This window comes from Rosa rugosa, chromosome 2, assembly GCF_958449725.1.
Source record: "Rosa rugosa chromosome 2, drRosRugo1.1, whole genome shotgun sequence".
In the NCBI taxonomy this organism is placed as follows: domain Eukaryota; kingdom Viridiplantae; phylum Streptophyta; class Magnoliopsida; order Rosales; family Rosaceae; genus Rosa; species Rosa rugosa.
Window position 1 is genome coordinate 17,005,694 of NC_084821.1, and position 70,059 is coordinate 17,075,752.

Genomic DNA, 70,059 nt, shown 5'->3' on the forward strand with positions numbered 1-70,059 from the left:
TAACAGTTAAATGACGATTTTGGGCTCCAGAAATTTAAAAATTACATACTGCCATCTCTCTCTCTCCTCTCCCACTCTCTATGTCGGCTATCTCTTCTCTCTCTCTCTCTCTCTCTCTCTCTCTGCCGGTGACTTCCTCTCTCTCTCTTCTCTCCCTTCCTTCTCTCTCTACCTGGTATGACGCCGGTATTCACCGACCACATCGCCACGGTCTCTGACGCCGTCACTCCCTCGTCGGGAAGAATCGACTCAAACCGCGAAGCAGCAAGACGACTCTGATTCGTCCAATTTCGCTGGAATGGACGCCCCGTTCAACTCAATCAACTCCGAGCCCTGTTCGATTCAATCAACTCAGAGCCTCTTCGATTCAATCAACTTCGAGGCTCGAGAACGTGAATTGCTGGCGGTGCTACTCCGAGCCCAGTTCGATTCCGGCGAGGCTCGAAAACTTGAACTGCTGGCCGTGCTCGGCGCTAGGGGTTCTGGCAATCCGATGCAAAGCCTCGCCTGAAGACGGCGAAGCACTTAGGGTTCCAGTCCCAGGTCTGCAACCGGCGAAGGGGGGGGAGAAGATGTGTGGGGGTGCCCAGAGCATTTTCTGGGTGCCCATATCAGTTTTTTTTTTTTTTTTTTAAGTAACGGAACAGGAGGAAAGAAAATAAAGTTTTAAACGTCTATTGGAGGGCAATACGCGTCTATTGGAGTGCAATAGACGTTTTTACATTTATATAATCTCTTCGTTTTTTTCTTGAATCAAAGTTTTATTTGTCTAATTTTAGGAAAATTAGTTCCCATTCCGGTTACCGAAAGTTCTATTGGGGGGCAATAGACGTCTATTGGGGGGCAATACATGGCTGATAGCGTCTATTGGGGGGGCAATAGAGGTCTATTGCCCCTCTATTAGGGGGCAATAGATGTCTACTAGGGGCAAAAAAACTTTCCGGTGAGATTTTCAGCAAATTCCAGTGGCCGGTAGCCGATGACCGAAATCCTGCTACCGTTGACCGGAATCCGGCGGCCGGTCACCGGACTCCAGCGAAGTCTCCCATGGTTTCTCTTTCTTCCATTTTCTCTCTCTCTCTCTCTAAGTAACAAATGGATAAGGGTAAAATGGTATTAAAAAAATTTAAAAAACAAAAAAAAAAATCTTAATGGGGTATTAGGGAAGACCTCCTTAGAGTGTTTTAGGTAAGAGAGAATTAAAAAAACTTAATGGGGTAAGTAGGAAAAAAATCTCTAAAAATGGTGTAAATGGACAAAACCCCTTTAAATAACGAATTCCTTCGTTTTTTTTCCACAGAGAAATTTAAAATTTCCAATCTGATAATGCCAAACGAGGAAATTGGCTTTTAGGAATTATGAAATGCTCACTTTCAATTAAATTCCATCATTTTTTCCCTCATCCAAACACACTCTAAGTATGCCTATATCATTTCCCATCTTTCCATATCATATCATCTCTTACCAGGGTGATCATACAAAATCTAGAGAAAAAGGATAATGTCTACCACCGTAAGTAGAAAGAATCCATTGCAGAATGTTCCATGGAAGACCCGGCTACTCATGGAGTTCGGATCCTTCCTCTTTCGCGCCGCAATGCGACCCAACATGACCCTCAACCGCCGCCTCTTGACCCTCTTCGACCCTAAAGCCGCCGCTTCTTCCAAACCCAAAAACGGTGTCGTCTCCTTCGACGCCGCCGTCGACCCATCCCGCAACGTCTGGTTCCGCCTCTACACCACCACCTCCGCCAAGCTCCCCGTCATCTTCTTCATCCACGGCGGCGCCTACGTGTTCGGCGCCGCCGACTCCTTCGGCTCCGACGCCTCCTGCCGCCGCCTCTCCCGCCAACTCTCCGCCGCCGTCGTCTCCGTCAACTACCGCCTGGCGCCGGAGCACAAGTTCCCCTCCCAGCTCCGCGACGCCCTCGACTGCTTGAAATACCTCGACGATCACCACAGGGACGACGCGTTCAGCTGTGCTGACGTCAGCCGGTGCTTCGTGGCGGGAGAGAGCGCTGGAGGGAACCTGGCCCACCACGTGGCGCTGGGAGCCGGAGAGCTGGAGTTGAAGAAGGTGAGGGTGGTGGGGCTCGTTTCGATTCAGCCGTTCTTCGGCGGAGAGGAGAGAACCGAATCCGAGATCCGATTGGGTCGGGGCGCGCTGGGGTTGGACTCTACGGACTGGTGTTGGCGGGCGGTTTTACCGGACGGGTCGGACAGAGACCACCCGGCGGTGAATGTTTCGGGGCCCAATGCGGTGGACATTTCGGGTCGTGGGTACCCGGATACGCTTTGTTTTATTGGGGGGTTGGATTCGTTGAAGGATTGGGGGAGGAGGTACTGTGAGTGGTTGAAGAAGAGTGGGAAGAAGGTGGAGGTTGTGGAGTATCCGAATGCGATCCATGGGTTTATGTCGGTTCAGTGCGAACCCGAATATGGGATGTTTATAGAAGAGGTGAAGAATTTCATGCAGAAGCAGGACATGGCGAAATGATTTCATGAAGAATTTCAAGTTTGGCTTAGTTGTGTTTGCTCCGCCGGATTTAATCGAGTCTATTGGCAGTGGGCTCCATCGAATCCTTTGGTTCCGATCGGTTTGGGATCTGGGAATTGGATTGACGATGACGAGAAGTGGTGGAGGTCCTGGTGGCGGGTTTGCTTACTTGACAAATGGCAGCAAGCCATACAAAGAGTTATGGCGGCATGATGCCTTAGGGGCAAATTCTGTTGTTCTGAGTTTGTGTTATGGATCGGGCCTTCCGAGAATGATGTGACCTATTAACGACTTCCTATCGTTATGACAAGTTATTTTGGCGATTATATATGCATTGGTAAGGACTAGCAGATACCAGAGCCGATGATGTAAAATTACATTGCCAGTAGTTTTTCATGTTTTCATGTTCTTTTGGAATAAGTGTGATGGGCAGTTCTTTAATAGACTATACTTGCTAGGGATTTTCTCCACGTTAGGCCAAATAGGCAAGGCATTTTGTTGCTTCGGGGCCTTAGACTCTGGTATATGAAATTTTCTGACAGTGACTAAAGATAGTCGTACTAATTATAAATATTCATTCCACTAAAAAAAAAAAAGAATGCATTATGTACAACTACAAAGTTTAGGTATTAAACTGTAATTTGTCCAAATTTAAATATATATGAAAATAATTTTTTTTTTTTTTTTTTTTTTTTTGTGATTTTAGTTGTCATGCCCTTATGGTGAGGAATTGAAAAATCATATAAGCATGATATTGTGAGTTCAAATAATTATTGTGAATTTTGGTTTGTTATTCACATGGTACATAAAATTATTGAATCATTAAGCGAATTGCAAGAACAGAAAAATTTTCTTTGATACTATTCTTCTTCTTTTTAAAAAAAAAGCGCTCAGTCTCCTTCTTGATACTATATAATAATTTTTATTTGTCTTTTATTTTGGTTCAATAGATAATAATGAGATATAGGGGGGAATTAAACTATAGAGAGATTCAAGAAGAATTCAATTGCACGTTTCTAATGATGCTATAGAATAGTTTTTATTTGTCTTTTACTTTGGTTCGATAGATAATCTATGTTATGAATGATAGAGAATTGTGTACTCTAATATGAGAATGAAATCAAAATCATAGTGTGATTTGGATAACCAAAACAAAATTAACTTACGCGATGAAAACAAACACTTTTAGTAAGAATGTAATTAGGTATATAAAGTAGTCGATAAAAATAGATATAGTTTTTTATTATTAAGATGTGATTTAGGGTTGTAATCTTATAATAGAGAGTTCAAAGAGTCCAATGTATCTTCTTTTAATTTTCTTCCTAAGATATTGTCCTCTCCTAATCTCAAATGAATTTATTCAAAATCATCACAAACTCAAATTAACTCATTACCCTTTCTTAATCACTCGTAAGGTGAATACAAGTTCACCACTAAGGCTGCATTTGGTATCACGTTTTCAAGGATAAAACGGCTTATTTTAAAAATTTTAGATCCATGACTCGTTTGACCAAAAAAAAAAAAAGACTCGTTTGATTAAAGTCAAAACAAGGCTTATTCAGAAGCACCGCAGTGGGCCAATAAAAGCTAATGCTATGCTGCTTAATTAAAACCGCGTTAACAAGAGGCGGAAACTATTTTTAAATACCAATAATGACCTCATCTGTTTTTCGAATTTACATCATATATCTTTTCTTTCTGAGTTTCTGTACGCTCTCCCTTCTCTTTTCAAGTTCATCAGCTCCCTCTGTGTTTAATCTATTCACTATTTCTTGTCATTTACTTTTCATTCTCCTTAATTTCTAAGGTTGTTTTTGTTGCTTTTCTTCCCATGCTCTCTGATTTCTATTCTCTCTCACCTCAATCGTTAATCTTTGGACCAAGGATTTATATGGAGGTAAATATATATTTCTTTGGCTCTCAAATCCTAAATTCATCTGAAACACCGGAGAGTGACCCGTAAAGACCTGATATCTTTTTTGAAAGAAAATTCAGTGGAAGGTATGTGGGAAATTTATCCGGATTCTGATTGATATTCGCAAGCTGTGTGTTCAACGTACGTAGTACGTACTATGCGGAAACCCAGTGAAGTGGGTTCCCAAGAAAAGCTGAAATTCACCGCTCAGCCTCTCATGGCGTGGTTCGTACAGTCAACGTCCCCGGTCCGAATTGGTTCATGTGTTCTCAACAAGGAAGATTGTCTTATCCTCCAAATTGTGTGGCGCAGAGAATTCACTTTGAATTTCTTTATGAATCTAGTTAATTAGGTGTCTGAGTTCATTGGTTGTTCTTGATCCTTATGAGCAATGTATTCTCTATGTTGCTGTTTTCCACTTTTCCTTGTATGTCTTCTCTTTAGAGCCATTGGATTATCTTCTTTGTTCTATTAGCTTAAAAGTAAACAAATCAACACTGAGTATTAGCATGAGAGAGTACACTGCAAGTCTGCAACATAGAAAAACTTCGAAGAAAATTATAAACCGGGAGTGAAGGTGTCAGTATCAATATAAGTGAAAACTTGTCACTTTAGATAACGACAACATTTTTACACTAATTTTACCAAACACTCTAATACAATTTATTTTTATCAAAAGATTTCAAACGCACAGTTTATCAAACATTTAATTGAGTTTTTTTATTGTTGATTATTTTTACAGTTGAGTTTTTCTACCGCTGATTATTATTTCAGCAATACCAAACTAAGCCTTAATCTATTTTTGATTATGCAACCTAGACACAATCTCACAAAGTTTAACATATCAAAATCCTTAAGCATGAAAAGGGTCTTGGATAAATTTAGGGTCACAAGCATGGAAAAATTTCTAAAGCTACAAGAGAGTGACCTTGCAGATTTAAGAAATTTTTTGAACTGTTTTGTAAGAAGAGCAAATTCTTCTAGATTAAAATCAGAAAGGTCTTCATCTTTTTTCAAAGTGCTTAGAGCAATTGTTTTTTCTTTCTGACCATTTTTCCTTTTTGACTCAAAGGTTTTAAAATTTCCCACAAGCTCATCTAATGAGTATGTATCAAGATCTTGAGCTTCCTCAATGGCAATTTGTTTAGCCTCAAAACTCGGAGGAAGAGGCTAGAAGAAACTTTTTCACAATTCTATGCTCTAAAATAGGATCACCCAACCCATGACATTGATTAGTAACATTGATGAGGCGACAAGGCAGTGAAAAGGCTATAGCAAGCTTTAGTATCACATTTGTGATCAGATTGCTCAGCAACAGTCCATTCACCTCTCAGTTTAGGAATAAGATTTGAAGTTTCAGTTTCCTTGTTAGTTGGTTCTATCCAACCCTTCTCTATAATGTTCCATAACTTATCCTCTTGAGATTGCAGGAAAGCCATCATCATTACTTTCCATTGAGAGTAATCTTTCCCATCAAAATATGGAGGAGAGTTAATGGAACTAGAGACTCTATCACGGTCCATTCTAGGAGGCCAGAGGAACACACTAACACAGATTAGTGACCCGCTCTGATACCAATTGAAGATCCTAGAAGGAGCCTAGAGGGGGGTGAATAGGCTCACAACCAATTTTTCGTTCAAAAAACTTTCTCAGGGATTGCAACTGGGTGATCAATCCTGAGTGCTGATATTGAACAAAATGTATTGAACAATCAACCAAACCAACTAAAGCATTAAAGAACACAGATTTTTGTTAACACAGTAAACACCCTATCGAGGGAAAACATCTGCGTGGCCTTTAACTCTTGAAAGACCAAAACCAATTCACTAATGAACAACAACTTACAAGATTACAAAACAAGGATTGCACTGAACTCGGCAACTTCTCTAGACTAACTCACTAGACTGTTTGTAATCACTCCTTGCTAATTGTTTACACAAGTGAACAACTCATAAATCTCAACTATAAAACAAGCTATGAACGCAGCAAGTTTCTCTTGGAGATATCACCTTTGAAGCTTGCAATACCCAAATGACCTCATGGGATGCAAGAGATGAAAGTGAATGCATGAATGGTTTTGTGTTTTTCAAAATGTTTTCAACATGGAACAAGACACTTTGAAAAGAAGAAAACCAAAGAGATAAACTCTTGATAAACAAAGGGACAGAAAAACAAAGTATTTTCAATACACGAGAATGAACAGAGAACCCATATATATATAGGAGGAAGAGGAAGGACAGTTCACTCAAAGACCCCTTAAGCTCAATTGGAGTAGGTAAACCCATACCCTTAATTTCATATTGCACATGTAAACCCATACTCCTAATTTCAATTGGGAAAACAAATTCTAGAAGCCAAAACACTCAAGCTCCATAATCAAAGATGACACCCGAATTAAACCCATGAAAAACCATTGACTCTGTGAAAGAGATGTCATGCAAGAGCTTACCTGAGCCATGAGGAAGAGGGGACTTCACTACTAGAATTTTGTTCATAGACATCGGCCCAGAACCGATGTTAAACTAATTTTCGACCGATGTCTTAGTGGGTGTAGAGAAAGATATAGACATCAGTATAAGCGCGTTTTTAACCGATGTCCCAGACAACAACCAACATCGATTCTAAAAAACAAATCGATGTATAATCGTTATAATCATCATATTTTTGTATGTTAGGTATGTCTAATTCTTCATATTTTCACATTTTATGCTTAATAAAGTATATCTCGAACAATACCTAAGTGAACATTTAAATCGATTACAATTTCAGAAATGATGTCTAATACACTCGTAGACATCAGTCTCTAAAAAAATTTGTTTGTTCGTGTCCATTTTTACGTGCATCTTGCCGTCTTATTCTCCAGAGAACGATGTATGTACCTTTAGGCAACATCAGTTAATCTATTAAGAATGATGTTTTATGTTACTAGGAACATCGCTTTTCGTTAGTTGAAACGATGTCTAGTAGTTTTGTAGACATCATTTCTATTTTTCAAAACCGATGTCCTGTATTTCATGGTAAATCGGTTTACTTTATAACAGCTGATTTGTACGTTGACACTAGATAACGGTCTGGTGTTTAGATATCGATGTGCATTGATTTTGTGTACATCGATTTTGGGGTGACATTTCGATATGTTGATATTCATGAGACATCAGTCCAGTTTTAGGTACTGATTTCTAATCTCTGAATTGACATCATTTTCTGTCATTATTGTTTTGTTCCCCATTTATATACATCAGTTCATATATATAAGAATGATGTGCAAATAATCATCTAGCTGCTGGTGGTGGGAAAATATTTTGAAATACATTCTCATCATTCAAAAATTGGGGCTTTCCATTAATTTTCTCATCTTCATTCATGATTCTACATAATTCACAAAATAAAACCCCAAAACCTACAAAGGCTAGCCTATAAACATATTAGCAACCAACTACAAAAGTTCAACACCAAACTTTGCTTCAAAGCAAAAACTAGTCTTACTCAAAATCATGTTGGTAGCCAAACTCTGTATATAATCAGCCACTTCAATACGTACAAAGTCGTCTCTTTGACAATTATATGTAGATGCCGGATCAACAAAGCAATGGTGTCAAATTCATCTCTTTGAGTAAGAAGTTCATGCAAGTACCTGTGTCAAAAGCAAAGACATGAAATTGCAAGCAAACTCGTTTTCCAAATGCAGCAAAACCCCATAATCCCATATCACCTTTCCACACAGTTACATTGCAAGTCATGTGTAAGCAAAGGGAAAAAGAAAAAAAAGGGAAGACAGCTGCAGCCATTACCTAGCTTCCATAGTTATGTATCAAATCAATCTTAGAGAAGACATTTATGTGTGGGAGCTCCATATGTATCATGGTTGATAAAAAAGAAGAAATGCAGTAACATACTTTGCAACGTCACTGCATATATGGGCATCAACTAAATGCGTTGCAGCCAACTGCAGAAAATCAGGAAGCCAACCAAATGAAGAGCAGAAGGCACATCAATCATTCATGGTCATGGTGAATGGTCAAAGCAACAATATCACAAAAGAAGAATATAATCATAACTTGAGGTTTAACTTCTTTATGAGTTTCATGATAATATTCCTGGTGTTGGAAAATCAAAGAGAAGATAGTGATCTGCAGTAACATTGATAGGCAGCAGAATGGTATTGTTAATTTTACCACTACTTAGGGGACAAACTACAAGAAGAATGCTAACATGCCATGTCATTTGAGCAACTTTACAATCAGCCAAATATATATGCTTGCGTAATTTCTGATTGTGGATTTCAAAATGCATCACTTATTATTTGAATTTAAGTATCATTGGTTGAACATTTCAGTATAATTCTGAGCAACCATAAGACTAGCTCCAATTTGAACTGATTCTTGATATAACAATGAAAATCACATACTAGCGAATTATACAAACGCTCAGAGAAGCTATCACAGAGAAAAGAAAAAAAGAGAAAAAGAAAAAAAAAAAAAAAAAAAAACACTATCACAACAACTCCAAGAAGCAGTTATGATGTATCATAGGAAAACAGTATAATAAAACTGCCCATATAAAGAACTTGATGGGAAAAGATAAGAATAAGGATAACAGAAGCCAGATGCACAAACCCTGTATTCAGAAACATTATTTTCATAATCTGTAAAGCACAAGATAAAATGAAAGTTAAGAGTATCAGGCTTAAGGATTCAAGGAGCACTCTTCTCCATAAAAAGAAAAAGAAAAAGAAAACAGGATTCAAGGAGCACAAGAAAAATGGTATACTTATATGCACATGTTTTCAGTGACATCAGTAACTAGCAAAATGAGAGACTTCCAGGGCCTTAACTGAGCTCCTGATATAGTCAGAAACAAGTAGAAATTTAACATAATCTACATAAATGTGCTTTTATTTATTTGTATAATAAACACACTTGAACTGACCAGATTGTGAATACCTACCCTAGCACCAATTACTGAACAGTTCTTTATTCAGGTCAGCCAGTGTTAGGTTGGGGTAAATTATGCTAAAGAAAACGTTTTGTATTATTCTCACATAGCCACTTTTGCAGCAGGACATTATCATGCACTCTGGGTACATAACACCTTGAAGAGCACATATCAACCCATTGTTTCCCATCTCGTTCCAGCTTTTCACTTTTATCGACTGGATCATCTTCAAAAGTCAAACCAGCTATACATATGTTCTTCTGCTAGTTGATTATCAGAAGAAGTCTCACCAAACACTGCCTAAAACTAACGGAAAAAGCAGCAATAAGCCAAATCTTTTCAATCTAAACTACTTCGACTCTTGGTAAACCAAAGAACATATACACTATGTTCTGAACAGTAGTAAAATCAGTAGTAATTTATAATTCGGGAATCCACCAAATTTCCTCAACTATTCTAATTTATTGGTAAAATATGTTTTCTTGATAACAACAAAAAGAGTGTGACCATATAAAGAAACAGACAAAATATAAAAAAAGACTCGCACAAGGAAATGGTTTTCATGAGCATTTATTTAAATATCTATATTTCTGCCGCACTTATGTAAGCATATGTATTGTGTAAAGAAACATGTATGGCAATAAAAATGACTTACTTTTTCCCTTCCACATCGACACCATGTACCAGAAACTCGTCTGCATACTTGGCAATGAAGTCTAATATTTCCTTGTCAAGATACACGTCACTGAACTTTTGCCATCTATCTGTGACAATTGCATATTTACCTTCCTGCACATAAAAGACCAGATACACATTAAGGCCAACGAATAAAAGAGGGGCTTGAATAAATTAATGAGATGGCGAATGTGTGACAGTTGCTTATTAGGCTAAAGCACAAAAGCCTATTATATATTAAACATGGTACTTGAAAATGCTTAAAAAAAAAAAAATACAATAGTTCCAGTAGCTTGCTGCAAAACTCGTCCACTGTGTTCTAGCATTCATAATATGATCTGAGTTTTAATAAACTGATATTTCAAAGGCAATAATTAAAACTGCTCAAGAATACGTAGTCTAATGAGGCTGCTTAGCCTCGTAAAGAAAGTGAACAAATGAAGGACATAAGACGTATAATTCTGGATAACTTCATACCCTCTTTCTACAGCTAAGGTCTAAAACAAGCCTTTCTTTTCCAACAACACGAACAAGATCTTTAAGCCTTTCAAGGTTTTGCCCATTATTAAATACATACTGCAAGAAAACCATGACAAGTTTTAGAAAATGTTTTCCTGATATTAATTGTTCTAAGAAATATACATGGTTTTTCAATTTTAGAAGAGGAGAAAAACAGAACTCACAGAAGTGACAATGACGTGGGTAGCCCCTTCTTCTATGTATTGCAAAGAATTATCTGAATTGATCCCACCTCCTACCTGAAAACCACCTAGATTATACCAGTCCTCGTAGCAAGTTCAGCAGAGGAAAATCTGTAAGTTTAAACATATCATCAATCATAGAGAACAAAGTGAAATAGCACACTCACAAGGTTTATACTAATCTCAGCATGTGCAATGAATAATGAGAAATCTGATCCTTTTGCAAAAGTTGGCACCTCTTTGATATCAATTTCCCTAAACCTCGTAATCCTAACTGATGCAAGTTAGAATAGTACAAACGCACAATAACTTCTTTCAACAAAATGTGTAACTTTCAGACCATGATCCTATTTACAACAAATAAAAATAATCATGCAGTAAACTCTGAGACCATGATGCTATTTACAACCACACATCCAGTAGATAAACACAAATGATATATATCCTTAGTTTAAGAGTTGAATAAATAAAGAACAAAGCATGGTTGAGTTCAGAAAAGGATTTTACATGCAATATTGAACTGGAGGAAAATAAAAAACAGAGCAACTAATATTGCTGAAGGCCATACCTTCTGTGAAAGAAACCAGATTTCCAATCCTGTTGCGAGCAATTGAAACCGGATTTCCAAGCCTTCGAGGAAGCAAGCACATAGCAATACTAGATATAACTCAATCAACATAAAAATTACAAGTATGGCCCACCAAAATGGCAATAGTAAAGCTAAAATGAACCAGGTGTGAGAACATTGGCAAGATTTCGCACTCCAAATATTGAGTGGAAACAGTATAACATACTCAACCTCGTTCAAGATACGCAAAAAATAAAAAAGTTCACCTTTGAAAACTTCAGTCCGGATTTCCAAGCCTTTTGGGAGCAATTCAACCTTTGAAAACTTCACCTTTTCCCAATCAGCCCAACCAACAGCCCAGAACCTCTACCTGTAGAACATCACTATATAAGGAAGCAATGTTTGAGGCCTCTTCTGCTAGTGAGCTTCATAAATCACAATCAAATCAATACATCACACAACGAAATCCAGTTACAATCAAATCAAATTGCTCACATATTATGTATAGCTTCAATTCCACAAAAGTTAATCACATAAACACAAAAATCGAATCACCACAGCAAAATAGATCGATCCTTTACATATATAAAGCTCAAGATCAATCAAACAACTAATAAGAGCAATCATGAACAACTACAAAGTAGTTCTAGATTAGATTTTTATTTTCCTAAAATTAACACCAAAAACTAATCCAGATAACAAAATCTCTATACAAATAACACATACATGCCAAGCAATTTTAAAATTCCAAATATTTCAGCGAAACGGAGCAGAGCAAAACCTTTGGGGCTTCAAAGACAGAAGAAATCTGAGTGAGGCCGAGAGTGATGTGAGCAATTGTGTGAGCCATGTGCTTCTTCCCACTCAAGGGCGTGACTGCAAAACAAAGTCACAGACTCGGCGCGTGCCTTAGTTTCGTTAAAAACGAAGAAGAATATGAAGGTGAAGAAGATGAAGTGATTGCGATAAAGGAAGAATCCAGTGACACGACACTGGCCACCATTGGAGTCCCATCGGTGAGGACGTGAGGTAGTCGCCTGGAGTGTTTGGGATGACGTGGAAGAAGAGATCGAGGCAGGGGTTGCCGGTGGAGAGAAACGTGGCAGAGTCGTTCTCCGTCAGGCCCATTGGGAGGTCGTGCTTGGTTCCGACGTCGTTGAAATTCGCCACCATCAGGTCCACGAAGGATTCGCCGGTGGTGGGTTTGGAGTCGGGTTTGGATTTGGGTTGGGGTGGCGCGCGGAGCGGTGGTGGTGGGTGAGGGTTTGTGGAACTCGGGAGGACCGAGAATACTGGGAGGAGCCATGGCTCGATTTGTGTGAGCTAGCTACCTGTGAAACTAGGGAGGGAGAGAGAGGGAGATGAAGGAAGCAATGAGGAGCTCCAGAATGGCGGCGAGTTCGAGTGAGCTTAGGGTCCAGAATGGAGGTCGAGTTTGGGAGGAGATCTAGTTTGGGAGGAGTTCAGAATGAAGGAGGTCGAGGGAGAGTAACATTAGGGTTTTCCATCTGTTTCTATTTGGGCGCAATTTTTTTTCTAAGTGTGAAAGTTTTGAGTTTTAGTCCCCGCTTCTTCATTTCACTTAAAAACTTAGCGTTTTTTTGCAAAAATAGGTTCCCGCAAATTTTCGAACTAAACTTTTAACACCGGTCATTTTAAGAACTGGTGTTAATGACATACATTTAAATCGGTATTTTCGTAAAACGATGTTAGATTACTTTTTTACATCGTGGGCAAGTCTGACCGATTTAAAACATGTGATGTCTATGAACAGATTTCTAGTAGTGCTTCTTCTGATCTTCAAGGTTGAAGCTTGATCTTGGACAAGACAGCAAGCTAAGATGGGGAAGCAAGACAGCAAGGCAGCAAACTGATGAGGTAGCAAGTTGCAATTGAACTAATCTGCAAACTTGTTCTTGGTCTTCGACAGCAAGGCAGCCCCCAAAGAGAAGAAGAAGCAAGTTGCAATTGAACTATCATACTAAGATGAGGAAGCTGACAGCAAACTGATCTTCAAGTCTTCAAGTGGGTCTTCGACAACAAGACAACCATAGTTGGAACAATTGTAATTAAACAATTAAGGACTTGGGCTGCATACTTGGGCTTCTAACTCTTGGGCTTAATGGGAGAGATGTTTTGTTAAAGTGAGGAATGCCAATACATGATATACTAACATGATATGAGAGAAATTGGAGCGCTTTTGAGGGGGTAAGTACTTATTTAGTTATACACTTATACAAACTAGTAAGCAAGTAGTAATGTAGTTTACTAATTAAAACGCATAATATACTAATTTTTTTTTCTTAATGGAGATCCATACAAAGAAAAGGAATAGACTAGATACAACAAGGTTGAACAATTTAGTCTATGCCCAATTCAATGCCAAGATCATCAACAAGAAGAGAAGAATGTGGATGTACTACTTGCTAGTGAAGCTACTATGGCACAAGGATGAATTGTTGATGGTGGTGATGAAGATGTTGAGTTGGATCTTACTAGTGAAATGGTTGGAGAGGAATCGGGAGTGGATAGTGGCTTAGAGCCTAGAAGAAGTTCTAGACTTCAAGAAATTATGGAACTTCATGAGGAAGATTTTGTATCGGATGAAGAGAAAGAAGATGAGATGGATTTTGAGTTTGAGTCCGATACGGAGGGAGTACTAGAGGGATATTGAGAAGAAGAATTTGATGAATAGGCTTGCAAGAATCAAATTTGCAATTGTTTTTTTTTTTTCTAAGAACTCATTATCTCATTGTTGTTGAACATTTTATCCATATTTTCATTATTTACACTATTTTTGCAAACATTATAATACCTTTTATAATTTTTATTTATATAATTGCACGTTATAAAAAAAAAAAATATTTTAAAACACCTAGGCCCCTGGGCGCTTGTCCCCTGGTTTTCGTCCGACTAGCGCCTAGCGTTTTTTAGAACCATGCTCAAGTACTAAGTGGTCATCTTTTATAGATCAGGTACAAAGACAAAAATGCTCTCACTTTTACGGCTAGTAGTAGCAGAACAAATAACAATGATAAAAGTGTTAGACAGAGTTGACAATAAGATAAAAGTGTTAGACATAGTTGACAATAAGAAATTTGAAAGACAAAAGTGTCAATCACATAAAATTAAAAAAATCAAAGAAATTATTCTTCTAAAAAGTATTTGCATCTACATTATATCTCTATATATAAAGCTAAGAGAAAGTCCACTCGTTGGGTCATCGGGTCACTTACTATTCACTGCTTTTTATGTTTAATTCCACCCTCTGGGTCACGGGCACAATTTCCAAACTGACCTGGGTCACTCTGGGTCACTTTCTGGGTCAATTTCGTGACCTGCAAACTAACCCGGTGACCCAGGTCAGTTTGGAAATTTTGCCCGTGACCCAGATGATAGAAATAAACACTAAAAAGTAGTAGTAACTGACCCGGTGACCCAACGGGTGAACTTGCTCTAAGCGCTTCTTTGGTGTCAAAAACTTCACAAAAATTTAGATTACCAAAAATACTCTTACATAACATTATTATCAAATTTAAAAAAAATCATTTGAATAAAAAAAAAGGGTGGACAAAAAAAACATCAAGTTCAACTCAGGCGGTCTCTCTCAAACCCTAAGGACTCCTTGTAGCCCAGACTTATTCCTTCCTCCGTCCGGCGGCACATCCTAGCGACGTCATCGTCGGACGGGACGTGATTGTTAGAGCACCTTTAGAGGCTTTGTTGTCTCTAGTAGGACTTTGGGTTCGAAAGCTGTGTCAAGGATGGGGAAGAAAGTCTGGCCAGCAGGACGGGAGCATCTCTAGGATCGATGGTCAAGGAATGGCTGGTGGAAAACCGGTGCGATGTGTCCGATCACACCATTTAGCAGCACTGGGTTTAGGGGTAGGGATGATGGGAACTTTGAAGTGAGACGATCGGGGATCGATTTGCTCTTGGATGTTTGCAGGCGGGATTGGAGAACGTCCTTGTTGGGATTGATTGCAGGCGGCGACGAAGATCGATTTGCTCATCGGTGATTCGCAGGCTGAGACCAGAGATCGGTCTGGTCCGGCATGTGGCCAATCGGAATCATCCGCTCAGTTCCAGCATGTGGATTGGGATCGATGTTGTTGTTGCGACGGTGTGGAGGATTCGACGGCAGCCGTGGTCTGGTGTGGTCGTGTGGACGGTGGTGCGACGTCAAGGGTGAGACATGAACATTCGTGGGCCAAGCATGGCCTTCTCCCAATCTTGGATGGTTCTTGGGCCTGGGTTCAGGAATTGGGCCCAATTTGGGCAGTTATGCTTATTGCTTTTCATTATTTTGTTTTGTTAGTAATTGCTTATTTACTGTTTTCAATAAGGAGATGTGGGCGTTGTCCCGGTATTGGCACCTTGCGTGTCTTGATTACCCTAGTTAGGCGGCGAGTTCCTTGTTTTGTCAAATGGTCGCAACCTCCTAGTGGCAGGATGAAACAGAGTGTCGCCGGAGTAGATTCTGTGCAGCAACATAGTAGGAAAGTTGTGCTATTTGTTATGATGCTTCTCCATTGTAGAGTTCACTTTCCATTATGTCACCGCTTTGTCAAAGCAAATAGAGTTGCCAGACGTGCACTCTTTGCTAACTAGTGCATGTTAGAATACATTACATATTGTAATACAGGGTTCAGGCTCTATGTCCCCCCCTTGTATTCTATGGTTTCATTAATCAAGGCCTGAGGGCAGCCGCACCGGCCCTCCTTAAAAAAAAAAAAAAACATTATTATCAAATTATTTAAATTAAAAAAGTACCGAAACACCCCACTATTCCATGTCCCAAAAAAAAAAAATTTAAAATAATAATAATAAAAAATTATTCTCTTCAATAAACTCATATTTCATTAGGGAAAATGTCCATTTACCCAAATTTGAGCAACACTAACCCCACTTACCCAAACATCTTATGAGATTGCCCACTTACCAAATAATTTACATATCTTTTGCCCTAATACCCAATTAAGCTTTTTTTTATTGTTTTCTATTTATTTTTCAGACAATTTTGCCCTCTCCCTCTTTGTCATTTAGAGAGAGAGTCATCGGAGACTTCACCGGACTCCGGCTGCGGGACTCCGGTGGCTGGGTTCCGGCAACCGGTCACCGGAATCCGGCCACCGGACCGGTGACAGGAATCCAACGTCAAATTTTATTGCCCCCCCCCCCAATAATCTTATTATTGCCCCCTAATAAACATTTTATTGCCTCCCAATAATCTTATTATTGCCCCCCAATATAATAAGATTATTGCCCCCCAATAATCTTATTATTGCTCCCCAATAAAATGTTAACAAGATGATTACAACAGTTAAACATTAGTACAGTCAGTCACCAATCTACAAAATCTACCAAATAGATGCTATTCTAGTACATAACTGAAATTAAAACGTCATTTCTACCTATTTTCTCATAATTTTCAATAAAATTCAACTGTTAGAACTAAGCAGCACATCAAAATGTACATGGATCTAGCCAATTACATTAATTCAAAGGGACCAATTCAAAACACAGAGCCATATAGGATGTGGTGGTAGTACAACTTCCAAAACAAAGCCACGAAACTCTCTGTCCTACCTAGTGTCAGAAATGTCACCGTCGTAATCCTCTGCTTTCCAAAACTGCTTGCAACCGCGTAAAACTGGACCTGCTTGATTATCATTCATATAACTCATGGCTTCAAACGAACCCAGTGGTACTGGACTACTCAGCCGTGGTGAAGAAATCTTCGATCTCGTCACTTCGAGGCACTTTGCTCACCGCCACCGGCGCCATCTCGTCAGAGCTCCAAGCACAGCTTGCTCAACGGCGTCGTTTTATCTGCTGATTTTTGACAAACCGAAAGAATTCAGATTCAGATCTATAAGCGAATGGAACAGGCGCAGTGTAGATGATTTCACAACTGTCGGCCTCCAGATCCAGAAGCGGCGCTCTGACGAGAACGACGTCGTTGAGTTCATTTCTGGAGCAGCAAGAGGAAGAAGGCGGAGAATGCTCGTCGGAGAAGCAACTCGTGGAACGAAGGAGCTTGAAACTGCGAGAATCGCCGAGCTGATGATGATGAAGCATTGTCTCTGGAGGCGAAGCGATGAGGATTTTCTTTCTCTTGGACGGAGAGTGGTCGTCGGCGGCGCAGGAGTCAACGACCGCCATTCGCTTACAGTTAGCCATTCTTTCTCTCTCTAAAAAGGCCGAGGGGGGAGAGATAGATAGAGAGAATGGAGAGAGAGATCGATGAGAGAGTCCGTAATTTGTTAATTAGGTTAAGGGGTAAAACTGTCACTTGATGCTTAAATTGGGTAAATGAGATTAAAAATTTCTTAACGGAGTAAATGGGAGTATCTTGACTTAAAATTGGATTGGGTCAATATCTCATTTCATTAACCTCACAATATAATTGCGAGAAACACGAGCACATTACTAGTTATTTTAATTCTCAAATCTCCAACTCATTATCAAGGGAAACAATGCCATTAAACTTCATAGTCATGAATTAATCCTATAAACGATTTCCTTCCATTTTAATCTCCATATAATCCATTCCATATTAAACTTTCCATCACTTTCGACTACCTCACTACCATCAAATTATACACCCATTCTTGAGTACTTATGAGAGGCAAAGTTAGTTGCGTTAACGATTGCTAGTCAGACTAAGAACTCATTCATAGCAAGTTAAAGTGTCAAACTCATTACAAACAATAAAGCTAGCATCGGTCTCCTAAAAGAAACTCATATATAGTACTTTGTTCGCTTAGGCACGCAGTTAGGTCTGGCAACGTGCGGGTACCGGGTGAGTTTTTAACGGGCCGACACGGTAAAAACCCGTTAGCTTAACAGGTTTCATGGGCTAAACCCGACGGGTTTGTGGGTTACCCGTTGGAACCCGTGAACAATATTTTTTTTCCTTTTCAAACCCATGAGCACTTTTTTTTTTTCAAAGCCAGACCAGTAACAATCAACAATTACAAACAAACATACCAAACATAATGGAATGGGCATAGAGCAAGGGATAGCACACGTCCCAAAGAAAAAAGCTGACAAAAGCCATTAGGCTGCTCCAACAAGAACAGCAAACAAAAACTTAAAAAGCTTAACCAGAGGCACCCCAACTTTGCAGACCAATCACATTTGTAGAAGTTGGAGGGAATTGCAAGGAATACAAGCTAATTTCAGAATTAGCAAAAGACGGATCCAAAGCAATACCTAGATACAAAAACTCCACAGAATCGACGAAAACCCAAAGCAAAATACCGATTCAATACCTTGAGAACTTGGGCAAAACGCAGCAAAATCCCAAAACTGTAAAAAAGTGAAGACCTTTGGAGAGAGGAAGCAAAACACAGAGAGAAGAGAGAGAGAATTGGGTTTTGGGTGATCTAAAAGAAAAGGGTGAAGGCTGCTCTGCTCGCGTTTTTTGTGGTTGCCGAAAGACGGAAAGAGTCGAAATGGGTTTTGGGGTTTTGAGTTAACGGGTTCCAACGGGTTTAGCACGCAAGATCCGTTAATTTCAGGGTTTTTTGCGTGCGGGCTTTTCTTAACACGGATAAATAAACGGGTGGGTTCGTGCGGGCTTTTAGAGTGCGGGTATCGGACGGGTTTGCGAGTTACGGATTTAAATGCCAGGCCTACACACAGTTATGGTAAAAATATCATTTTGGAGAAATGAATAAGAACTCACAAGTCACAAGAGAACACCAATAGAAACTCAACTTTGAGAAAATTACCCAATTTCAGCCAAGAGAATCACGATTCTAGTTATGCTGGAATCATAACTAATAATTTAGTCGGTCCGTCATAAAAAGATAGAAAGGGACACCGATGTAGTCGAAAAGCAACAACCAGCATGAGCCCCACACCGATTTTCAAAACGGGCAAAAAAGTAGTACATCATAAAGCTCCCACCCCGGTGGATGACTACTGGAAAACACCATCAAACCTCCGGTAAATCTCAAAGGCTTACCAAGAATAAATCCAATTACAGCGACACAAAGTAAATGGTCGACACAGGTCGAACGCCACTAAAAGGCGAACGACGAAGACGTCGTTGAATGTTCATACGACGGCGACCGCCATTTGGTTGCCGGGTTGAGCCGATGGGGCCCCTCCCCGGTTCTTAAAAAATAAGAAAGAAATATCCAAAAAAGAATATACAATGGTCCGTACCAAGGAAACCACAAGGGAAACCCAAAAAGCACAGAATCACTTTGTTCGTGGCCCACCATCTTCGGGCTTTTCAGTTTTTCACATCATCTGCCTACGTGGCGCGTCCTCAACAGCTTCTCGTTACTTTCACCGGTTCTGAACATTCTCTCTCTATCCCACCACCCCACCCCCCTTGAATCGCTCTCTCCACAGTTCATCACAAAACAAAGTTGACAAATCAAACAAAATAGCAAAATCCAATCAATCACCTTTCTGCAAATCAATCCAACCAGAAATCGAATCTGCTTCTTCTCGCACGTGAATTCTGGTAATACTTCTCTCTCTCTCTCTCTCTCCCTCTCTGGTTAATTTTCCTGGATCATTTTTCTCAGTCACTCCAAATTGCAGGTAATGAAACACTGAACTAGTCGGACGATTCAATCATCCAAATGGGAGAAACTGATGAGAAGTCTGCGGCCACCAAAACGGAGTCGTTTCCGGCGTGGTCGAAAGACGTCAAGGAATGCGAGGACGAGTTCAAGGTCAGCCGCGACTCGGGGCTGTCGTCGGAGGAAGTCGAGAAGCGCCGGGCGGTGTACGGATGGAACGAACTGGAGAAGCACGAGGGCCAGTCGATCCTGAAGCTCCTGATGGATCAGCTCAGCGACACGCTCGTCAGGGTTCTGTTGTTCGCGGCGGTTATCTCCTTCGTTCTCGCATGGTACGAAGGCGAGGAGACCGGCGAGATGGACATCACGGCGTTCGTGGAGCCGTTGGTGATCTTTCTGATCCTGATCGTGAATGCGATCGTCGGAATCTGGCAGGAGAGCAACGCCGAGAAGGCGCTGGAGGCGTTGAAGGAGATTCAGTCGGAGCAGGCGGCGGTGGTGAGGGACGGGAAGAAGGTGCCGAATTTGGCGGCGAAGGAGCTCGTTCCGGGAGATATTGTGGAGCTGAGAGTCGGCGATAAGGTTCCGGCGGATATGAGGGTTTTGAGTTTGGTGAGCTCGACGGTGAGGATCGAGCAAGGGTCGTTGACCGGAGAGAGTGAGGCGGTTAGCAAGACGGCGAAGGCGGTGGCGGAGAATTCGGACATTCAGGGGAAGAAGTGTATGGTTTTCGCGGGAACGACGGTGGTGAACGGGAATTGCATGTGTTTGGTGACTCAGATTGGGATGAAGACGGAGATAGGGCAGGTGCATTCTCAGATTCAGGAGGCTTCACAGAGTGAGGAAGATACTCCATTGAAGAAGAAGCTGAATGAGTTTGGGGAGATTTTGACTGCTATAATTGGTGTCATTTGTGCTTTGGTTTGGTTGATCAATCTCAAGTACTTTCTCAGCTGGGAAATGGTTGATGGGTGGCCGACGAATTTCGAATTTTCGTTCGAGAGGTGTACGTATTACTTCAAGATTGCTGTGGCATTGGCCGTGGCGGCGATTCCAGAAGGCTTGCCTGCAGTGATCACCACCTGTTTGGCGCTTGGGACGAGAAAGATGGCTCAGAAGAATGCACTTGTTAGGAAGCTGCCGAGTGTGGAGACTCTAGGTTGTACTACTGTGATTTGTTCTGATAAGACCGGTACGCTGACTACTAATCAGATGGCTGTGTCGAAGCTTGTGGCTATTGGTACTAGGCCTGGTACTCTTCGAGCCTTTGATGTTGAGGGAACCACATACAACCCTTCTGATGGGAAAATACCCGACTGGCCGCCGGCTGGTCATATGGATACCAATGTTCAAATGATTGCGAAGATCTCTGCTCTGTGTAATGATGCTGGTGTTGAATTGTCCGGGAGTCATTATGTTGCCAGTGGAATGCCCACAGAGGCAGCCTTGAAGGTGAAATGACATTCTTTTATGTATATTTCTGTTTTTTATTCTTTGGAATTTTGCATAGATTTACACAAAAAGACACAAATACCACCTTTATCACTTATCAATACCTGTGTTCTTTACCGGTGCTGGCAAAATCCCTATATGAAAGTGCCCCGAGTACTGCAGGATATTATTGTCAGATTGCTTCCAATTAGTTAACCACTATCATCCTGAAGTTGCTGAACAAGTGTATGTGTTCTTTTTGCTGATGCTTGACTTTCTGGTCTTTGTTTCAGGTTCTGGTTGAGAAGATGGGAGTTCCTGAATCACTCAATACTTGTTTCAATTCAGGTTCGAAGGATATACTGCGTAAGTAACCGACTCTTAAATCATCTCTTGTTTCATAATTTTCCTTCGGACTAAAGTTTTCTTTTCTCATATCATTATCACAGGTTGTTCTACACTTTGGAAGGAAGTTGATCGCCGGATTGCAACACTTGAGTTTGACCGTGACCGCAAATCCATGGGTGTAATTGTGAATACTGGCACCGGAAAGAACTCTCTTTATGTCAAGGTATGTTGCTATATAATGCAAATCTATTGATGACAGTTATTGACTTTTTCATTGACTCTGCACTTAATAGGAAATTATTGAACTTACACAAGGAAAATTTTCTCTTATATTGACAGTTGCAATGGTGCACCAATTGATCCGAGAAAATTTTATTTTATTCTTATTCCTTACTTATAGAAGGATAGAATCCACTTATTGCTGATTTCTAATTATTAGCCCCAATGCAATCATTTCTTTTTTGTGTCTTCTTTTCTTTTTCTAGAAAAGCGTTTGTAATTTTCTGGTTCCTCTGCTACATCCTATGAAGCAAAATCTTCGGTTTCAACTGTTTTTGCTCTGAACTTTACATACACTCTACTATTGTATAAATACATGCAGAAATAATATATTCTCTTCCCTAGTCCCTGCCACTTTTCTAGATAATTAACAATTTCGATGAGCATGTTGCACTCATCTTTATCCACCTAGATGTGCTGTTTCACCACAAAATTAGTTTTATCTGTATTTTGTGCTCTGCCTTCCTTTCTAGGTTTATGATATTGCCTGTTTGAGATTTAGCACATGTTATTTGTGATTGATGTTGAGTACCTCTACCAATCTCATTGTTTTTAATGGAACATGTATTACTATTGAGTAGTATTGACCAAATCCCACTCGCTATTAAACATTTGTAGGGTGCAGTTGAAAATGTATTGGAGCGAAGCTCATCCATTCAGTTGATTGACGGCTCCATTGCAGAATTGGACCAAAATTTCAAAGATCTTATCTTAGGCAGCCTTCATGAAATGTCTAGTAGTGCATTGCGCTGTTTGGGGTTTGCATACAAGGAGGACCTGCCAGAGTTCGCAGGGTATAATGGTGATGAAGACCATCCAGCTCATCAGCTTTTACTTGATCCTTCCAACTACTCTTCAATTGAGAGTAAACTTGTTTTTGTTGGCTTTGTTGGTCTAAGGGTGAGTTGTTCCTGTCTTTTGTCTTTTTTCACTAATCTGTTACATTTTGTCGTTTCCTTTCCATATCTTTCTCGCTGCTAAAATTTGTGAATGTTCTGACTTCTGACAACGTACAATTGTAAATTGTTAAAGGATCCTCCACGAAAAGAGGTCCGTCAAGCAATTGAGGACTGCAAAACTGCTGGAATCCATGTTATGGTTATTACGGGAGATAACAAGAATACAGCTGAAGCTATTTGCCGCGAAATAGGTGTATTTGGACCTTCTGAAAATATCAGTTCGAGAAGCTTAACAGGGAAAGAATTCATACATCACCATGATCAGAAAAATCATTTGAGACAACGTGGAGGCCTTTTGTTTTCTAGAGCTGAACCAAGGCATAAACAAGAGATAGTGAGGCTGCTAAAGGAAGATGGTGAAGTGGTTGCTATGACTGGTGATGGAGTGAATGATGCACCTGCCTTGAAGTTGGCTGACATTGGGATTGCCATGGGCATTGCTGGGACAGAGGTATATGGTTGATGTTTGGTCTCTCTTTTTCCTTTTTCATTTCCGATTAGTCCAGTTTGTTGAATATTTACATGATCATGGGAGTCCTTCTAGTTTGTATTTTCACACACATTGTATTATGTTCATCACAAATTGATGACTAAGCAAGAGTTATTCAACAGCTTTCCAGTAGTTAATTTAACAATAATATAAGATAATTTGATATTTCACAATTCCCGAGTATAAAAGATCCTTCTGCCACCTCTGCCTGGTTACAATCGTCTGACACCCTTCAACACCTTACTTGTGAAGTGGTCATGATTGTTATTTGAAAGCCATTTTAGTGGACTGTTCCACATCTTGTTTCCTTATGTGCTTACTACAAGTTCTTTATAATTACCTTCTCATAGAATCCTCAACTTTCATATGTTATAATGCTACTTAATCTTCCCGTCATGCCTGGCCCACTTGTTACAGGTTGCAAAAGAGGCCTCTGATATGGTATTAGCAGATGACAATTTTAGCACCATAGTTTCTGCTGTTGGAGAAGGCAGATCTATTTACAACAACATGAAAGCTTTTATCAGGTTTGATTCATCTCTATCTAAGATGCCCTCCAATAAGAAGAGACTTGTTTTTCAATAATAAATGTAGCTATTCCTGTCCAATCTTATTTGAGCTGGCATTAAGTTAGTATTCCTTGATTCACAGAAACTGCAGTTACTACTGTCTTCTCTAATCCCCTTTCTGAAATGCAGGTACATGATTTCATCAAACATTGGCGAAGTTGCCTCCATTTTTCTGACAGCTGCCCTGGGAATTCCAGAAGGCATGATTCCAGTTCAGCTTCTGTGGGTCAACCTGGTTACTGATGGACCCCCAGCAACAGCTCTAGGATTCAATCCTCCGGACAAAGATATAATGGAGAAGCCCCCTAGAAGAAGCAACGACTCATTGATCAGTGTGTGGATCTTATTTCGTTATCTGGTACAAGAACTACTAATATTTCCCCATCAAAAACATTTCAGCTAACTGTTGTCTTGTTCTACTTTATAATTCATTGTGAATTCTACTCCAACTTTCTCATCAGATACTGCTACATCCTTTTGGATCTTTTGCAGGTGATTGGAGTCTATGTCGGTGTTGCAACAGTTGGGGTGTTCATTATCTGGTACACCCATTCCTCATTTTTGGGCATTGACCTGAGTGGAGATGGCCATAGTCTTGTGACCTACCATCAACTTGCAAACTGGCACAAGTGCACTTCTTGGGAGGGGTTTTCAGCATCCAACTTTGCAGCTGGAACTCAGGTGTTCACTTTTGACACAGATCCATGTGAGTATTTCCATTCGGGCAAGATTAAAGCCTCAACTCTCTCCCTCTCAGTGTTGGTTGCCATTGAGATGTTCAACTCCCTCAATGCCCTGTCTGAGGACGGTAGCCTTCTGACAATGCCACCCTGGGTTAATCCATGGCTCCTTCTTGCCATGTCTGTCTCCTTCGGCTTGCACTTTTTGATTCTCTACGTGCCATTCCTTGCTCAAGTGTTCGGCATTGTCCCCCTCAGCCTGAATGAATGGCTCTTGGTGTTGGCAGTTGCTTTTCCAGTTGTCTTAATTGATGAGGTGCTGAAGTTTGTGGGAAGATGTACAACTAAGTTGCCAGATTCCGCTGTAGAGAAATCCAAGCGCAAAACAGACTGAGCAGGCAAGCATCTGTAATTTGATGACCTAAGTTCAGAAAGCCTAGGGATTGGTTTTGGCCTCAAACAACCAGTTAGACTAATAGAACAATAGCGCATTTTAGTCCCCACTATGCTAAACCAAAAACAGACTCCATTCCTCACAACATTGTTACCATATTCATTAGCATTTAAAATTTTGTATTCTACTCTTTCTCAAATCAATTTGATTTCAGAAATAGCACCATACATTTAACTTGGGCATTTAACATTTGCAGAAGTGATATTTGCCAATTGCTAGAATACGGCTACCCCGAATTGAAATTACAAATTGGAAGAGACAATTTATCCAATGGATAAATTTAATTGAATTAGAAATATTGAAGAAATTGAAGATGGGAGTCTTTATAGATAACAAAAGGAACAGGCTTTTCAATTTCTTCAGAAACCGCAATTCAGAGAAGGAATTGCAAATTACAAACTAGCAGAAACCCATTCAGATTCCCAGAAGCCCAAACCAGACTACTAATTACAAAATAGAAGACCATAGAAACCTAAACCCTAATACCACTACTTCTTCCATTACCAACCAACAGCACTGCTTAATCTATTCTTGACGGCAAGACTTTGATCCCCAGAAACCCTAACCCCCGAACCCGTAAAGGGTCCTACCCTGCCTCTTCAAAGCATAGACGACATCCATGGCGGTGACGGTCTTCCTCCGAGCGTGCTCAGTGTAAGTGACGGCGTCACGGATGACGTTCTCGAGAAAGATCTTGAGCACGCCACGTGTCTCCTCGTAGATCAGGCCGGAGATACGCTTGACGCCGCCACGGCGAGCCAGACGGCGAATGGCGGGCTTGGTGATGCCCTGGATGTTATCGCGGAGGACCTTCCTGTGACGCTTGGCTCCTCCTTTGCCCAAACCCTTGCCTCCCTTGCCGCGGCCGGACATCGTTGCTCAGCTCAAATCTGAAATCAAAACACGAAATCGAAGAGTTAGAGAGACGAAATCGATGTGGAATTTGAAAATTCGAAACCCTAATTGAAATGAAATTGGGGATAGAGAAAGAGAGCGAACCAGAAATTGGATTTGCTTAAGAGTAGGAGACAGATTGGTTGCTTTTGCGAATGGATGGGAGTGATTGGAATTATAGAGGGGGTATTTATAGGAGGAGGTGTGGGTTTGGGAAATGGGGGTCGATCCGTGTGATGGTTGAGACGAGGGTTGTGGACCGTGGATGGGTTTGATCTGACGGTTCAGGTGGAGGAAGGGAGTGGTGCGGATCGGTGACGTGGATGAGTGAGTGGTGGGTTTTGCTTTGTTTTTGTGTTTCTTTTGGTTTGATTTTTGGAGTGAAAAAAGTGCGGGGGGGGCAAATTGGCGCTGTTTTTTGGAAAGTAGCCGGGAGTCGGTTTACAATTGGGCAACGACCTGAACCCAATTCCCAATTAGCAGAAGCCCACAACCAAATATATACTTTTTTCATTCTTTTTTCTCAAAAGAAATGGAATTTTTTCATTAATGATTTTTCTTTAATCAATTACCATCATTTCCCAAGTAATTTTTTTGGAGCTAAAGTTAAGAATTACCAACTAGTTAGTTTGGAATAAAAGTGGTTGAATTACAAATATTTTAACTTTTAGCTTATTAAAGCTATATAAAGATTTAATTGTGACGAGATTGACGTTGAGGCTCAATTTAAGTGATAAGAACATTTTTGTGCTACGAGTGTATCAAGTCTAGTCATTTGTTGCCAATTAGTTGAAGGCGAGGGAAAATACCAATAGTTACTCGTTCATGAGATGAATGGAATAAATATGATCGCTAAAATAGCATGTCACGATCTCAATAAAAGAAGATAGATGGGATAATTATGCTTTGGTCTCAAAATACCGTCCAGCTCTATGATGCATTGTGCTAGGCCTTTCGGGTATTTTGTACTCTCTCTTCTGGAATAAATGTCTCATAATTTTGTGCGTTAGAGGAAAAAAAAAAAAAAAAAAAAGGGGGAGGATGATCAAATTGTTGTAAAATTTCTTGTTGAATCAAGGCATGTTGAGGGTGGCCTAACTATGTTCACACAATGTAGCCATTCTGCTACTATGGTAGTCTACGGAGGGCATCTCCAACAGACTACTTATTTCAAAATAAATTTAATATTTAGCTAATTTTAGGCTAAAATTCTACTCCAGCAGAATACCTAAACAAAAGTTAAATTTAACTTTTGCCAAATTCTCTAGCTATATTTAGCTAGGATGAGAGAAAATTTAACTAAAACCTAAATTTAACTTGAGATTTAGGTATTCTGCTGGAATATAACTCAATAGTTAACTAGTTATATTTTACTTTTAGCTACTTTTAGCTATGAATATAAGTATCATTGTTGGAGATGCTCAGCCTGCATATAACTAAGTGCATTCACTATTACCTCCCAAAAAGAGGTTACGGTTAACCCGAGTGCAATAATAATAATAATAAAAGGTAAGATGAAAAGAGTAATATCGCCTTAGTAAATAATAGCAATTGTTAGTACCATTCTCTTAATTACTTTTGATTTTCACTGTCTTGCACCCACTTATTCACCTTATGTGACAACTCATGGCCCGCCTCATGTGATATATAAACCTTATCAAAGTGTTTTATTAAATAATGTGGTTTTCCTTATAAAGTGTGATGTAAAGATATGATTCACATAATATTATCATTTGATTTTGGGTTATATGCAATATCATAGTGAAGATGCTTAATTTTCTTTTTTCGTCACGTTCTTTCTCTCTTCCACTACTTCTCAACATCATTCAACTGTGAAACTTTCTCACATAACTCAAATGGAGAATTCTTTACCTATTTTATCTTCTTATAACTCTGAGACAACCGAGATTTATATTAATATTTCTCTAATTTCATCATACAGAGAATAACACTATCAAAATTACTTTTTAAATACTAACTGAAATTACTCAATAAAAAAGCTAAGAAATACGAATGCGCAAATTAAAATGTAAACTAAATAACAAGCTAAGAAATACCGATGCTTAATTAAAAATGTAAATCAAACAAACACACTTGCTTTCAAAAGGATAATTTATACCTCTTACATTCAATCAATCAGTTTAACGCCGTATTTTGCTACTAGGCTCGACATCTAAAATATTTTAAAAACTTGCTTTATAGGGATGAACAAATTCTTCAAAATCTATGAACCATTATAGATTACATATAATAGTAACATATATTTCAAAAAAAGAAGTGAAAACAGTTTTCATTCTACAATCGATATTCTATGTTTTTTTAGGTATCCTAAAATTTTGTCATTTTGTAAGAAGTTTATAAGAGTGAATCCTAATTTAGGAGAAGGGAAAATTTCATAAACAGTACACCAAGTAAAGGTCACTAATAATTCTTATACATAAAGTTCCAAACCAATCATTTCGGTACACGAAATCTAAAACTCGACCCACTATGAGTACACGACGTCAATGACGCCGTTAATTTGACACCAAAATGTCTATTATGCTCTTAGTTTTTTTTTTTTAATAATTTTTTTTTCTGTTCTTTTTTTTTTCCTTCGTTTTTATCTCTTTCTTCTTCCTTCTTCCGGATCCACAGCAAGAAAGAGAGAGAGAGGGATCTGAGGAAGGAGGAATCGAATAGATGAAGAAAAATCAGAAAGAAAGAAAGGAAAACTAAAGAACAGAGGTGGGTTTCGAAGTGGGTGAGCTCGGGCTTCTTCTCACATGAAGAACAGAGGTGGGTTTCGTGGAGCTGGAAGAACGAAGAAGAAAGAGATAAAAACGAAGGAAAAAAAAAGAAGAGAAAAAAAAAACAGAGGGCATAATAGACATTTTGGTGTCAAATTAACGGTGTCATTGACGTCGTGTACTGATAGTGGGTCGAGTTTCAGATTTCGTGTACCGAAATGATTGGTTTGGAACTTTATGTATAAGAATTATTAGTGGCCTTTACTTGATGTACTGTTTGCGAAATTTTCCCTTACGAGAATTATTATAACCAAACTAACTACCTTGTCTCACTCTTGCCTAAAGATTTAAATTTCAGAGAAAGTTTCGATTTCGGTGGAAATTTCGGTTAAAATAAACAAATGGAGTCGCTATTTGTGCACTCTTTGCTAGTTGGTGCTTGTTAGAATACAAGTCTTCTGTAGAGATTTCTGATATTATTTCATAAAATATTCTAGATGCTTATTGTAATCAGGGGTTTAAGCTCAATGTCCCCCCCTTGTATTAGACAGTTTCATTAATCGAGGTTTGAGGGCAGCCGCACCAGCCCTTTATTCAAAAAACAAATCACATTAATTGCATTTATAAAATTATATTTTTTAGGGCTGGGATTTTAGCCCGGAACCAGCCCGAACGGTCCGGGCCCTTAAAATTTTTTTGTCAGTTTTATAAAACCCGGCCCGAAATCATTATATAACGGGCCGGGCTCGGGCCTTAGATGTAGAAGAAAAAAAAAGCCCGAAGGCCCGAATCATGTATAATTGCATAGATTATTTTATCTTTTTTTTTTTTGTTACAACTATTTTATTCTTTTCTCTCTTCTTTCTACTCCGTTCTGACATTCTCCTCTTCTTTCTCTTCTTTCTCTTCGTTCAAGAGAATCCTATCTCTTCTTGTTCCCTTTCTCCCCCTTTTTTTATTTCTTTCTTCTCTCTTCTTATCTTCTTCTTCTTCTTTTCCCATACGCCTCCTTTCTCTTTTCTTTTTCTTTTCCCTTCTCTTCCTAGTCCTCATTCTCCATCAGATCAATTGTAGATCATTAGAGACCCAGTACCCCTCTCACGCTCCCTCCCTTTGTAATTGAATGGTTCTTGGCTGGTTTTTTCACTTGGTCTGCCACCTTCTCTCTGCATATGTTGAGATTCCTTTTCAACTGGTTTCATCCATCTCTCTTCTTGCTCCGGTTTTTTCACTTAGTCTAAGAACCCTTGTTCACATCAAGCAATAAACTGATTATTTTGTATACTAATTGCTGATCAATACGGATAAACCCGACTTTGGAATTTGGATGGTGGTGGTTAGGCGGCTTTGGGGGGCGGAGGAATTTGGGTTTGGAGCAGATCTGTTCTCAGATCTGGCTATTTTTTTTTTTAATTTTTTTTTTAAGCCTTTTGGGCCCAAAAAACCCGAAAACCCGGCCCGAAAAAAACGGTCCGGGCCCAACTTGGTCCCAAAACTGAAAAAATGTTATTTAGGCCCGGCCCGAAAATTTCGGTCCGGGTCCGGGCTCTATAAATTTTACACGGGCCGGGCCCAATCCCAGCCCTAATATTTTTTAATGAAACTATTACATAGTCTAAACTAACCTATAATAAACCTATTTACAATGTAACCTCTCTAAAATTGTACGTTTATAATAGAATTGTGATATGTGGAGCCAAGACTCTAAGAACAAAGAACAGAGAACATTTAAAAAGAACCTTTATTAATGTAACCTATACTAAACCTATTTACAATGTAACCTATAATAAACCTATTAGAGGTTACATTAACATATCACAAAGAACAGATGTTAACTTTAGGGTTATTATCACAAATGGTACCTGAACTTTTCCTCTATTTTATCGATGGTACCTGAACTTCAATTTTGATCACAACCAGTACCCGAACTTTTCGATTTCATTTTAAATGGTACCTAAGGCCACCTTCGGTCACTATTCCGGCCAAAAAACCCAAATCTAAAAAAATAAAAAACAAAAAAACAAGTTCAAGGAAAGTCTATTACCAAAAAATCATCACTATATATGATCGCAACCCTTGAAATCATCAAAAATCATCACTATGATCGCCTCCCTTGCCGTTTTTAGTCGGAATAGTGACCGGAGGTGGCTCTAGGTACCATTTAAAATGAAATCGAAAAGTTCGGGTACTGGTTGTGATCAAAATTGAAGTTCAGGTACCATCAATAAAATTGAGGTATAGTTCAGGTACCATTTGTGATAATAACTCTTAACTTTATTATAGGAACTCAATGTAACCTCATCTTTTTGGCTATTAACAAAGAACATATTTATGCAATTAACAAAAGTTAAAAAACTAAAACGTCCCTTCTCTATAATGTAACCCAACAAGTCATTATATTGAGTTCCTATGTCTATTGAGTCAAGACTCAAAGAAAGTTATTCAAACTCATATAGAGATAAATGCTTATCGCGTCTTCCTTGTGTATGTATCCCCCAGACTTGATTGCAAATAAAATTAAAATTTCATATTTCTCTATGAAAGTATGAAGTAAAAAACAGATTCTCTATGAAGATTTGGAATGGAAATGTGTGCTAATGGTGAGGTTCCAATGTCTAAAGGGGATAAGTTGACAAAACATCTATGTCTCAAAACCAATGTTGAGAAAACTAAAATGGAAACAATACCATATGCTAGATTAGTAGGTAGTTTGATGTATGCACAAGTTTGTACCAGACCAGTCTTGTCGTTTGCAGTTGGAATGTTGTCCAAATTTTAGTCAAACCTTGGACATGAGCATTGGATAGCTGGTAAGAAGGTATTAAGGTATCTACAAAGAACCTTTTGGCAACATGCTTGCGTATAAACATGTGAAAATGCTTGAACTAGTTGGATTTACAGATTTTGATTTTGCAGGAAATTATACTACATCTATGAATTCCACTTGTGGTTATGTATACATGCTTGCAAGTGAAGTAGTAACTTGGAAGACAATGAAACAGTCTTTAATAGCTACTTCCACAATGGAGGGCAAAGTAATAGCTATCTATGAAGATGTGTGTAAGGGTTTGTGGATTAGAAATTTCATCGTAGAGACCAAAATTTTGAGTGCACTTGTTGATGGAAAAATAAAAGAGGCTAAAATGCCCAATTTTGTCCTCTTACTGGATCGAGATGGCCTAACCTCCTACAATTAAAAAGATAACGCCCTCTATATTGCTAGCTGGTCTCACAGACTGTCTGATTACTACTTTATATATATATATATATGCCATATAGATAGTATATAGGATTAGATAATGGTTTTGGTATGTGACAGCTTATATAGTTACACAATGGTTTAGACATGTTATACTATCTGTCTAGTGTAAGTTGTCAAGAAAGGATTGATTACTACTTTATCACCTTACTTCTAGGTGGACGTCTTAAGTCCTTTCTTGGTTTTGGTATGCAGTTCATGGGACCATAGAATTGCCAACTTTGTACGCTAGACGTTGCTTTTGTTACTTAATGGCACAAGAAGCTCTTGGAGATGCAATGCATGCACAACTACTATAGCCTAGATGACTAATTGCCTTTTATCTTAAAGCAGTTGGCCTAAAGAGCCACTGCACACTTAAGTGTCGAAAACTCTATAAGTTGGCGCACCCTTGGAAGATAAAAGATACAGCAAAGTTGAATGTCCTCTTGTTTAAAACTGGTTTTATCAATTCTGTCCATGGGATTTGACTTATCAAGCATAATAATGGTACCCACAAAAATTCTTGTATACACGGCGGTGCAAGTCCACATACAACAAACATGCAATCTCAGCTGTTCATATGTGAAGTCAGTTATTTATCACTCAAAACGGTCCAATCTCAGCGGTTGTTGATACTCGAAAAATCACACGATGAATTAATATGTCGTCACAACATAAACTAGCATAAACACGCAATTTGGATAAAATTCTGTAAAATTATAGAATTTTATATCCATCCCTCGACTTTAACTCGCCAAGCAAACGCACCCTAGATGTGGACCCAAGCCACATCCACGCATCTTTGGGGCTTGCAAAAGTGGGTATGATGTGGAAGGTTACGGGAACACATAACTCTAGTCTATTGATTTAGAGTCGTCAGTGGTCTCGGTCTTGGGCCTGAGATCCAAGCCCGATAACTTAAATCAATAACGAATTAGTGAATATGAGATTTGAGCCAACCTTTTTCTCTCAAAACTCAAAGCCCAAACCCAAAGGAAATAAGATAGTCCTGGCCTTCCCCATCTTTCTTCTAGCCTCATTTCCTTTCCTCGCAGCTGCTAAATACACTACTCAACCCAAAGATCCAGGAGAAATATAGATCCCTCCTGTCAATTGACAAGGAGGAAACTTTCCGACTGGTAGATGGATATCCCCTTCCCCCTTAAATGATGAGCTCACAACTCCCAAACTTCCCCGTCAACCTCGTTCCAGGTTTTGTGCCACCGCAGCTGTTTCTGCTGCAACCTCCATCCACGGCTACAATGATCTTCTCCTTTTCCCAAGACTTCATCTCTCAAGTGCCTCATTTCCCAGATTTTAAGGCAGAAATCCTGTACGAGCTAAAGGAGAAGTATTTTACCCAGAAAACTAAAGGCTCTAAGCCACCATAACATCCCTCCAATTGAGCCTATAAAAGGAGAGATTTGGAACTGAAATCATCATCGAGCAACAACCCAGAAAGCTTAGAAACATTAAAAAGCCTCCAACCCTTCAAGCTTCCAAGCCTCTAAGAACAAAACCCAGCTCTTAGCTCTTTTTCTCCCAAAACCCCCCTTCAAACTCATCTTCCAAAAACCGGAATTCAAAAATCCCTAAATTCTCTCACCGCAGTGTGTTTCTAGCTCCTACACCGTCCTTATGTTGTCAAGCCTCACTCAATATCTGAATCATGCACAAAATTCTCTCATTAACATCAAGTTACTGAGTTAATTTTGGCCTAGTCTTGCTTAATTTAAAAGAACCCTCACATTTTGGCGACTCTGCTAGGGACTAGGTTGTGATTCAAATCATGGCTCCATCCCACACAAGCAGGAAAAACAAGAGCACACACTCTCAAGAAGCGATCAGTGAGTCTGCTGCAAGACCCCAATCCCAGCAAGATCATGAGGGGCAGCAGCAAGAAGAACAAGAAGAGGTGACAGAAGAACTAACCATGGTGGAACTTGTTCGTGTTCTCACCAAGTTTGGAGACACGCAGAAAGAACTCATACAAGCCGTGAAAGAATTGAAGAATCCAGTCCCTGCACCGAAACCGATCACTGAGCAAAATGACACAAGGGAGAAAGTTTCGCAAGAAGAGTTAGCGGCCAAAGGGTCCGAGCAGAAAGGACCGTCTTTTGTTACACAGGAGGATGTAGTTGCCATGCTAGAAAGGGAGTTACAGCGCACAAATGATGATTGGAAGTATGTCCCTCAACCCCCTTATCCAGCAAGCTTAACTTCCCTGCCTTACCCCAAGGGGTACGAAACACCAACTTTTGTCCTCTTTGATAGGAGAAAGGGAAGCCCCAAAGAGCACATTAGTTGTTTCATCGATGCACTTGGACCTCATGCAGGGGACCATATTCTCAGGCTTCATGAGTTCTCAAAAACATTCATTGATCGTGCCTATACATGGTACACTACACTTGCTCCAGGCTCTGTTCGAACTTGGGAAGAGTTGGCAAGTAGATTCTGCAAGAAGTATTTCGAGCATGAAGAAAGAGTTACCATTAATCAACTCAACTACACTCGTCAAAGGACAAGCGAGAACCTTGTTGACTTTGTTCGCAGGTTTCGCGACTTGGCCCTTGATTGCTATGATGAAAAAGGAGAGCAATCTCTTGTAGAAATTTGTGTCAGCAACATGCTACCAGAATACAGAGTCTATCTGGAAAATATTGGTATTGGCCAATTTTCTGGACTGATGGATGCAGCAAAGAAGACGTGCATGTCTGTAAAGGCATAGAAGAGCTGACGGTCTGACAAAAAGGATGCACACCAAACCCTCGCAATCGAAGATAAGTCTTCTTATAAAAGAAAGCGAAAAACCTATCCAGCCATTCCTTGCGGCAATGAAGAATTCCATGCCATACTAGATTCCATGTTTGATGACAGTGTTATCACAACCTAGTACCACCGGTCTTAATAAACCTCCTGAACTCGCACCGCTGTAGCTCCCAAAATCTCAAGAATGTTAATGTAGGGGAGCTGACACTGTCCTTTTTCCTGAGACTATCAAAAAGTATACCACTGCATGAAATACCATATGTCCGAGTGAAATCCATGATGCAATTCCGGAGATGTCCATCGTAAGATAGATGCGATGGCACATCCTGATCGATTCCAAATTGCCTCTTAACTCTATGAGGGGAATATATCTCGATTGCAAGGTCAAAGAAATCACCATATGCTATTATGGTCTGCGCATTAGTGGCTAGAAGCAGCTCGACGGATCCTAAGAACAGTGATGAGTTACCCTCTGGATAAAAGAAAGGAAATGTCTGGAAGCCGTGAGCAGTAAAATACGGCCTGAAATTGAATTGTCCGATGTCATCCAGGATAGCAGGCCTAAATGCACCCTTCTTGACTTTTCTTCTGAACCATCTGCAGCACAATGGGAACCCTACTAGATTGAAATCTCTTTTGCCCCCCTCAAGCTGGTGAAGGGACTTAGGGGTTACAGGTTCCACGGCCAAACCTTTGAATCTCTCCCATACGAACAGTTGAAGGAAGAAGCTAGATACTAAAGAATCAATGCCATACTGCCCCGCACCTTCTTTATCATCCTTTGAAATCTGATCAAGCTTCCTGTATAGGTGACTAAGGAAGAGAGGAGCAAGCGGGAAACAAGTACCAGCTGCTAGCATAATGGCCAATGGGAAGACTCGCTGCTACACATTCTCATAGGGAAAATCCGCAAAAATAAACCTGCTCAACTAGTAAGCAAACATAGCTTCCACCCAACAGCCAGAATCAAAAGCTGCACCATGCTTCAACTTGCCTCCACCCATTGAGCCCCAAAAGTTTCTTACCCAATTGCAAAAAAGGAACACTTCTTTGGAATCATAAGCACCCTTTTCCAGAACCTGTAGCTTCTTCTTCTGCTCCCTATCCAGCTCTATCTTGAAGGGATTACCGTCCCCAACGATCGGGATTCTCATAATATTGCAAACATCTTCCAGAGAAGGTGTAAATTCTCCCCAAGAACATTGCATTTCTTAACCTAGCCGCACGCTCTGTTAGGGTTTTCGGAGAATTTTTTTCTTCGACCACACTCTGCAACTTGTCCATGATCTCAATGGTGCAGATTAGGGCTATGGCTGCTCATAACCCTCCGACTCTGCAAGGGTCACGCTGGGAGCGGCGGGAGCGGCGGCGCTGCAGGATACTCACTGGTAGATGGTTGGGCGCCTACTCGGGAACAAGACTCGATTCCTTGGTTTCAAAGGGACTATAACTTCGATCTGGCGTGTGAAATCCGGTCTCTCAGTCCAGGATGCCGGAGATCATTTTCTTTTTCAGTTTGATCACGAAGTTGATCGCAATAGGGCTATACGTGGCGAGCTATGGTTTTACAGGAATACGATATTGTTGCTTGGAGACTATGATGGGATTGGTTCGGTGGAGACTATCCCGCTGTGGAAGTTGGAGACTTGGGTGGTGGTGAAGGGACTGCCAGTAGCCCTTTGTAACAAAGAAGCCCTAACCCTGATAGGGTCTGTGATTGGCCAGGTCATTAGATTTGATCAGTCAGCACTCCGATGGAAGGAGGAGGAATAAAGGATCCGGCTGGTGATGGATGTTTGGCGTCGGGTCCGTATCTGAATGCTTTTCGAGTTCTCGCCTACAGTGTAACCTGAGATCTCACTGGTTTATGAGAAAGTGAAGGGCTTTTGTCGTGAGTGTGGTCTATTTGAGCATAGTGAATCGGGCTGCGATGGATTCCTGGTGGCTGAGAAAACGGAGTTTCAACAAGGGCCGCTGGCAGCAGCTATGGCAAGATTGTCGTTGGCTATGGGTGATCTGTCTCCGGGAGATGCTAGTGATCTAACAAAAGAACAGCAGCTGCCTTCTGATGTATCTGGAATGGGAATGGAGATGGTGCTGCAGCAAGTGGACTCTGGTGTTGATGGGCCGGGTTCTAGGATTCCTGGAGGGGTGGTAGCCCATGCGTCATTAGGAGAGGATAGGTCGTCTAGACCTAAACAGGGTGAAGATGTTATTGGTACGTCGCACGGTATGATAGATCATGGGGACGTAGAATGGATCAAGAATTGGAAGACTTTGGTTCCGAACTGCTCTTTGACCAAAGTGGTGCCAATGTCGGGTTTCACTAAGGTGACGAAAGCAATTCTGAACCCGGAGTCGAATGTGGGATCGTCTTGTTTGGCTCTGGTGGGGACAAAACGAAGAGCGAGTGTTGATCTGATTATGGTAGGTAAGCGTCTGTTGTCACCGGCTCATCCTGCTCTTAAGGTGGATGAGAACATGACTCTAATGTTGCAGCATAAAAATGGCAAGATTATCATTTCTCCTAGGAAGAAGAAATTGGGACGCCCTTGTGGGAGTAAGAATAAACCTAAGGCTGCTAGGGTTTTGGAGCTGGAGCTACAAGAGAGGAAACAACGCAAATGGAAGAGCCATATTGATTCCCAAGGTTAGTCTACGGATTGTTTGCCTACGGAGACTACTTCTCCTGAAGTTGATGGAGGGGACAAGATAGGAGAAATGGAAGAGGAGGCTACGGTCCCTCTTCTGGGGCACATTTAAATTTTGTTAGGTCGCAAAGACCTTAGTTTTTGAGGGTTTTTTATCCTGCTTCGGAAGCTACTGGTCTTTGTTTGGAATAAAAGCGCTAGAACTGTCCAAAAGGTGGGTGTACTGGGGGTATATTGGGTTCTTGTTCTTGTGTAGAATAGGAGTCTCAGGGTACTCTGAGGAACGATTCTTTCTGTCGACCCCTTAGGGGAGTTTCGTTTTTGTACTGCTTGCTGAATCTATATAATGGCCTGACCTCTTTTGATAAAAAAAAAAAAAAAAATACGCATTCAAAAATTAAATATGAAGAAATTGTATTTAACCACTTTTTTCCAATTCTTAAAAGCGATTTGATAAAATATCTCAATAACGGATACGATTATAATTGGAAAAGTATCTCAATAGTGGATATGATGATAATTATTTTCAAGGTTAAGGAGAATCTCGCTATGATTTACAATGTATGAATTAGGAGTCTATGCTTAAGTCAAGCAATAGAATAAAAGGAAGAATGGTCAAGTGGTCAATAATGATATGCCTTCACAAATTCAATATGATCGAAGAAATCGTATCTAGCCACTTTTGTTCTGCTTTTTTTGAATAAACTTTTGTTCAATTTTTAACTGCATGTAATTTGATAAAATATCTCAATAGCGGATACGATTATAATTGCATTTGCACAGTGTAACAGTAATTCTTAGTGTATTTACTATATGGTCCTGTTTGGTTAGCAAGAATGTCAAAATAGGAAAAGAATTTATTTTTCTTTTCAGATTGATATAGAATGAAATATGTTTTGGTATTTTCATGTGAGTGTTTGGAACATTACTGGAAATTAAATTCTGGAATTAATTTTTCATTCTTATTATAGTGTTGGTAAGTCATAAGAAGGAAATATAAAATTATAATTTTCAATAATGCCCTTTTACTAATTAAAGTATAGATATGACATCAACTTATAAGGAATATTGATGAGGAATATAAATTTTTTACAGGGATAATTAATATAATTTTGTCTTTGACGGTGGGAAATGGAAATAGAATACCACCCATGACTAAGTAATTCTATTCAGGTTTTATGAGGTAGTCAATTTCCAGTCAGATCTCATTTTTTATTTCCTTTCCAATCTCTAATTACAACCAAACGGCACAACTGAATGGAAAATGAAATAAATTCTCATTCCATACCATGTTTTTCTGCCATCCAAACAGGACCTATATGAATTGGGATTGATTGCATTAAAAGAAAACGAATGATCAGTTACATGGTCAATAACCATCACATTCACACATTTAATATGATGAAATCATATCTAGCTATTTTGGTACAATTAATTAAATGTAATTAAAAAAAATCTCAATAATGAATACAATTTTAATTGAATTTGCATAATCTAACCGTAATCCTCGCTATAATCCACTATATAAGAATTACGATTGTTCGCAAAGTCAAGCAATAGAAACAAACAATCGAGTGATTGGCAACTCTAGCCAACACATTGCAAACTAAGAGAGTTGTGAGACCTCGTCCAATCCTTGGCAAACACTACATATGTCGAGATATTGTGAAGTTCTTTCAATCCCATTGCATTTTTCCTATTGTATGATATATCGTTTCTCCAAAGCACATAAACTTCTCTTTGTTTCTTAATCAAACATTTAAGGTTTATATCTCTCTTTGGAGAACAATATTCAATTATCTCTTCTTTGTTTATGGGGCTAACATCTATATTTTATTTTTTTCATCACCAAATCACACAAACTCTTTTGAAGTAAATTATGAGAAAATTTTTATTTCAAATTCCAATAATCAAATCACCGATTTACCATATAACAAACTTAGAAAATATAACAAAGTTGGGCCAGTGTTCATGATCTTCTTATTCTTTGCCGGGCCTCCTCAGGACCGAGGCTTAGGCTTATCATCAGACTTACTAAATATATACAACTTAAGTTGGGCCTTGGAGATGTTTGGAGCGCTGCTACCTGCTCTTCATCCCGTAAACCCTAAACCTCCATAAACCCCTGAAAATCAAATCTCTAAATCAAACTCCGAATTTCTCGCTTCTCCCCATTTCTCCAGCCATGGGCTTCTTCGACCTGAGCGTACCCCACACCGACCTCCCGCCGCCGGACCGCTCAACCCGCGCAAAGCTCGTGACCAAGGCCCTCGAGCTCGGCTACTCCGGCGTCGCCTACAACCGTACGATCAAGGGCGTCATGTCCGATCGCGACCGTTGCTCCATCCCCCTCCTCAAACACTCTCCTCACCTCACCTCCTCCGTCGGCTTCCACCGCGACCTCCTCGGCGTCCCACGCGCCACCCCTTTCCGCCAGTACACGCGCCTCACCGTCTGCGCCGAAACCCCTGCCCAGGCTCAGGCCCTCAATTCCGGCAACCCCATTTTGAAGACCTACGATCTGGTGGCTGTCAAGCCCATGAACCAGTCCGCTTTCGATCAGGCCTGTGAGAAATTGGAGGTTCCTGCTTTACACTGCCTTTGATTCCTTTGCATTTGTGTTCAGTTCAGTTTGGTTTGCTCGGAAAATTGAGGAAGAATTGTTATTGCTTTGGTGTAGGTAGATATAATCGCGATTGATTTTTCGGAGAAGTTACCATTTCGATTGAAGCAGCCTCTGGTTAAAGCTGCCATTGAGGTTCGAATTCCGTTTTCTTTATTCATTCAATTTTTTTTGGTTAGGTGAAGTGATAAGAGTGTTGGATATGCAGCGGAAGGTGTATTTTGAGATCACATATGCAGGGCTTATTGCCGATGTTCAAACTAGAAGGCAAATTATAACCAATGCTAAGGTGAGTGTTTGTGAAGTTAGTTGGAATTGTCAAAGCAATAGGCACCACTGAATCGGAAGTGTACTAAAACTTTGGATTGATTGATATTCTTGCCAATATTACTCTACTTTTGTTTTTGTTACTTGCTTTGATGGAAACTGAGAATGTGGGGTGATTTTACTTCCAACTATATAGTACGATATGTTTTAGGGTCATCTGTTGCATCACGATAAAAAAAAATTACTGCTGGGATGCCCATGTAGGTGTGATATATGGCCAGGAAACATGTTTAGTATAGCATAGTTGTTGAGTATTAGTTTGTATTTGTTAGTTTTATCTACAAATAATATCTGCCTTGCTCTTCAGTTATTGGTAGATTGGACTCGAGGAAGGAATATAATTATCTCTAGTGCTGCCCCAACTGCGAATGAATTTAGAGGGCCATATGATGTTGCAAACTTAATGTCATTGCTCGGTCTCTCCATGGAACAAGCTAAGGCGGCTATTTCAAGAAATTGTAGGTATGACAGCTTCCATAAATGTCATAGTGCTGTTGATCTGGAAATTTGTTCCTCCCTAAGTTTCTTGAATGAATGTCTTGCAGGACTCTTATATCTAATGCAGTGAGAAAAAAACACTATTATAAGGAAGCCATTAGAGTTGAAGAACTACCATCAGGTCAAGAAAGTGATGGGAACAAACCTTCGTCTAGTGACTCTTTTAATTGGGATCCCATCTCTAGTGGTGAAGGTGATTTGCTTTTAGATGATTTGGCAAAGGCTTTCAGTAACTCCATTACTAAAGCAACCAAAATGGTCAAAGCCATTGATTTTGCTTCGGTTATTGACAGCATGCCATCACTTGGATTTCAAGTTAACGATCTTATATCTGGAACTAATGTGGTTGTGTCACAACCATTGGCTACTCAGAAAAACATCGTTTCTGCTCCCCAGTTAAATGTGCAATCAGTTGCAACTGATGGAGTACAAGAACAATCTGTTTTATGTGATACTATGTTGGAGCAGCAAAGGTTCAAAAGCGAAAATCCTCAGAAATTATATTCATCTAGTGATACTGCCAAAGCTGTTAACAATGTTATTCCAATTGAAGATCCTTCGATAACCACTAGAGCAGAACCAAATAGTCCAGATGAAACAGATGGGATTGCCACAGATATTCATGATGTGCAATCACAGAAGTCTGTGATAGCAAATGCTGTTAATGATGTTATGGAAATTGAAGTTCCTACAACCACTGGAGCAGAACCAATGAATTCAACTGAATCAATGGGGATTACAAAAGAAATTCATGATGTGCAATCACTGAAGTCTGTGACTGCCAAAACTTTTAAAGATGCTATGGAAATTGAAGCTCCTACGACCACTGGAGCGGAAACAAAGAATCCGGATGGAATAGATGGGGTTACTACAGAAATTCTTAATGTTCTATCACAGAAGAGTATGACTAATTGCGAATTGAATGTTGTGCCATCTCAGGTTAATTTAACATATCATGCAATAGACATTGGGTTGAGTGTTGCTTGTAATCCTGATTCTGAAGTTCAAGTTCCCACTAATTATCAGGACAGTGATATTCCCGGTCCTCATAATGAAGAGGCTGATAGTATTAAAAATAATGATATACAAAGTGATTTAGTGGATGAAGTTCTAACAGGTAAAGAAAAAAAATCTTTGCCTCTGGATTCAGCATTGTATAAAAGTATTTCGGAAGTGGATGAATTGAAGGAACCTGGAGATGATGTAGTTGTACTTGCAAATCAGGTTTCTGTTCTGGATTCTAGTGATGAGATGACAGCAACTGATGATTATTCAGTTGCAAATCATGAGACAGCAGAGGTAATAATGGATGAGCAAGAACATGGGAAAGCTGATGTTGAATTGAGCTATCCAGCCTTGGTTCAGTCTGAATCAGGTATGACTTCTTTTCTTATGTGTGTTTTCAGATCATCTTCCGTTTCTTTTGTATTGTGATATTCTTTGTAGAAATGGGTTTTTTTGTTATGCAGTCTGACCTGTGAGATAGACTATCCTTTTAGAAAGTAGTAATATATACACACATAACCCATGGACTTGGGAACCATGTAACTGTTGCATGCTCTGGGTCCTTCATGGTGGTTAGATTGGCCTCAAGGCACATGCAACTGCTTTGTTGTTTATTGTTTTTCCTTCACAGAATGTGTTCCTGAGTATAGATTGTTTTGTTGTTTTTATGTCTAAAAACAAATTTAATTATTATTCTTTTCTTTTTTAATGATTCTTCAAGTCGATTCGGTCCCTTTAACTGAATATCAAATGTCGACATTTTTTCCACAGTTAATTCTCAGTAATTGTTATAAAAAAATTACATCTTCCTCCAATTTACAGCTTTGTACCTGTTTGAAAATTTTCTTATCCATGATCCATTGCTTATATGTTTATTGGCTGCAGGGAAATCCAAGGCAAAAAGGAAGAAACCTCATCAGGTGACATTTCTTCCTCTCAAGCGGTTGCTGCATGCTACACCTTTTAAGAAGGCTCGGAAAAGTAAAAGGAGACATAAGATGGCATAACTATGCAATGATTTCCAATATTAATATTATTGATTGTTGAAGTAGGTGAGCAAAGTTTGTTTCATATTTATCTTTCTTGATTATTTGGTATCCATTCACGTGTAATGGATGTAAATTTGTCATCGGCCCCAAGGGCCCTTACTGATGGTCTAGTCTCAAATTTTGATCTTAATAGCAATTTTGTCCATGATTGTATTCAATCTTCTATACAATTCTATTTGGACTAAATTTAGTTTGTCCCTTCTAACTTTGGGGCAAACATTAGAGCAAGTTCACCCGTTGGGTCACCAGGGCAGGACACTATTCACTGCCACTGGATCTTTGCTTCCACCCGTTGGGTCAGGGTCACCAGTCAGTTACTGTTTATCGAATATTTTATTAATTTGTTTTTGTAAAATGAGAAATGTATGATGTAAATAAATAGTATTGATAAATAATTTGAAAATGCAATCAAAGAAAATTTTTTTGGTAGACAAATTATATGTCCACCGACACTTTTTTTTTTTTTTTTAACTCCACCGACACTTTTATCACATATACACTACCGACAAAGTTTTTGAAAAGTGTGAAAATATTTAAAACTCCACCGACACTTTTATCATGAGTGTGAAATTTTTTTTAACTCCACCGACAATTTTGTCCACCGACACCACCGACAAGTTTTTTGAAAAGTGTGAAAATATTTTAAAATCCACCGACCCTTTTATCACATGCACACCACCGACAAAAATTTTGAAATGAGTGAGTGATAACTCACCGACACTTTTATGTGTGAAAAAATTCAATAAATAGACATGATATGCTCACTACATACACATACCATTCGAGCTTAACAAACCTTCACCCTTTCTACTTCTCTACCATTACATATTTCCTAAATTTCCCTCGTTGCAATGAACAATTTGTGGGATCAAATTCGACGGTCTCAGGATGAAGATGATGAAGAGATGATGGCCACCAACGCCATTGTCATCGCTGCAGTTGCAGAAGAATCTGGAAACCAACACCGAGGGCGCGGTTCTCATCCGGGTCGTGCACCAAATGAGGAACGACTTAGAGAAGAAAGGGGCAAAGGTATGTTGGCCGACTACTTTGTCGACCGGCCAGTGTTCAAAGATCCGGTGTTCCGAACACGTTACAAGATGAGTCTCAATCTCTTCAAGCGTATATCTGCTGACCTTTGCCAGTATGATCGTTACTTTGTGCAAAGGTCAGATGCTACAGGCAAAGTCGGACTGCTTCCGGAGCAGAAGATGACAGCTGCCTTGCGAATGCTTGCTTACGGTGCAGGGGCAGATCAATGTGCTGAGTATTGTCGGATGGCGAAATCCACCTCCGTCGCAGCCCTTCAGCACTTTACACGAGGAATTGTTGATCTTTACTCAGCAGAATACCTCCGCGCTCCTACTGCAGCGGACCTCAGACGACTTCTTGCCAAAGCTGAGAGGAGAGGTTTTCCAGGAATGATTGGGAGCATCGACTGTATGCATTGGCAATGGAAAAATTGTCCGACAGGTTGGGCTGGAGAATATAGTGGTAGGAAACAGATCCCCACTATCATCCTGGAAGCAGTCGCATCTTACGACACCTGGATTTGGCACACATTCTTTGGAATGTCCGGGGCATGCAACCACCTGAACGTCTTAGCAAAGTCTCCGTTGTTTGATGAGCTTACCACCGGTAGAGCACCTCTGATCCAATTCCAAGTTAACAACAGAGCTCACAGTCTAGGGTACTATCTCGCCGACGGTATTTATCCTCGATGGGCGACTTTCTTGAAAACTGTTCGAAATCCTACACGCCCCAAGGAAATCGAGTTTGCAAAGGCTCAAGAGGGGTATCAGAAAGATGTAGAGAGATGTTTTGGTATATTACAGTCAAGGTTTGGTATTGTTAGAGGAGCTGCTCGTGGGTGGCATAAAGAGGACCTTCGATACATTATGTTAACGTGTATTATATTACACAACATGATTGTCGAAAATGAACGACCTGAAGACAGCGATGATGAGTTGGAGTCCGATGATGAGGAAGCTAACAATATGAGGCCCAGGATTGCTGAGGTATGGGAGGGATCAACCGGTAGAGACTTTGATCCTGTTGGTAGAGATGCTCATCATATGAACGGATTCATGGACCGCTACCAACAAATTAGATCTGACCAAAGTCACTCCAACCTTCAGGAAGACCTCATTCAACACTTTTGGGAATTTCAAGGCAATAGGAGTATCTAGATCTGCTATTTGTGTGTGTTTTCTATTAGTTTTTATGTTTTTAATTATGTTTGTGTGGTTTCTACTTTAGTTTTTATGTTTTCAATTATGTTTGTGTGGTTTCATTTAGCTTTTCATTTCCTGTTGGTATTATTAAAATAAATTTTCATTTCATCAATCTAATATTACATAAGTGCAAAACCAAGCATTGGAATCATAACAATACAATTATTTAAAATATATAACTCCCTAATTTTCCTAATCCTCATCTTCATTAGGAATCCAATTTGTGTTTGTGGGATTATTCATATGGTTGGGGTTGGTGGATTCACCCGAAGAGAAAGGTGGAGAAGGGACACCACCGGTGAATGGTGGTTGTGGGAAGCCACCGAGGAAAGGAGATTGTGGATAATACCCACCGGGGAATGGTGGTTGTGGATAGCCACCGGGGAAAGGAGGTTGTGGATAGCCACCGACAAACGAAGGTTGTGGATAATATCCACCGGTGAATGGTGGTTGTGGGAAGCCAGATCCACGGGTTGCATCTTCAGCTTCTTTCTCCTCAATTTTTTTTTGTTTTCTTTGCCAGTAATTCTTTTTGATTGGCGTCATCTTACTTGTGTCCATCTCCATAATACGCTCTTCCCTCTCTTGATTTTTGAATTCCCTCTCTTGAATATCCAATTGCAAGCGTATATAATCTCGTTGTTGTTGGTCACGGAGATGTCGAGCATATTCCTCATCACGTTTCTCCTTGGCAGACAACATTGATGTTTGGTTGGTTGCTATAGTCTCCACAGCGGCTGTCAGAGGACTGGAATCATTAGATGCTTTCTTTCCTTTCCGAAGAGCTTCTTTGGCAGCCTTCTTTCCTTGAGGCCTCACCGAAGGATTGGGAGTTGCATCGGCGTTTACCTCATCTGCATCTATGTCCAACTGGACATGAGAATCAGGAACGGATTGTTGTGTGTGCATCCGTTCAGTTCCTCCCCTGGAGGTTCCTCCAGCCGAAGAGGAATGGTTTGGAATGTCATCAAATTGTTGAAACCCCTTAACAATCTCGTAACATTCTAAACTAATGAAATCACATTTTTTTGCTTTTCCTTTCGATTTGGTCATCGCAGCTCTCCACAAATCTTGTGCTTGACGTAGCTATTTAATTTAAACAAAAAAGTATAAATCTATTAGTACAAATATAAACGAGGTACATTGTATCAACTATTTAAATATAAGGTGAGTATAATGTATAATTTAAATAAAATGAAGTCTAAAGTATGATTATGAAGTATTAATTTGAAGTATAATTATCAACTAAATTTTAATATATCAACTAATAATTTAAAGTATAATTATCAACAAAATATTTCAACTAATAATTTAAAGTAAGATGTATCAACTAATTAAATTTTAATATACACAAAAAGAATCATAAAAATTAATATTCGTGTTACACTACAAATTCATACCTCATCAATCATATTCGCACCACTCTTGTACCAAAGCTTCGCTTGCCTTAACGCACATTGCCAAGCATAAAGTTCGACTTTCAAGGTTTTCCACCTCCCTTGAAAAGCTTGCAATGATCGGACATATCCATCCCAATGTTCGGCATAATGTTGGCGTACATCTATCCATAGATCATCTTTTCTTCGTTCCGTGCCCTTTGACGGATCTTGGCTAACAGCCCTCCAAGACTTGCACAATTGAATGTCTTCATTAGTCTGCCAACGTGTCCCGTCAATACTTGGATCTGATACTGGTTGGACAATCGTATTGCCTCGTACACTCATATTGGAATAAAAAAATTGTAGAGTATGAAAGCTTTGAGGAGAAGGAACAAAAAAAATTTTGAGGAAGAAAGATGATTTTTTTGGTGTGAGAAGTAAAATAGGAGGTAAGGTATTTATAGAAAATTTTGGTTATATTTTTTTTTGTTACCGTTGAAATCTAACGGTATTTTTTTTTAACCTCTGCAAATCGATTTTGATCTCCAGCCGTCAGATCCATTTCACTTTCATAAGCAACGGTCTAGATCTGTGGACCATTGCATTCAAATCTGCACAGGGACTCCAACGGCTACAAGCCACGTAGCCGCACATATCCACAAAACGACAAAATAACGAAAGCAACGCGCCTGTTGCTTTTGTCGCCGCTAGAAGACAAGAAACTGAAGCTCACTCCCCCCCAAGGCGCGTCTCCCCGAGCTGCTTCCTTTTGGGCCAGGCTGGCATCCTGGGTCACGGGCTCAGTCACCCTCCTCCCCGAGTTCGTGACCTGGGCCTCCCACTGTGGTTTTGCCCCAAGCCCGGTGGAAGTGTGAATAGTAGAGCTGGGTCACCATTTCTGCTGCTTTTGACGTGGTGCCTGGGCAATAGGATGCCCGGTGAACTTGCCCTTAGTTTGGTCTCTGACCTTTTTTTTTAATCATGATCGTCCTTGTACTTTTAATTTTCATCACTCTCGTCCAAATTTCAAAATTACCTCCAAAGATGACGTCAGAAGCTAAGCTGGGCCCGACATGAGGGCTCACTTTTCAGATTTCGAACCCCAAAGAAGGGTAAAATAGTCATTTTCAATTTAATCTAATTTCTTTTTTCTTTTATTTTTCTAATTTTTTTTTTCCTTTCTTCTCTGTATTTTCTCTTTCTTCTGTTTCACTTATCCCAAGCCTAAAACCGAAGAGATGATCTCTCATTCCTCCTTCCTTTGCATCTTGAACTCCTCCCTCACCGCCCTCTTACTCTCCTTCTTTGCCGGCTTCCTAGCCTCGAAAACCTGGCTAGCACCTCCGATCATTCCGAGACCACCAGCCAGACCAGAACCAGCCCACGCCGCCGACGAGCCAAACCGGAAAAGCTGCTGACATCGACCTCCTGAGTCGCCTGCATCAGCTAGCGTGCTTCACTGCTTCCGACCAGATTCTGACCTCATCATCACTCACTCCGACACGCTCCACTACAATCCAAGTTGTATTTGCCTGGCAACCGGACTCAGATCTACAGCACACCTTTTCGCGTCCACACCGACTTCTGGCATTCGACTCAGAAGAGTCGACCCCCAAGCTAGATCCGCTCGTCGCTGCACTCCACCGAGATTGTCGTCGAGGAACATAGATTGACCAGGCCGCCAAGACTGACGGCGACGACCCAGAAAACTTCCGGCATTTTTCAGTTGGGCCATTGACCCAAACTGTGGCTTTCTCTCCTTGACGGCGGCGCGTGAGGTTGGGGTTTAGGGGAGAGAGGCGGAGATGACAGTTAGAGTTACTGAGAGCTTGAGGAAATCGAAATTGGGCTTCTCGGTTTTATCGTTTTCTTCATTATCGGAACTGGTTGAGACGTGGGAGGAAATGGAGGAAGGGATTCTGGATTTGGGCGGGGTTTTGGGTTTGGGGGTAGGGACGAAGAATCGAAGATGAATAAGAGCCTAGAAGGCATTGGCAGGCCACTAGAGGTTTGTATATTAAGAAAGCTCGATTCTGCTTCATTTGACAAGCGAAGCTGTGGTTGATGGGCAGTGAGGGAGTGTGTGAGTTTTGAGATGAAACTTTCGTTTTGAGCTTTAGTTTTGCTGAGCTCACTTCTCTGAGAAGTATGGTGGCCTGAATCTCGGGCTTAACAAAGGACCGAGGAGGAAGATTGAGAAGTTGTTGGATCGATTTGGTTTTAGGTTTTGGATAAGTGAAGCAGAAGAGGGAGAAAATACATAGAAAAAAAAAAAAGTAATTAGATTAAATTCTAGTAAAAGAAAAAAGAAATTAGATTAAATTGAAAATGACCATTTTACCCTTCTTTGGGGTTCAAAATCTGAAAAGTGGGCCCTCATGTCGGGGCCAGCTCAGCTTCTGACGTCATCTTTGGAGGTAATTTTGAAATTTGGACGTGAGTGATGAAAATTAAAGGATTAAATTATGTTTAGTCTCTGTACTATGACCCTTTTTTCGTTTCAGTCCCTGACATTCTCAATTAATCTGAAAAGTCCCTAACGTCAAAATTTCCGTCTGATTGGTCCCTTCCGCGTCAAATTAGGAGTTGACCTTAGGTGAAATGTCCAATATACCCCTCTGTTATTTCTTTTTCCTTTTTAATTTCTTTTTCTCCTTTTTTTTCTTTTTCCTTTTTAATTTCTTTTTTTCGTTTTTTTCTTTTTAATTTCTTTTTTGCTTTTTCTTCTTTTTTTCTTGTTCCTTTTTAATTTTTTTTCCTTTTTTTTTTTTTTTTCTTTTTAATTTCTTTTTTTTTTTTTCTTCTTTTTTTCTTGTTCTTTTTTAATTTTTTTTTTCTTTTCGTTTTGCCTACTTTCTCCTTCCTTAACCCACCAATCTCATTCGGATCAAACTCCACAACCCATATGTTTCTCTCCCCAAATTGAAACCAAACCTAGCAAAGACCTAGCTTGGCGGTGCAGAGATGGACATCGAGCAAAAGCAAGAGGTTAGGAGCTGATCTATCACTTCTTCACCTTCTCTGAAGCCATCTCCTTTTGTTGGGATCCGCCCTCGCCTCCATCGTCGCCAACGCCATCTCCCAAACACAAGCAGATCCCAATTAGCTCGGAAATTCGCCGCTAAACCACTCCCCTCTTGTTTTCACAGCCTACTTCTTTCTCTCCCACTCAAATCTCACTTTCTCTCTCCACATCAAGCCTCAATTTGGAAACTTTTCACTGAAAACTACCATTTTTTTCAGACCCTGAGGTTTTTGGGTCTTGCTCAAAATGGTGATTTGGATTTTGGGTCTGGTTGACATGATGGTTTTTGATGGCCAAGTTGACCAAAACCAGAAGTGAAGAAGAAGAACAGTGATGGAAAAAAAAAATGGCCGCTGGTATGGAGAACAATAATTGGGGTTTCAGGTCGATCTGAATTGGTTCGCCGACGTGGCGCTACCGATGCAGCAGGATACGATGGTCATTAAAAAGGAAAAAGAAAAAAGAAAAAAGAAAAGAAAAAGGAAAAAAGAAATTAAAAAGGAAAAAAGAAAAATAAAAAAAGGAAAAAAGAAAAAAGAAAAAAAAAGGGCCACCGGCATGGAGAACAAGAATTGGGGTTTCGGGTCGATCTGGATTGGTTCGCCCACGTGACGCTACCGATGCAGCAGGATACGATGGTCATTAAAAAGGAAAAAGAAAAAAGAAAAAAGGAAAAAGGAAAAAGGAAAAAAAAGAAATTAAAAAGGAAAAATGAAAAATAAAAAAGGAAAAAAGAAATTAAAAAGGAAAAAGAAAAAAGAAAAAAAGGAAAAACAGAAATTAAAAGGGAAAAAGATTAAAAAAAAGGAAAAAAAGAAATTAAAAAGGAAAAAAGAAAAAGAAATAATAAAGGGGTATATTTGACATTTCACCTAAGGCCAACTCTTAATTTGACGCAGGAGGGACCTATTAGAGGGAAATTGTGAGGTCAGGGAGTTTTTAGATTAAATTAGAATGTCAGGGACTGAAACGATGAGAGGGACAAAGTACAGGGACTAAACATAATTTAATCCAAAATTAAAAGTACAAGGACGATCATGATTAAAAAAAAAGGTCAGGGACCAAACTGATGTTTGCCCCAAAGTTGGAGGGGGCAAACTGAATTTAGTCCTTTCCATTTCTATGAGATTGTCTGTGGAAACATGTGAATCTGCCGGGCGTTTTCTTAGGTTAATTTTCCCCCTTTAGATGTATGGATGTGAGAATGCATGGTTCTTACTCTCTTTTTCACTTGTTCTTTGTGGAAAACCTTTGTTGTGTATGCTACTCAGGTAGCCTCTCTGCAAAGGTTGGAAATGGTGTAAAGTGATTACTAAGTAGTAGCATCTGGCCTACCAGACCAAAATCGGTCCAGACCAAGGCTGATTTTGGTTGAATTCACCTTTCTGGACCAAATGAGTTCTGTCCAAAACACTTCACAGAAGTCTAAACCTAAAACTCACCTCCCATATAGCTCTTATGCACCCAGTATGTCAAAGTGATGGCTTAGTTCACCCACGATTATGTGAAAGGGTTCTTTTATAGGCATATGGGTCCTAATGATATTAGGGAAAATGATTATTTACCTAATTTTGAGGTTAATTAACCCCACTTACCCAAACACTCTAAGAGATTGCCCACTTACACAATATTTTATATATATTTTGCCCTAATACCAAATTAAGTATTTATTTATTTATTTTTAGGACAATTTTACCTTGCCGGATTCCGGTGATAGGCGGCCGGCCGCGGACTCCGGTGACAGGAATCCAGCAACTGGTGAAGGGAATCCGGCAGGATTTCAGTGTCCGATTTTATTGCCCCTAGTAATACCCAATAATATATTATTGCCCCCCAATAAACATATGATTTCCCCCCAATACTCTTTCTATTGCCTCCCAATAATCATATTATTGCCCGTAATAATCATATTAGTGCCCCCCAATAATCATATTATTACCCTCCAATAATTATATTATTTATCTCCAATGAATTGCATAAACTCCCAAAACCAAAATGAATACACTACAGGCACAATTGATCAATTTATATGTTCAATTCTACATGTTCACTTTTTTTTTTTCGTTCCCCATTCTCAGAGCTCACAGTTTACCAAAAAAAAAAAAAAAGAAATTTGGCCACCCAGAAAATGCTCTGGGCACCCACTAGACTGTGAGATCGGCTCGTTTTTTCGCCGGTACTTTGGAGCTCCAACTCCGAGATTGTCTACTCGCCCAGCGGCGGTTTGGAGGTCGTGACTGGATTGGGAGGCGGAAGATGCGACCGGCTTGGGTTGGAGGACTGCGAGACCACGCTATTCGAGACGGCAGCGTCTCCGGGTCAAGACCAGTCGCTGCTCCGGTGGATCTCGGGCGTCGTTTGGGATGAAGCAGATTCAGGCAAAAGAAGGAGATGCAGGAGGCCGCTGGCGGCTAGGAATCATCGGCGCCTAAGATACGTATGGTTGTGAGGCTGCTTCCGGCGCCTGAGATTGATAGCAGGCTGATTGAGGTCTGTGTAGTCGTCGGCGTCGAGCATCTGTCGGATCGTGCCGGAGTGGAGCAAAAACAGGTTTTCCAGTGGTCTGGGTTGTAGTCCGATGATCTGGGGGCGTCTAGTTCTGGTATGGAGTCGGATTTCCGACCTAAGTCTATCGACGGTGGAGAGAGAGAGAGAGAGAGAGAGAGAGAGAGAGAGAGAGAGAGAGAGAGAGAGAGAGAGAGAGAGAGAGAGAGAGTGTGTGTGTGTGTGTGTGTGTGTAGTTTATTAATTAAAATGAGGGCAAAACAGTCAATAAATGTTAAATTGGGTAAATGAGAGTAAAAAACTCTTAGTGGACAATTTTTAGGCTCAAATTGTGTAAATGGTCAATACCTCATGGGACTCGGATCCTCTGCTAAGCACATTGCTGTCCTAACCTACCTAAACTTTCACTGAGATTAAGACACGTGTCAATATTCATATCCAATGGTCTACTTTTCTCCCCCAGCTTTAAAAATTAGTGATTTTACGAAAAAGACCCTTGATTGTTGTTGTCTGTATTCTCGCCCACTCTCTCTCCTCTATTCTTTAAAAATGGATTCTGGGAAGTTGCAGATAGGTAAATGCAGATTTATTTACATCATCGATCCAGCAAGAACAAGTAGTAAAACAAACATATAATACCCAACTTATCAATCAAATCAAAACTAGAATGAAAAGAAGAAATAGCATCTCAGATTCAAATTCCCCATAATTTTCTTCACAGGCAATCATAGTGAAAGGATAACGAATTAAAGAAAATCATCACCGATGCTTGCTGAAATCTTTCTATAACTCAGAAAACCAAACAATCAAAAATTCAACTAGCAAGTAGTAGAGGGAAAACTCTTAAACAGATCGAAGAGAATCATATATGTATAATTTGGGGTTGGATGCTCCATTGATGGGTTCTTCCCTGTATAATTTCATTCATTGATACTTGAATTGTCTCCCTTCAAGCACTACGGGATCAATCATACCTATCAATCTGGTATTTTCATGTTAAACAAATCTAATTTAACTAAACCCACTTGATTAGCAGTTGCTGTTATGTATTGGTGCTGAGTGAGAGTAAAAGAGGGAGAGCAGAGAGGGGAGAGAGAGAGAGATCTGCACTTCGGCGTGAAAGGAAGAGATTAGGAGAAGAATAAGATAGACTGATAGAGAACAGAAAAACACAAGCTAGCTTTGTTGTTTGTTGTAGACCATTGGATATGAAAATTAACAAGTGTCTTAATCTCAGTGAAAGCTTAGGTAGGTTAGGATAGTAATCTGCTTAGGAGAGGATCCAGGTCCTATCCCATGATATTAAGTTAAAGGATCAAACTCAGACTTTGTAATGATTTAGGTGGTAGTTATAAAAAAAAAAAAAAAAAGATTTAGGTGGTGGCTGCTGCTGTTCATGTGCTACCGCACTTGATTTTGGTGTTTCTATATTCTGACTTGAATAATTGCCTTATTTTGTGTTGTTGACAAGACGCTTCTTGTCTTTTTACTGAATCAAAGGTCGACTTCGCCTTTTTCCGAACTAGTCGGGGGCACAGCCATTTTTTTTCCTTCCCTTTTTCTTCTGGCTTTTGTAAGAAACAAATTTCAGAGAAAAGTTAGAACCTTACTATGATCAAGAATTTAAGGGGGAAAAACTGGCCAGTAAAATCATGTGTTTTAAGTATAATGAAGAAAATGATGCAAGGGCCAAAATCGAGCCCTATTTATGTAGAGCCAAAACGGGACACCCTAGATGGGTAACCCTCTACAGTAGAGGGTTACCCATCTAGGGTGTCCCGTTTTGACTCCCTTTCCTTCCTAAACCCTAATATCGAGTAGCATATTGGGTCATATGACGTCTGCCAAATTACGTGATCTTAAAACTTATACAAAAGCCCGTTTCAAAAAAAAAAAAACAAGAAAAAAGAAAAAGAAAAGAAGCTCTTATACAAAAGCGGTTCCATGAAAATGTTGAACCCTCACTGACGAAAAAAAAAAAAAAACTTTTAAATAAGTTCCTCAATTAGGTGGCCATTCGAGCGTTTATGAACCAGGAGAACATTGCTGAGGATAGTGTGTAATTGTTCAGTACCTCCAAAGCTAAATGCATGCAGTTGGACAGAACCGATATCTGTTCTGGTAATTCGAATTGTTTTGTTCTTCTCGTAACTCAGATTCTTATGACAATTGGTATCATCTTATTCGCAACTCCTAGAACCTTATATAGCTATATATACTAGACGCACTCGCATATTAAATTAGTTGCCAGTTGTTAATAATTTATTAAGGAGTGCAGTTGTGAAATCGTGCTTAGTGAACTTTCTGGGCTACAGCCAGGAGCTGCATTTCTAGTTTTCTAGGATTATCATTAGCAACTTCTGTATTGGAGTTCATTGAGAGTAATTAATATATAATCAATATTATGTTTGTCCCCTAGCTTAGCTTGTTTAGTGGTTTATCCACCGCCGGCCGACAAAAATCAAGAGCGCCGTTCTCCCTACCTTTTGTTTACAAGTTGTCTCACCAGAACTATAGCCTTTGGTTAAAGAGAAAAGTGGGATTAGAAACTTAATCATATATTCTAATTTTAAAACTAAGTATGCATCACTACTCATTCAGTAACATGGAACCAAATGATTAGCAGAAAGCTTTGATTACAAAATTTGGCGTTTTATGATCAAAGTCGTGTATGGTCTGTGAAGATGATTAAAGTGCGATTAAGGAGCTGCTTAAGCCTTGACCATATACGCGGCTTATGCCTTTAATATACATAAGTTTTGCTAAAAATAATCGAACATGATCCCATGATTGTTAACTAAGAGTGTCCACGCAATATATCGTAGATTTTGAGTATAGAATGACTTTATGAAATCAGGAGAATTTTGCTGAGGACAATGCGTAATTGTGAAGTCTACGCACTATATCGTAGATTTTGAGTATAGAATGACTTTCTGAAATCAGGAGAACATTGCTGAGGATAATGTGTAATTGTGAAGTCCACGCAATGTATCGTAAATTTTGAGTATAGAATGACTTTCTGAAATTAGGAGAACATTGGTGAGGACGGTGCGCGATTATTTTTCTGATGACTTTATTGCGATTGCTTTAGGGTGGAGGTTGATTTTAGTCCGTGGGTGTACAAGTTGGTGATTTGTAGGGTAACGTTCTCAACCACAAATTTGTAGCTTTAGTCAGGATTTGATGTTTCTCAGCTGATGTTAGGTTTCAGATTCGTAATTAGCTGGAGTCTTCTGTTTAGTGTAGTAGTTTGCAGTAGCTCTGTTTAAGATGCTACACAGTCTCTCTATGGTTCGTTGGTGCACTTCAGTATGAGTTTGATAATAAAGGACTAAGAGCACCTTTTATTTTGATAATATGAGGTTGATTGAGATGACATTGATAAGTACATATCATATCATGCGCACTTTCCCTCATTGTCGATAAGGCGGTTCCTTATGATCGATCTATAAACTGATAGTTACATTCCAGTGCTAACTAAGAAACTTGGATGTAACTGATTCATTCCCTTTCCTCGCCTCACATAACATAGATCAGATCATCAGAATGATTTGTCTAATCGATTGATTTGGTAGGCGGTCTAAATCTGCAACTAACATTCTGATATTAAAAGATTCAAACAATACATAATTTTCTTTGGAATTTGTTTGATTTTCTCACAAATTATTAAAAGGTTGGCGGACATTGATACAAATTTATTTCTCATAACGATCAGGGAGAAAAAAGATGACCTGCTACATGTGAAAATGCTGCTCATAGAAAAAGGAAACTGTAACAATTTTCCAAAAATCGAATTCATTACATTATGTGAACCAAACAAGGAAAGTCACCGAGTGACACTATCCTTGCAATCATGATGAATAACCCTATACCAATATAAAAGTACGCAATTTCGTGGCCCACTATACTTTGCAACACGGCAACACCATAGTTGAGATCCCAGCATTGTAGGCTTAATTAATAAAAATCAAGCACAGATTTTTTGCTGCTACTTGGAACATATATCCCAAATTCACACTCATGAAGAAGGTGACTGTCACCATATATCTATTAAGCTCTTTCCTCTTCTTGTTTTTTTTTTTCATTTTTTTTTTCAATGGTAATGACTTTCGTTTTCATCTGTTCTCATCACCTGTCACAGTAATGTTATACTTCAAAACACCAAAATAAAGCATGGGAATGACCATATTGACTAATGAGTTGATCGATAGTGAAAAACTTCAGCATTGATTAGAAGCCTTAAGATTCAACAATATTGTCATTCTAGGAATGATACAATTACCTATATTTACATCACCTACTTCAAGCTTAATAGCGCTTAAAGTACTGCATTCTGCATAATAAAACTTCAAACCAAGCAGCCTAAGTTTAATATGGCTAGTAGCTACTTGCTAAAACATTTGACATAGAGTAGTTTCATTGTCCCTAGATTAAGGAATTTGATTCGATTGAAGAGAATGCATCAAGCAGGTTGATCCAACCATCGCCATCCTCTTCATCTTCCTCCCCACTCATTTGGCTCCACTGAACATTAGGGGAATTCTTCTGATCAATTTCATCATTCCTTGCAAATCGCCCTCTGATGCGCGGCCTGCTGTCAGCCAATGTCTTCCTACATGCATACTGAATTCAAAAAGGGGGAAACAGATTAAGGTTCTCGTTTCAAATTTATGTAAAACCAAAAATAGCAGAAATAACATGATGGACGGTTGATCTTCAATAAAACTTGTCACACCTTTTAGCTAGGGGAGTAGAAGTTCTAATATGCAGCATATTTTTCATGGTTGTACCTTTGTGACAAAGGTTACCCTCTTCTCAAGGATAAGAGGACTCATCAGAACATTACAACACCAGAACTATATCATGATTTAGAATGAAACAATTGCTACTTGATCTAACAAATTAAAAACAAAACAAATGTACCACTCCCTTGGGAAAGTTTACTATTTCAAACAGACATCCAAGAGTAAGACAATAGAGAGAGTTGAACGTCTGTTTATAGGACCTGCATAGACATAAAGAGGGAATGAAATCTGGCCAGGATTAAGCATCAGATACAAAGTTATTGGCCAAAAGAAAAATATAAGTATTTGGTCAGAAAAGTATCAAAATAAAGGGTTTCGGACTCATAAGAAAGGAGTTTTTATAAAAAAAATTTCCTGCACATACAAGATACAGTGCGGAAAAAGAATATTGAACTATTCACCTACAGAGCCCATTTAATTGAGATTAGGTTTAACATTTGCCATGCAAAAATTGATTTTGATGTATAGTTTTGTCTAGTTTTCAATCTATCTTATGCCAGCTTATCTTTATCTTTAACATTTTAATAATGTACGCAAGAAAACCAACTTACATGTCAAAGTGTCAAACCACATTACACCATCTCTATGATCCACTATTTGGATGTATTGATTTAGAATGGAAACGATGTGGGATGTGACAGTCACACAAAGGCTATAGAAATGATAGCACAAAAGAAGTAGAGCTATAGTGAAAGTAAAATGATACATAAGAATTACATGTAAGAAATCGTGGGCCAAAAAGCAATAAACGAGGCCACCATACCGGCATACCCTATGGCCATAAAGCTTAAAGTACTAGTGGGTCAATGAGCAACTAGCCGAAGAATGCTAAAGATATCACGTCTTGATAAAAGTAAAAAGAGGAAGAGACTAAAAGATTGAGAAAGGTGTAGCAGAATTAACTAAACCTTAATCGTTTTGTTGAAGTTCCTGAGGTTTCTCTTGCTTCTGTACCTCTCGATTCTCTCTTTCTTCTCCTCAGGACTGTAACGACAGGCTTTGCTCATTCCTTCAATGATCATACTGCTCTCGCTTGACAATGGACTACTTTCTGATGATGATCTGTAGCTGCTATGCAATTGCTGCACTTGCACCCCATTAGTATTGTTAATCCTCTGCATGCCATCAACACCGAAAAACATGTTTAGCAAATGTAAAGAGCAAACATCAATTTGCCGTATACTCTTATATGTTCTATTGTCAGACTATGAACGTAGATAATCAACTCTAAATAAGTAATAATTTACAATGTTAGACAAGAAAACAACATACATGTTTTATCTCGTAAATAATAAGATTTATGATTTCGTAATCACAACAAATAATGGTCTAAATTTTCACTATGTTAGAAAAAAAAAGATTTCACATTTCATATAATGACAAGACATTTCACCAAATTAATTATGGTCCAGATTAAGCTCCAATTATCAGTCTAATTCGGCAATAACATATGAGACTATTTGATTTGAAAGAACAACATTTTCCCTTAATAATTAATATGCCGCACTAATGACACACTAAACCCTAACGCATATATATACTGCCTGGTAACGATGTCGTCTCCCAAGAAACCGAATAATTTGCACTCAGATCAATTTGTATGTTCCTGAGAAACCTAACACCATGCAGAGTCATTTGGAGATCAAACCTGCAAATCCAAGTCGCCGGTGCTATAAACCCTCCGGACGGGGCCGGTCTCGAGCTCCAGCAAGTCCGAGACGAGCCGGTGGGTCCCGACGTTCTTCTGGAGCGAGTGGCTGCTCACACTCCTCTGAATCATCAGGCTCGGCTCAACCTCATGATCATGAATAGTCGTAGTGGTAGTGGTACTCGCATAGGTGGGCGAGCCACCGTAGCTGCTGCAGCCGCTGCTACAGCTGTTGTTGCTGAACTCATTCGCCGCCGCGCCGAGGTGGTGGTAGTCATTGTTGTAAGTCCCGAAGGGCAGGGCAGGCATTGGCCGGCCCTCGAAGTCGTTGGCGCGTGGGTATGCGTTGCCGTTGTGACCGTACATGGCGCGTGTGGGGAAGTCGGTCGAGAATTTTGGGAGTTGTGGGAAGGTTTGAGAGGAGTGAATATAGTGAAGGAGGGATGGGGGGTACTTAAAGCAAAAGGGCAGGGGGCCATAGAGAACAGGGACGACGGGATGGGTCTGCATGGTGACGTGGACGGTGACGTCACGTTTTTGGAGAGGAAAAGCTAAGCGTTGACCTGTGGAGAGAGGTTGGTGTTGGATTTCTTCTTCTGCTGGAGATAGATCAGACGCGAGCCTACCCCAGCCAGTGTGCTGATCATAACGTGTTGACCACACCTAAATCTCTCTCGGTGTATATTGTGCGCTCAAGATGTCTGATGAAATGCTTAAATATATGTTAAGAGAAGTTGCGTCGCGGTGTTCGACCGGAAAGATTGTGAGTTTTTTTTGTTGTGACAAATTTCAAACTCTTTTCGAGTTGTCAAATTGATAGTCTGATAATATAATAGATGAGTCGACATTTTTGCAGATGAAATAAATTAGTCGTGTCGTATAGAGTTGAAATGGTAAAGTAATTGATGCATGCGTGGATAAATATTGTTCGAGAACATGGGAAAAAGCTAGCTAGGGTCAGGCGTTCGGAAGCCTTGCAGCTAGCCGATGAAATTATGCTTGTATGGTATAAGTTGTAAGCAAGTGAAATATGGAAGCCTGTGTCCTGTGCAAGGTTAAATCTGCCTAGGCAAATGTGAACAAGCTTCTAGTTTAGTACCTACAAACCCATATGAATGTACCAGTACCAGTCCCAGGGCGCAAATAATTCGATCATTGGTAGTTCACAGTGAGTCAAGAAGGATATTAATCAACTGTACCAGGATCTGATCTAAATGTGAATATACCCATCTACTCTCTTGATTCTAGCTAGAGCAGTTATTAGGGTTCACAAGGTCTTCCTTTCATTTCTATCAGTTCATTTGAACTTATATATATTGATCTTGTCTTCTTGTTTTGATATTGTTATTGTTGGTTTTGCATCTGCGAATGAAAATGTTGTACCCTTTGGAATGGTAGTACGTCGACAAGAAAATCATGAAACTCTCGATCTATCTAGTCAATTAACGGTGGAAGAACATAATATGTGTTGACGAATGTTGATTTTCGGTGTGCCTGTCAAACTATAGTTGTAATAGGAGAGAATTCCTACTTGAAGTTAGATTAGGAATCCTTGTACTTCAAGATTATGTACTTTATAATCCCTATATATAGGGCTCCTATTTTCAATGAAAGTGATACAATTCTCACACCAATTCTTTCTTTGTTTTCAATATCCTAAAACACGTTATCAGCACGAGCCCTAACCCTGAAATCAGAAGTCAAATTTTTTTTTTTTGCAAAGCATCCTGCTGCGCAACACAAAACCCTAGATACCCTTGCACACCATCCCTTGCATTGCACCACCTCCATCGCCGCAAGTCCTCCTCCTCCTACGCACCTGTGTGCCATCATCTTTGAGTTCAAGAACAAGAAGAAGAACAAGAAAAGAAATCCAAGTAAGTTTTTAATTAGAGTTCATACTGTCTGTTCTTTAATTATCTTTCTTTTCTTCGGGGACTTGCAACCTCCCTTCTTCTACATCCCATCTTTCTATAATGTGGGTTCGATTCTATAAAAGCGAAATCATGGGGATTCACACTATACGAACTAAGAGCGTTCGTGAGCATCGAAATATTACGGACTAAGGTGTTCGTAAGATATAGACTAAGAGCGTTCGTGAGCATCAAAACTTGACCATACTCATTGTTTTCAATCCGAATTTAAAATTTAGAAACTATCAACAAAGACATTGGTTATAACTCTTTCACAACTAGGCTCATCCAATTAAGTGTGATGTCTAGAAAAATAGTTGAGATAAGTGGTACTAAAGCTAGCTTTGCTCCACTGACATCTCCTCTTACTTTCCTGGTTATGCTCAATTGGAGTTACCAAAAGGATTGAGTAACAACCATTAGTCGAATATTGATTATAATTATTTTGGATTAGAAACTTTGACGTAATCATTGGCTTTCATTGAAATAAAGTGTCGATTTTGATTCGAACTTTATTCATTCAAGTATGTTTTTCGGAGAGCTAGAATGCCTCGTGGATAGTGCTACTACGCACACCATACTTTGAAATAGGCAGTTATTTCTTGAGATGACGCCTACTCAATCTTCAATGACTACGATGGCAGGGTCATCTAAATTAATTCATGGTCGAGACCAACTCAATTTTTGTTGCCAAATGGCACAATCATTAATGTCACTGAAGCTCTATACGCTACTAGCTAGGGCCGGAAGAACCCTTTTGAGCTTTAAAGATATAAGAGCCAATGGTTTTGGTTTTCATGTGGAAACACATTGTGAGAATGGACAAGAGTTCCTTTGCATCAGCTTTAATGACTACAGACATAAACGAGTATTAGAGAAACTTATGTGTCGATCTAGTGGGTTACTGGGTTGTATGCAACCACTATTCGAATCATTGAATCAAACCATGTCATGAGAGTTGACTTATAGGATTTCGACACATATAGGCTTTGGCATGACCGTTTGGGACACCCAGGTCGTGACATGATGATTCGTATATTAAAGACTTCACATGGACATCCATTCTTCAGAACGAAGAGAAGTAAGAACCAAAAATTGGTTCGAGGAGCTGCACCTGCACCTCATGGTGCCATGACTGTGCAAGACCGGCCACATATGGCCGGTGCCGCCTACCCCCTGCGGCCATCACATGGCATTGACGCCACGAAGTCTAAATCGTCTCCTTCATTTACTTCTACAATCAATTGTGACTTCATGGCTCAACCAAAATCCTCATTGGTTACTTCTAATGCCCATCTTTCTTTCTGCAAAGCCTGCTCTTTAGAAAAATTAGGATCAAGACCATCCTATGCAAAGGACACTAAAGAAAATATTTCATTCTTGCAAAGAATCCAAGGTGATATTTGTGAACCTGTTCAACCACCTTGCGGATCATTTAGATATTTTATGGTGTTAGTTGATGCATCGACACGTTGGTCATATGTCATGCTTTTGTCCACAAGGAATGCTGCATTTGCTAAACTCCTAGTACAAATCATTAAGTTAAGGGCTCACCACCTTGATCATCCTATTAAGTCAATACGTCTTGACAATGTTGGAGAGTTTACATCAAAATTTTTTGATGATTATTCCATGTCCATTGGGATTGAAGTTGAACATCCAGTTCCTCATGTTCACACCTAAAATGGTCTCACAGAAACTGTCATTAAAAGACTTCAAATGGTCGCTAGAGCATTGGTTATGCGCTTCAATCTCCCTGTTTCTATTTAGGGATATGCAATATTGCATGCAGTTGTGCTTATTTGTCTAAGGCCCATTGCCACTCAACCCTTTTCTGCGTCCCAGATGGTGACTAGGTATGAGCCTGATGTCTCACATTTACGCATATTTGGGTGTGTAGTTTATGTGCCAATTGCGCCACCACATCGCCCCAAAATGGGTCCTCAAAGATGATTAGGCATTTATGTTGGATATGACTCTCCAACTATTATTCGCTAGCTACTTAGAACCCTTGACATGCGATCTCTTTACCGCTAGATTTGTGGATTGTCACTTTGATGAGACAGTCTTCCCGTCGTTAGGGGGAGATAAGAACACAAATGTTCAACAGGAACGACATGAATTGTCGTGGTCTGTCCCCACTTTGTCTCATCTTGATCCTCGAACCACACAGTCTGAAATTGAAGTGCGGAGAATTCTTGATCTTTAGAATGTAGCAGATTCGATGCCTGATGCGTTTTTTGATATTGCTAAAGTGACAAGATCACACATACCTGCTGCAAATGTGTCTGCAAGAATTGAAGTCCCTAAAAATATAGGACATGGCGCCGTCCCTAGTGTTATTGGGCATGGCGCCGCCTCCCACAATGGTGATGGCATTGTGACTCAAGTTGGGCTCCCTACAAGGAAACACGGGAGGCCCAAAGGTTCGATAGATTCTCGTCCAAGAAAGAAAGTGAGTTTGGTACAAAATAATCCATTAATCATCGATATAAATAATCCGTCTCATGAGAATATTCCAGATTATGGTTATGTCCAAGAGACATCATTGGCGGACGCTCTAATGTTAGAACCAATTCCAGAGAATAGAGAGATCTCCATGAACTACACTAGTGTACATGAGACGATGAACATAAACTCTATTTCTATTGATGATGCCTTTGCATATTATGTTGCAAAAGGAATTATAGAGTATGATGATATATGATGATATCAAACCTCGCTCAGTTGAAGAATGTCAACGAAGAGCGGATTGGCCTAAATGGAAAGAAGCGATCCAGGCTGAATTGGATTCACTAGCAAAGAGACAGGTATTTGGGCTGAAACCCCCAAGTGTAAAGCTTGTTGGCCATAAATGGGTCTTTGTTAGAAAGCGTAATGAGAAAAATGAGGTTGTTAAATACAAAGCCTGCCTTGTGGCACAAAGTTTCTCACGACGCCCTGGAATTGACTACGAGGAGACATATTCTCCCATAATGGACGTCATAACGTTCCTCTACCTTGTCAGTTTGGTAGTTTCTGAAAAACTTGACATGCAGCTTATGGATGTGGTTACAACATATCTCTATGGGGATCTAGATTCAGAGATATATATGAAGGTTCCAGATGGATTTCAATTACCCAAATCAAGTGGCTCTAAACCACGGAGCACATTTTTTATAAGATTAAAACGTTCACTATATGGATTAAAACAATCTGGACGGATGTGGTATAACCGTCTAAGTGACTACTTAATTGGGAAGGGATATGTCAATAATGAAATATGCCCATGCGTGTTCATTAAAAGGACAAGTTCCGGATTTGGAATTGTAGCAGTTTATGTCGATGACATGAACCTAATTGGAACTCTAGATGAGTTAAAGGAAACTGCTAAGTATTTGAAATCCGAATTTGAGATGAAAGATCTTAGGAAAACACGGTTTTGTCTTGGTTTAGAACTCGAGCACCTTAGTGATGGGATTTTGATCCATCAGTCTACATATACTCAGAAATTACTAAGGTGCTTTAATAAAGCTAAAGCAAAGCCTGTGAGTACTCCCATGATTGGCCGTAGTCTTGAGCCCGAAAGAGATCCATTTTGTCCAAAGGATGAGGACGAAGAATTATTAGAGGCCGAAGTGCCTTATCTAAGTGCAACATGAGCATTATTGTACTTAGCTTAATGCACAAGACCGAACATCTCATTTGTAATGAACTTATTAGCTAGACATACCTCTGCGCCAACATGCCGCCATTGGACTGGTGTAAAGACAATATTTCGACACTTGAAATGTACGATTGATATGAATTTGTTTTATCCCTACAGAGAAAAAAGGAATGACTGAAGAATGGGATCAGACCCCATTAGGCATGGCGCCACCGTCCATACCGCCGTGGCCGGAAATATTGTCCCCGCCGGCGCCGTCATCGCCACCAAGGGTGGCCGGCCTCACCCTCCTCTCTTACATCAAAACGATGGTGATGTTTTGATGGGTTTTGCTAATGCAGGGTATCTCTCTGACCCTCACAAATGTCGCTCCCAAACGGGTTATGTCTTTACCATGGGAATCAATGCGATATCTTGGAGGTCTACAAAACATACCCTTGTTGCTGCTTCCTCGAATCATGCAGAGGATTATTGCTCTACATGAAGCTGTGCATGAATGCATATGACTAAGATATGTAATTAGACATATTCGAGGAACTTGTGGTTTGAAGTCTACCATAGATGAATCTAGATGCATTTATGAGGATAATGCAGCTTGTATTGAACAAATAAAGTTATGTTTCATCAAGGGTGACAACACCAAGCATATATCACCTAAGTTCTTTTATAATCAGCAACAACAATTACTTCTAAAGATTGAAGTAAATCAAATCCGATCAGAGGATAATGTAGCGGATTTATTCACTAAATCGTTACCTAAATCCACATTCGAGAAACATGTGAAGAGCATCGGATTAAGAAAGTTATCCGAACTCCCATGATTGTGGTAATCAGGGGGAGATGTCGACATCAGGAGGAGGTATGATGTCTACATGTTCGATCTCGAAGAGTAAAGGACGTGTTTTACTCTTTTTCTCCTCCTCAAGGTTGTTTTTGTCCCACAGGGTTTTTATTATTCTAGCAGGGTTTTTAACGAGGTAACGATCAAAGCGTCATCACCAAGTTTGAGCGGCACAAGTGGGAGTGTTGAAGAATGTTGATTTTCGGTGTGCCTGTTAAACTAGGATTAGTTCCATAGTTGTAATAGGAGAGAATTCCTACTTCAAGTTAGATTAGGAATCCTTGTACTTCAAGATTATGTACTTTGTAATCTCTTTATATAAGGCTCCTATTATCAATGAAAGTGATACAATTCTCTCTTTGCTTTCAATATTCTAAAACAATATGTACAATGTCATACACCGGTGCATTGTAGGGTGTTGGCATAATAATATATCCAACTCCACTCTTCCTGGGAAATGTACGTGTATTCTTCTATTTAAGATGTTTTAATGGTTTAGTCTTCCCTTAATATACCAGTTTATATTTGCCTCCATCTTTCTTCTCTATAGTTGACAAAGAGTTCTTTTGGCCGAACTGAATGATCTTTCACTTTAGAGGTCGGTGCCGGAAGATTTAGATATTTTTCTTAGACCTGTGCTTTAGAGGGACAAGGTTTGCTTTGTTGAAATATTCTGGAATATTTTCTAATCATTCTGTAAAAATGAACCAATATATATAGTGGCTCTCTGTAGCAAATCAACTAGCAAGAGTTGTGCACTTTGAGTCTTTGAGGTGGTCCTGGAGCTAGAACCTCTGTACTTCTTCTCTACCAGTTTATTCCAAGACATTACCAGCCAGAGATCTCATCAAAATCTTACCCTACTTGCATTTCCAAACCAAATGAATTTTTCGACCCTACCAGCACTTAGATCCACATGAGAGCTGAAAAGAAGTGAGAAAGATAGTATTTTTATACATCTCCATGTGAGCAGCATCAGAATTAATCCCAATCATATGAATGAAATTGAAAATAACTAGATTATGATGATTATATATAATCCACAGGTTACAGCTAGTCATATATATAATGAGGGATCGATGTAGAGACATACCAACCCTCTTGTTAGGAAGGATTATATATAGGGTTAGGATCTTAAGCATGATTGAAAGTGCCATTGTCTTGCTTCTAATCATCATCATTACAATAACATTATTATTACTTCCTGATTTTTTTTTTTTCAAATTATTTTGATGCCTAATATGTGTCTGCAAACTTAAGTAGGATTTTTTTTTTATATATAAAATATACATGGAACCCATTTCTCAAAGTGGGAAGCGCTTTTAGAAAAATTTTGGACTTCTTTCTGTAATTTTTCCAAGTATAGGGGTGACTGTCATATCAGATAATAGGATCTCTGCGAAGGAAGAAGTTTTCAGAAGCAATACTCTCCATGGAGAGGTCAATTTCTTATACAAGAAAGTCCTCATGAGAATGTGTTTGCAGAAATAACACTAACTAAAGTACTAGATTTAGTTTTATTGTAGACTTTGACCCTCCCTCTTCTTCTTTTGTTGGTTAAAAAAAACTAAAAATGAAGGAGGCTAAAAGGGTGGTGTGGGGGTAAAGTTCAAATATATTCTGAAAATTTGTGGACTTCTCTTTGTAATTTTACCATGTTTGAGAATCATCAAACTCAAAAGGTTAGGCTCTGAACAAACAACAATGAATTAATCAACAATAAATATACATTCCACTGATTCCAGTTTCATTAACCACTAATCCCCACCGAAGACGAAGTGGATGCATGAGTTTGCCTAATTTTGGTTTCCCATCTATGCTCTTGAAACCAATCTGGGGCCTAAAAGCATATGCTTGACTCTGAATCCTTAGCGATGATGCAGACTCTGAAAACTTTCACACGATCAATGAAGATGTACATTGACCCCGAGTAAGGGACCTCCTCAGCATCTTCCATACACAATTAGCATCTGTAGGTCCATGAGAATCATCTATATCACTTCAAAAAGGAGGACTACGAGTATGATGAGTAGTATCTTGTGATTTGTCAGAGAACAAACTCAGTCCCCCCAAATCAATTGCCTCCAAGACCTTTTGATCGATCTGCACATACTAGTGCGCATAATAACGTAACTGGTCCAACGAAACGTTTCGGGACTCGGTTGGTCGACAACTAAGTTGGAACCCGATTCCAGCCAATCGGATCGAACTAAATTGCATCTTCTGTTGCTGTCCAAGAAAGCTATAGTGATTTGCAGGACTTTGTGCACTGCCGTTGCGTAACATAACAACGGAATTGTGTTACGTACTGTGCTATTCTACCAACTTGGTGATGTACCTTGTCCCCATGGGGCGCTTTTATGCATCGTTTTCCTTCTCTACTATTATTACTTGCATATTTAGTACGTGCCATACTCAAATTGTATAATGATTTTGCACTTTGCAAATGTTGATGCACATGGTGGCCTCAAACATGAGGGGGCTTCATGCGTCTCGATCGGTTGATTCGGTTCTAATGTGCCCAGTACGTGTTAAACTTCCCGAATTTTTTTATCAGATAATGAGACTACGTTTCTTTTGTTTAAGTCTGTTCGGTCTGAATTTCTTCACATATGGATGACTGGCTCTTTCTTTATATCCAGATGATGTGGCAAAAAAGAATTTGCATGATTCACAACTCCGGCTCCCAATCGCTCATCTAATCTATCCCTTTTAATTGTTTTGTTTGTTTAATTATTGGTTTATTCAGCAGAGTCTTCTACAGATATACAAATTTCATTGAGCATTCGAGCATCAAAAAATATTTGAGAGATTATACGAATATTCTAAATTATTCTTTTTTGAATTTTAATTGCACTCAAATAAGATTCATCATATAACAATACGACTCATGTTCACTTTTTTCTTCATCTTTCCTACTTTGTTTTGTTTTTTTTTTTTTTTTTTTCCGAAAAGAAAAGCATCTTCACTATCCCAATTAATTTTTGCTAGGCTATGAAATCGAAATCATGCATGCCTACAATCCTAGTAGGCAACTGTGCTCTTATTCCTTCCTATGGTGGACATTTGGAAAATATATGTAGGTGGGGTATTTTCTTCTAGATTGATAACGAAATTGAGCTTGTGGGTTTGTCAAATGGGGTCAACAAGAAATTAGAACAGTTTCCCCACTACCATGAATCCATGATAGTGATTCTGTAAACCAAGTTGGTTAATGTTATTATCCTCAAGCCCAGATGTGATATTGCACTACTTGAATAATTCAAAAAACAAAAATAATTAGGAACTCAGTATCTCATTGACTTTGTATATGCATTTTTGTTGGTTAGTCAATCAAGGTCTAATGATTGATTTAATGAGCTGAAGAACTCTGATCTGATTTCTAGGATGGATCCCTGTGCTGAATTTGTGTGCTCAGTTGTTTCTAAGGCCTTTGTAAATCAATTGGTTGAATTTATTGTCTAAATTTGTAAAGAAGACAGAAAATATTCTACCTAGTCAATTTCAACACACGCGTTATTGTTTTTTTTTTTTTAAGAATAAGGAATTAGGCGATATTAGTTCATCAGAGACAAATAATGTAGGGAACATATATGTCCCACCCTCAAACTTGGAAGCAAAGGGTCTGTCCCACTATAGGAATCTACCGCTCGTCCCCCTATTCAATTTATTAATAATAAAGAAAAAATACAAAGTCCAAAAGAGGTACAAAAATGTTAACGAAAGATGAGAGAAAGGGAGCTTCCCCCTCATGTACAATTCTAAAAGAAAGAAATAGCCGCAAAATTAAAAAACTAGCGCCCAAAATATGCCAAAATTTCCCTTGCAGCTTCATGAAGTTGATCATGTAGCTAACCTTGCGCACTTCCTGGAAATAAAAGCCTCTTCACAAGGCGTGAGCAACAACAACAAACCAACAGAATCATCTGGGCAACCATATAAACTTCCTTCATCATGCCACTTGTAGACTTTAAATAAGCAACCAGTAATCAAAATGGAAAACGATAATTTGGGAGCCCCAAAAAATCAACTTACAAGTACTTGTGAAGCGCCGTATAGGGCTAGCATACCAAGTAAACGAATCACTTGAAATACCTAAATTTGCCATCTTGTTCGCTACTGCATTCCCTTCTCTGAAAATATGAGTGCTACAAGATTGCATTTGTTGAATTTTCTTTAGACAGTTTTGCCATCTAACTCTTAGGTCACATTGATAGAATCGCTTTTCAACCATAGAGTAAACCAACTTCTAGTGAAAGCAACTTCAATAGCCACAATAACAACATAAAAAGATGAATTCTAACCTAGAGATTGGCAAAAACTACCTAAAAAAAACTCAGATGCATCACGAAAAACCCCCCCACAAGCTACAGGACTAGGATTGCCTTTTGTCAAACCATCGGTGTTAAATTTAACCCAAGGAAAGAGATGATTACCTTTCCACCATAAGACTTTCGGTCCAGTAAGTTGAAGCATTTAGAAACCGTACCAATAGACTAAGTAATTCACATACCAGGCAAAAAAGCAGATTGCTCAGGAGAAATTATACGTGCAACAATAGACCCCAAGTGAGAAGCCAAAATCTTTGGAATAATCTTGAAGAGAAAATTGGCTAAAGCAATTGGGCGAAACTGAGTAATAGGCTGAGCATTTGGGACTTTTGGAATGAGAACTAAGAAGTTGCAATTCATGTTAGGGAAGATCCAATTTTGCAGAAAAAATTGTCGTACACATGCAACCACATCAGGACCAACTATGTACCAGCAAGCTTGATAAAAGACCCTGAAAAACCATCAAGCCCTGGAGCACTCGAGCCATCCATAGAAAAAACAGCGTTTCTAGTTTCCTCTGTGTTAGGAATTGCTGATAGCACAACATTTTCGTCATCTGTCACCAGTTATGGAATAATTAAACAAACCTGATCCAAGTTTGTAGAAGGGGAGGAAATATCATAGAAATTCTGATAAAAAGCCACAACATGTGTTGCAATGTCTGAAGGGTCAGTTACTCTCCCCATCATGGATAGAAGACATTTGAGCCTTAGGTGCACGACCCTTGGCATAAGCATGGAAAAAAGAAGTACTTCGATCCCCATCAATGAACCATTTAACCTAAGCTCTATCTTTCCAATAACTTTCTTGCATCCTAAGAGCATCCAAGACAGAAGACTTCGCTGCAATCTCATCCTCAAACTTTTGATCAGTCATGCTATGGGCCGCAATATCTTGTTG

At 39.5% G+C, this 70,059-nt stretch overlaps 7 protein-coding genes, 1 long non-coding RNA gene and 1 other non-coding gene across 20 annotated transcripts; 4 read left to right on the top strand and 5 right to left on the bottom strand.

Annotated features, from left to right (window-relative positions):
- Positions 1-1,372: 1,372 nt before the first annotated feature.
- LOC133734040 (probable carboxylesterase 18) lies at positions 1,373-2,808 on the top strand. The gene has a single exon (XM_062161700.1). It carries the CDS (start codon positions 1,501-1,503, stop codon positions 2,494-2,496), a length of 996 nt encoding a protein of 331 aa, XP_062017684.1. The 5' UTR covers positions 1,373-1,500; the 3' UTR covers positions 2,497-2,808.
- Positions 2,809-7,724: 4,916 nt separating this feature from the next.
- LOC133733328 (uncharacterized) lies at positions 7,725-13,037 on the bottom strand. Of its 9 annotated transcripts, XR_009857632.1 has the most exons (7): positions 11,291-11,846; positions 10,705-10,833; positions 10,499-10,597; positions 10,002-10,135; positions 8,470-8,541; positions 8,203-8,357; positions 7,725-8,045 (listed from the first exon to the last, which is right to left on the bottom strand). It is a non-coding gene; the product is annotated as an uncharacterized LOC133733328 (long non-coding RNA). The 9 variants fall into 9 exon arrangements; XR_009857636.1 differs by lacking the exon at positions 8,470-8,541; XR_009857633.1 differs by lacking the exons at positions 8,203-8,357; positions 8,470-8,541.
- A 6,593-nt stretch (positions 13,038-19,630) lies between these two features.
- Positions 19,631-25,228, top strand: LOC133731524 (calcium-transporting ATPase 4, endoplasmic reticulum-type-like). The gene is made up of 9 exons (XM_062158888.1): positions 19,631-19,775; positions 19,856-21,288; positions 21,561-21,633; positions 21,717-21,838; positions 22,513-22,794; positions 22,927-23,304; positions 23,761-23,870; positions 24,042-24,270; positions 24,405-25,228. Exons 2-9 carry the CDS (start codon positions 19,897-19,899, stop codon positions 24,984-24,986), a joined length of 3,168 nt encoding a protein of 1,055 aa, XP_062014872.1. The 5' UTR covers positions 19,631-19,775; positions 19,856-19,896; the 3' UTR covers positions 24,987-25,228.
- A 148-nt stretch (positions 25,229-25,376) lies between these two features.
- Positions 25,377-26,179, bottom strand: LOC133731525 (histone H4). Its single transcript, XM_062158889.1, has 2 exons — positions 26,046-26,179; positions 25,377-25,936 (listed from the first exon to the last, which is right to left on the bottom strand). The coding sequence occupies exon 2, from the start codon at positions 25,917-25,919 to the stop codon at positions 25,608-25,610; it is 312 nt and encodes a 103-aa protein (XP_062014873.1). The 5' UTR covers positions 25,920-25,936; positions 26,046-26,179; the 3' UTR covers positions 25,377-25,607.
- Positions 26,180-34,792: 8,613 nt separating this feature from the next.
- Positions 34,793-35,887, bottom strand: LOC133730452 (uncharacterized). The gene is made up of 2 exons (XM_062158037.1): positions 35,705-35,887; positions 34,793-35,563 (listed from the first exon to the last, which is right to left on the bottom strand). Exons 1-2 carry the CDS (start codon positions 35,885-35,887, stop codon positions 34,793-34,795), a joined length of 954 nt encoding a protein of 317 aa, XP_062014021.1.
- A 3,537-nt stretch (positions 35,888-39,424) lies between these two features.
- Positions 39,425-42,990, top strand: LOC133733327 (protein GAMETOPHYTE DEFECTIVE 1-like). Its single transcript, XM_062160971.1, has 6 exons — positions 39,425-39,911; positions 40,011-40,088; positions 40,162-40,242; positions 40,588-40,742; positions 40,826-42,153; positions 42,669-42,990. The coding sequence occupies exons 1-6, from the start codon at positions 39,516-39,518 to the stop codon at positions 42,788-42,790; spliced, it is 2,160 nt and encodes a 719-aa protein (XP_062016955.1). The 5' UTR covers positions 39,425-39,515; the 3' UTR covers positions 42,791-42,990.
- Positions 42,991-43,683: 693 nt separating this feature from the next.
- On the top strand, positions 43,684-45,021 carry LOC133730453 (uncharacterized). The gene has a single exon (XM_062158039.1). It carries the CDS (start codon positions 43,684-43,686, stop codon positions 45,019-45,021), a length of 1,338 nt encoding a protein of 445 aa, XP_062014023.1.
- Positions 45,022-52,656: 7,635 nt separating this feature from the next.
- Positions 52,657-52,747, bottom strand: LOC133734955 (small nucleolar RNA snoR26). Its single transcript, XR_009858700.1, has one exon. It is a non-coding gene; the product is annotated as a small nucleolar RNA snoR26 (small nucleolar RNA).
- Positions 52,748-56,186: 3,439 nt separating this feature from the next.
- LOC133732327 (zinc finger protein CO3) lies at positions 56,187-59,137 on the bottom strand. 4 transcript variants are annotated; one of them, XR_009857048.1, is made up of 4 exons: positions 58,429-59,136; positions 57,689-57,895; positions 56,711-56,980; positions 56,460-56,598 (listed from the first exon to the last, which is right to left on the bottom strand). XR_009857048.1 is itself a non-coding variant. In XM_062159856.1 (3 exons), exons 1-3 carry the CDS (start codon positions 58,936-58,938, stop codon positions 56,401-56,403), a joined length of 882 nt encoding a protein of 293 aa, XP_062015840.1. In that variant the 5' UTR covers positions 58,939-59,137; the 3' UTR covers positions 56,187-56,400. The 4 variants fall into 4 exon arrangements, 3 of the variants coding, with proteins under 3 accessions (XP_062015840.1, XP_062015839.1, XP_062015841.1); XM_062159856.1 differs by lacking the exon at positions 56,711-56,980 and having other exon boundaries at positions 56,187-56,598; positions 57,689-57,862; positions 58,429-59,137; XM_062159855.1 differs by lacking the exon at positions 56,711-56,980 and having other exon boundaries at positions 56,187-56,598; positions 58,429-59,132.
- Positions 59,138-70,059: the final 10,922 nt, after the last annotated feature.

Bases quoted from the DNA above. Each gene is read 5' to 3' on its own strand.
- LOC133734040 (XM_062161700.1), top strand. From the start codon at position 1,501: ATGTCTACCACCGTAAGTAGAAAGAATCCATTGCAGAATGTTCCATGG.
- LOC133731524 (XM_062158888.1), top strand. From the start codon at position 19,897: ATGGGAGAAACTGATGAGAAGTCTGCGGCCACCAAAACGGAGTCGTTT. The intron at 22,795-22,926 runs GTGAGTTGTTCC...AAATTGTTAAAG, and splicing joins TTGGCTTTGTTGGTCTAAGG to GATCCTCCACGAAAAGAGGT. The intron at 23,305-23,760 runs GTATATGGTTGA...CACTTGTTACAG, and splicing joins TGGGCATTGCTGGGACAGAG to GTTGCAAAAGAGGCCTCTGA.
- LOC133731525 (XM_062158889.1), bottom strand. From the start codon at position 25,919: ATGTCCGGCCGCGGCAAGGGAGGCAAGGGTTTGGGCAAAGGAGGAGCC.
- LOC133730452 (XM_062158037.1), bottom strand. From the start codon at position 35,887: ATGCAATGTTCTTGGGGAGAATTTACACCTTCTCTGGAAGATGTTTGC. The intron at 35,564-35,704 runs GTAAGAAACTTT...GAGAATGTGTAG, and splicing joins TGTTCCTTTTTTGCAATTGG to CAGCGAGTCTTCCCATTGGC.
- LOC133733327 (XM_062160971.1), top strand. From the start codon at position 39,516: ATGGGCTTCTTCGACCTGAGCGTACCCCACACCGACCTCCCGCCGCCG. The intron at 40,243-40,587 runs GTGAGTGTTTGT...CTTGCTCTTCAG, and splicing joins AAATTATAACCAATGCTAAG to TTATTGGTAGATTGGACTCG. The intron at 42,154-42,668 runs GTATGACTTCTT...TATTGGCTGCAG, and splicing joins CTTGGTTCAGTCTGAATCAG to GGAAATCCAAGGCAAAAAGG.
- LOC133730453 (XM_062158039.1), top strand. From the start codon at position 43,684: ATGAACAATTTGTGGGATCAAATTCGACGGTCTCAGGATGAAGATGAT.
- LOC133732327 (XM_062159855.1), bottom strand. From the start codon at position 58,938: ATGCAGACCCATCCCGTCGTCCCTGTTCTCTATGGCCCCCTGCCCTTT. The intron at 57,896-58,428 runs GTTTGATCTCCA...GATGGCATGCAG, and splicing joins CCGGCGACTTGGATTTGCAG to AGGATTAACAATACTAATGG. The intron at 56,599-57,688 runs GTTTAGTTAATT...TTTTGAATTCAG, and splicing joins ACTTCAACAAAACGATTAAG to TATGCATGTAGGAAGACATT.